Here is a 72,089-nt window from a genome sequence, read left to right as displayed (position 1 = left end):
TTTTAAAAATTTTCCTGCTCCCCCCCACCCCACCCCCGATGGGTGCAGAGCTCAGCTCCTCGCAAGTAACTGTGAGGAGCTGGGACAAACCGGGACAGCCGCCCACACGTTCCGCGGTCTCGGGATCAGCCCGAGACCACAGAAAAAGCGGCCCTAAAGTGTAGGGCCATATCCTGGGGCAAGGGAAGGATCATCCCTCCCTGATCCTGGGATGCCCTGAATATCATGTGAACTCACAGGGACGATCCCAGGGATCGCCCAGGGATAAAGCCCCGTCTAGCTATGGCCTGAGTCTCCTTCCTCCAACCCAGCTGCACATGTCTGAATCTGGATCCAACCCAGATTATACTGCAAAACTAACCATGCTGGATCATACTAATTTTATTGCTATGGGGTTTTATGGTTACGCTTGATTATTATCTATTTTGAATAAATACATTTAAAAAACTGGTCATCTGTATTGCTTAGGGTGACCCTATGAAAAGGAGGACAGGGCTCCTGTATCTTTAACAGTTGCATAGACAAGGGAATTTCAGCAGGTGGCATTTGTATATATGGAGAGCCTGGTGAAATCCCCTCTTCATCACCACAGTTAAAGCTGCAGGAGCTATACTAGAGGGACCAGATTTAAAAGAGGGCAGGGCACCTGCAGCTTTAACTGTGGTGATGAAGAGGAAATTTCCCCAGGTTCCCCATATATACAAATGACACCTGCTGAAATTCCCTTTTCAATACAACTGTTAAAGATACAGGAGCCCTGTCCTCCTTTTCATATGGTCACCCTAGTATTGCTGCACTTTTTAGCCCACCTTTAAGAAATAGACACTCTCCCCCACAGTTGCCACTTGGCAGATTGGTCATCTGTATTGAGGATTGCGACAGCCCTTGGGCAAGACACTGGCAATGGGCTGCCTCCCTCAGTGACTGTGCCTTCTCACCACTCATGTTCCCCAGCTCCTCCTCTTCCTCCTCCTCCTCCTCCTCCTCCTCCTCATTACCACATGCTTGCTTGACCAGCAAAGATCCAGTGAGCAAGTAGGCCCTGGGATCTACTCCTCCTCCTTCTCACACCATTATCTGGGCCAGAGCATGAGGTAGATGAACAAGCAGGTTTATTTATTTATTTTGTTACATTTATATACCGCCCCATAGCTGAAGCTCTCTGGGTGGTTTACAAAAGTTAAAAACAATGAACATTAAAAACAGATATACAAAAATGTAAAACCATCAAAAGGATAAAAAACAATATCAATTTAAAAACAATATCAATTTAAAACAACTATTCGGGGGTCAATTAAAAACTCAGCATATGTTGTTAACTGCCTGAGAGAAGAGAAAAGTCTGGCACTGAAAAGATACCAATGTTGGTGCCGGGCGAGCCTCGTCGGGGAGATCATTCCATAATTGGGGAGCCACCACTGAGAAGGCCCTCTCCCTTGTTGTCATCCTCCGAGCTTCCCTCAGAGTAGGCACTCGGAGGAGGACCTTAGATGTTGAGCGCAGTGTACGGGTAGGTTCATGTCGGGAGAGGCGTTCCGTCAGGTATTGTGGTCAGGGCCGTCTTAACAGCATTATAGGCCCTCGGGCAAAGCACTGCACTGGGCCCTGCCTACACAACCACTCACAGGAATAAAAATGTAAATTATTGATAAAATAAACTTATATTTATTAGTACCTCCAACAAAATCAGTGTTTTGACATTAAAAAAAACATGCTGTACAGCAAAGATTAATCAGTACAAACATTTGTACAATATAACATGAGCCTTGAACTTGAAAAACAAAAATTAGTGTAAATTAGTATAAAAATGTTATAAATAAATAAATAAATGTTAAATTCTGGTCTGTGCATAGATTAGCATGGGGCACCTATGCTCGTGGGCCCCCCGGGCAACTGCCCAGCGTGCCCATGCGTTAAGATGGCACTGATTGTGGTCCCAAGCTGTGTAAGGCGTTATAGGTTAAAACCAGCACCTTGAATTGGGCTCGGAAACGTATAGGCAGCCAACGCAAAGAGTGTGTGTGAAAGGAGCAGCAGCCCCAGGGGGCTTTTGTCAGTGGGCCCCTGCTGGGGTTTGGGTCCTCGGCAGGTGCCCAACCATGAGACCCTCCTTGGCTGGTTTTGTAAGTAAGCAAGAAGCAAGGACACAGACACTAGAGAGTGAATACGAGAGAAGGAAAGGCAGAGAGGTTACAAATCAGCATTAAGTAGGAGGAAAACAATCCAGAGCCTGAACAATAAACACTGCAGCATTGCTAAATCGTATACTTAGAAACCTGGTGTTCTGGGCATATTGCTGTGAACAGATGGGCAATATGTATCGCGGCTGCCAAGGCTTCCTGAGTCCCTGCCCCCCCACAACACTTTGCCATGACAGCTTGTCTGGAAGTTTACAAGGGGGGAGCAATTTGGGAACTTCTCTCAAGCACTCGTCCTCCCCGCTCCCCTCTTCTGGGAGAGGAGCAAGAGGGGGCCTTTGTTTTTCTTGACAACGCCAGCAATGATGGTAACTTCACATCCTCATAGACCCTTCATCCAAATGACTTCCCATCTCCAAAAGCAATTTGCAGGCATCATTGACTGATTGCACAAGCCATGGCCCCAAATGCTCCTGACTGGCCTGTCACAGTGGCAAGACTGTGAGCAGGTCTCGTCTGCCAGCCGAGGCAGGTTTAAAAGCAGCAGGCCTGAGGCCCATCTTGCCATTACAGGTACAGCCATATGCAGGCCCACCATCTGGTTCTGAGGGCAGCATATGTATCTGACAAATGCCGGGCCTGGCGTTACTCGCAGCCAAAAGCTGCCCTGCTTAAGTTCTGGGGTGGGTCCATTCTTCTTTCTTTCCCGGAAAGAGGAAACGCTTTCTGAAAGGTTTCATTCTAAGTGTACCGAAAGAAGAAAGCTTATAAGTTCGTGCTGTGTACTTGTTAGCCAAAATTGCCGGGTTCTTCTCCCTAGGAGACAGCCAAACTCTCCGAAGAACGCACAGAGTCCTTGGTCAGGTACAACATGTCTTTATTCTGGATACGTTCAGCTGAGTGGGTGTCTCTCTCTAGTTCTGCCCAGGAAGAGAGCACACACTTTGGTTATTTTGCAGCCCCTTATATTTATTTATTTTATTTATTTATTTTTATTTATTACATTATATAGCGTGGCACAAACAATTTACATTGTGACATCATGGTTTTACATTTCAGCGTACATTTCAGCATAAACAGAATACAGTTGCCTTTGTGGTTAGCTCATGGTGAGGATTAAATGTCAGCTTTATTCTTCTAGGGCTTGGGTTCCAGTGGAGCCCAGCTTGGCTGAAAACCTATTGCAACGAGGGGGGGGGGGGAATTAGGGTAAATGATAAATTAGGCTGAGGTTTATACAAACTTATTTCCCTATCTCTGTCTATCTGTCTATCCATCCAGGGGTGTTCACATCTTCCAAGACCTTGTAATATTTGTCTGAGCCAATCAGAAGCAGCAGTAGATAAGCACAGTTTGAGCAATGGGCTGCTGGCCCAGGGCCCAGGCCCTCCTCTTGAACCACAGGAATTCCTGATCTAGCAGGAATTTTAGTTTGTTTTCATGCAATCACCACTGATCTAAAAATGCACCACAATTACACATGCTCAGAGATCATCCATACATCTTTGCATGATGAATACTGTTCTATATAGGCTTCTTTCTAATCAGCGGGCATGTCTACCTAGAACAGAAACACATGTGCTTGAGTGCATACACACACACGCACACACACTTTACTGTTACACCCTATATTATTTGTGGTGTAAGAGTGAAAAATGACTTCCTTTTTAACTCCAAAAAATAGTGTGTGTCAAATCAAACTACCAGAAGTGTTGGAAACACTGACCTAATAATGAATGGTGCAGAATACATATGGGGAGAGTTGGATTTTTCATTATCAGTATATAACTATATAAAAAAGCATGCTTCTGGCTAATCATCTGATATTATATTGGTTCTTAGTGTTCAGGGTTAGCGCATCAGGTCATGCCACATTTAAATTTACTACTTTTCATCAAATTCTGGCAAATAATTCTCTCGGCATGTATCATTTTAAGCTGTCACTACCCTGTACTTCTCCCAAGGACCAGAATCAATACTGATCTCACTTTGAAAGCTCTTCTGACAGGGCTCATATTTGTAGATCTGCAACTTGAACTAATATGTGTTAAAGCTAGTCAGCTTGGCATTTGGCAGCCTCATTGACATATTAAATATAGGCATTCACCATGACTATTAACCTTACAACTATTAAGCAATAAACCCCCACATACATATTTATTAGCTGAATATTGCAGTGTTGCATAGTGTCTTGCAAAACAGATGGGATATGGAAGGAGACCCTAGGAAACCAGGCTATATATCTGCAGAGAAAGAAGGATTAAAGAGCAGAGCTACTTTTGTTTCCTGTTGCATTCAGCCGCTTGCTACTGATTATGTGATGAGACACTTAAGAAAAAGTGTGGGTCCTTTTCCACAGGGAGTGTTGTTTTTTCCTAGTATCACATATGATTTGACGATCTCTTGATTGGAATGTTTAGAAAATACAGCATAGAAAGGTGCGTTCAGGAAAAGATTATACTTGCCATCTAAAATGGTTTGTGAGATTCCTGCTCAGGAAAAGATCTGAGGGTTTAGAAATGAAGCCTAAAGTTTCAGTAAGACCAGTGAAATTATTTGGGGAAGCGCTGCACGCCCTTAGGTTCTCAATGGATTTCACCTGAAGTGAATATGAAGGTTTTTCCTAGGCGAAATAGACCTTTAACAGCCATACTATATATTTACAGAGAATAATAAAAATATTTTGACATGACTGAAATATCGGACGATGGTGCATGTTTTTTACAGAGCTGTAGCAGAAGATGTCAGTTGTAACAAATGTAAGGTATAAAATTGCCTGTGGGAGTCATCCCTTGGCAATTAACGCATGAACAACTAAATGAATATTATTGCACATTAGAACTATTATATATTTATTTCTACAGGGCCCATCTTCGTATCTAGGCACCATGAAAAGAACCACAACTATGCATTTCACTAAGGCCATCCTGGGCTGATACACACTTTTGATAGTTTGGTTAAAACTTAACTTTTCTTTCCACCTTTGGTTTACATATGACTAGTGATGGGCGAATCTGTCAGTTCTATTTTCTTCAGCCTTTGAAGTTTTTGCATCTCAAGTTCTTTCTCTCCTGAATATGAAGAACTTTCTGAATTTTGGTAAATTCTGATCACCAATGAACAGAACTGAAATTCTCACCCATCTCCAAAAGCCAAATTCAATAGTACCCGTATTCTCAACATGGAGAGCACCATGATGTACCTGCCTCCCATATACCTGTTAAAGATGAGGAGTCTGCCCGAAAAAAAGAGGTGCAACCCTAATTAAGCCCTAATATGGTTGAATACAAAGGGATTCAAACCCAGACTTTTATGAGCAACACACTCAAAGCTCTTGGCCTGTATGGACAAATGCCCATTTTGGTTTCTCCCACATTCCAGTTTTTTAATAAATAAAGAAATATCAAGATCTTTTTGTTCCAAATAAGGAGAACTTTGCGGGTTTGGGTGAATCCTGATCAAAACAAAACTGAGACCACAGCTAGACCTAAGGTTTATCCTGGGATCATCCAGGGTTTGCCCCTGCCTGAGCACTGAATCCCCTGTGTGTCACCTAGATGAACAGGTTTGACCCCTGGACAATCCAGGGATAAACCTTAGGTCTAGCTATGTCCTGAAACAAAACTCTCGCCCATCCCTGGATCAGATCCCAATGTAGCTAAACTGCAGGTGTCCATACTCTCTCTTGATCCTTGACACCTCTGATTTTCTTCTCTGAAACCAGAGTACAATCAAGAACAACCATGAAGACATCAAAGGTCTCCTTGTGTCCTTCTCACAGCGCTATTCTTAGGTAAGATCAGAGCAGAATCTAAAATTATTCTGAAATAAAGCATACTGTATTTTGTGGATGTCATGTTCCAGGATGAGAAACAACAGCTCAAAATATGGGCACCTGACAACAATTCTTCTCAAAGAAGAATTTATAAAGGGGAACAGAGTAAATAAACAGGAATGTTGCCCAAACTGTAGTATAGGTTAAAAAACATTATTGAAGGAAGTGTGGGGTGTAACTCCACATTTGGCAACATTTGGGAAAGCTGTGCCTTTGCCAAATGGCTGCAAAGTGTTGGTGATGGGAATATGACAGGTAAAAGAAAGAAAGATGACAGGTGAGAGATGCTTCGCTCTTTTCCTGGCACCTCTCTCCTACAGCTACATTTTCCCCAGTCAGAATTTCAGGCATTTGTGTGGGGCATATTTCAGGGAAAAGCAGCGAGATGTACAAGAGCTGTAGGGTGAAATTGGTGGGCAGGAGAATGGTTACACACATCCTCCCAGCCTCTGTTTCCCTTCTGCAAATCACCCCTTCATGCTACTAATTATGAGGAATCGGATACCTCACCATAGAATATCCATTGCCCAACTGAGGGGTTTAGTCATGTATCATCAGATCCAAAATACCAATTATGAATGAGTTCTAGCATCATAAATAAGTAAGGCTGTCAACCAATTTAATAATATTTAGACGACTGATCTTCTGCCTTTTACCTCATTAATTAATTAGTCACATTTAAGTAAATGTGCATATAATTCAGGCCTCAAAATAAGTGTCTTTTGTGATATTGATGGGATTGTGACATAACCTTAAATTTAATAAACAAAATCCATTATCCAGTATTAGAATGAAAGCCACAGTTTCACTATGCTGGTGCATTTTGGGACTCCTCCAGTGCAGGAGGATTTAGAAACAGACCTATGCTCCAAGTGAGCATAACTGAAGGATAGGGACTGGCTGTTAACCTAATTCAGCCTTCCCCAACCTGGTGCCCTCCATCTTGGACTGCAACTCCCAGCATTCCTGACAATTGGCCATGACAGCTGGGGCTGATGGGAGTTGCAGTCCACAGCATCCGGCAGGCACCAGGTTGCAGAAGGCTGACTGGTTGAATGATTAAGTGATGATTTCTCAAGTGAAGGGCACGCATGTGTAAACCAGATCTATGTCTCATTTGAAAAAAGCCCACAGGAAGTACTGATATTGCTTGCTACAAGCTGAACATATGCTGATGTAGAACAGGGCTTATGCATTGTGCATTTAAAGAATGAACTGACAGACATGAGGCCCAATCTCCACTGATAGCCCCGGTTAAAGGGTGGGGGGCGATTTAGCAGCCTCACCAACGCCTGTCACTAATTGGGCCTTTACATGAGTTACCCTGTTGATTTTTCCTTAATAAATGAGTTGTTACCATAGTAACTGCCACATTACATGGGTCTGTACTTGTGATCTGCCTGAGACACAGATCAACAGCTCAGATAAATAAACTTCTCAACATGCCATAAACATCAAACCTCCTTAAATCGCTATTGAGATGAAATAATGACACTTAAAGAAAAAACAAAACAACCCCCCCCCCGAGTGTGCCTCCCCGCTTCCCCTCCCCCTATTTTTACACTCAACTTGCATTTCTTAATGGAGTCTTTGAATTCAGCCTGATGAACTAATGGAAGTAGAAAGAGCTGTGGCTTAAAGGCATGAAAGGAGCTTCTGTAACATGGCTTTTCAGGGCCAACTCCAGGTGACACTCCCCCCGCCCAGGGCCAGCGCTACCATAGAGGCCACTCAGGCGGCCACCTAGAGTGTCAAGGTAAGGGGGGCGCTGAACACCACACCTGGAAGCCGCTCTCCCACAGCAACTCTGAGAGGGTGGCTTCCGGGCGCACCGTTCCGAAGCCGGCCATGCGCCCGCCCCAGCGTCCTGGCTTCGCTTTGACTGGGCACCCACCCAGCCAAAATGAAGCCACGCCCCCCCTACTCCAGCGTCCTGGCTTCGCTTCGGCTGGGTGGGCACCCAGCTGAAGCGTAGCTAAGATGCTGGGGTGGGCGGGCGGCTTCAGAATGGCGCACCCAGAAGTCGCTCGCCCAGAACGGCTTCCGGGCGGGCACACCGTTATGAAGCTGCCGCCCCCACCCCAGTGTCCTGGCTTCGCTTCGGCTGGGTGGGCGAGATGGTGCCCTGCGCCCAGGTACACTTGAGTGGAGGTGGGTGGGTGAAAGCAGCTCACCTGCCTAGGGCGCAAAATAGTCCTGCCCCCGCCCCAGCAAAATATCCTCTGGTAGGCCCCTTGTGACATCTGTGAGCTTATTGGCAGCAGGGGACAACCACCCCCACCACAAGCAGTACTGCCGTGATCTGTGATGGGACATTGCAAGCTGCCTGCTGTTGTAATTACCCACAATGCCCTGATGTACCATTTCTGTGGAGCATTGTGGGAAATTTAAAACGGTGGCTTTCTAGCTGCCCACTACTGCCACTGAAAGTAAGTCGGGCCCTCAGAGAGTGGCTGGGATGTGGGCCCCAGAGCAGAAAACAGTACTGGTGGGCCCTAGCAGCAGCTCAAAGATGCAGTGGGTGCTGATCCCAGGGTCTTGTTTCTTATTGTGAGGGAACAAATCCAAACTAATCTCCAAGTGCTGTGAATTTCAAGAAACTGAGGGCCGTTTCACACATCACACAGGGGCAATCCTAGCTTTGCTTCCAAGCTAGGGTGACCCTATGAAAAGGAGGACAGGGCTTCTGTATCTTTAACAGTTGTATTGAAAAGGGAATTTCAGCAGGTGTCATTTGTATATATGGAGAACCTGGTGAAATTCCCTCTTCATCACACCAGTTAAAGCTGCAGGTGCCCTGCCCTCTTTTAAATCTGGTCACTCTAGTATAGCTCCTGCTAGGGGTGTGCACGGACCCCCCGCTCCGCTTCACTTGCAGATCCGCCATTTTTGGAGCGGGCCGCTTTGCCCCACCCCCTCTCCGCCCACTTCCGCTCCGCTCCGCTCGGAGCTCCGGATCCGGATCGGAGCTCCGTTTCCCCCCCATAGGGTTGCATTGAAAGCTAAAAAATTATACAATGTTTTTTCTGTTCAAGTTAGAAACCTCAAACTTGGCACCATGAAAGCTTATCCATGTGTCCACACGCACGCCAAGTTTCAAGCAAATCCCATCATCCCGTGATTTTTGGCGAATTTTTGAAAACCGGGCACCCCATTCAGACCCCTTGGGATAGCTCCGTCAATTTGCACGTTAGAAACCTCAAACTCGGCACCAGGACAGCTTATCCATGTGTCCACATGGACGCCCAGACTCAAGGCAGTCCCATCATTCCCTGATTTTTGGCGCGGCTCTAACCTCTAACGCACCACCCATAACCCTAATTCACACCCCTTTCGATAGCTCCGTCAACTTGCACATTAGAAACCTCAAACTCGGCACCATGATAGCTTATCCATGTGTCCATGTATAAGAATATAAGAATATGTTTAAGAATATTACTAAATGTAGGGAAATGGGACAAGAAGTGTGTGTATGCTTTCCCCAAAATGCTCAATCTGTGGCTGTTGCACTACACAAAAGCAGTGCACGCAATCAGGCTTTAAGAGAGGGGAGGGGGGAAATGAACAACCAAACAAACACACACTCCAAAATTTAAAAATAAAGTTTATATTAAATCAAAGTAAGGGAAAAACACAGAGCAAACTAAGCAAAAAGTCAGAAAGAAGCAAACAAACACACGCGCCAAGCTAAAATCCTAATCTATCTCCAAAGTACACAGCAGCAGCTAACGAACGCTAAATCCACAAGACGCTGAGAGCTCAAAGATCTCAGGATGACTCTATCTTAGTCCCCCCCCCTCGAACGCTAGGATTGGAGGATGCTTCATGAGGAGATCAATTCTCATCAGGATTGGGAGTTGAATGTGCCTGTCATCGCTTAAAAAACAAACAAACCCCCAAACCGTTTGTTGACCCGATTTTTAAAAAATTCTAGCACGCGACCCGCACGACGTAGAGAGGTGAGAGTAGTCTCAAAATGACCCCCATCCACGACTCTCTGTGCACAAGAATTTTCAGAATGATAGCTTAACCCCCCCCCCAGTTATCCCCGATTCTTTCCCGCAATGCAGTCCTATGGGCAAAAAGCCGAAAACCGCCGTTTGAGCCGCGCTGTCCCTGTTTGTTGACCCGATTTTTTTAAAAAAATAGCACGCGACCCGCATGACGCAGAGAGGTGAGAGTAGTCTCAAAATGACCCCCATCCACGACTCTGTGCACAAGAATTTCCAGAATGATAGCTTCAAAAACAACCCAGTTATCCGCGATTATTTCCCGCAATGCAATCCTATGGCGAAATGTTTTCAAGATGGCGATCGGAGCGCTCCGCCTGAAAGAGGAGCTCCGAAAAATGGCCGCTTCTCTTCGCCTTGCTTCTAGGGGTCCGCGGTCCGCTTCTACTCCGCCTCTGGGTAAGGCGGAGCAGGCCAATCCGCTACTGCTTCTCCGCTCCTAATCGGAGCGGAGCACATGCCTAGCTCCTGCAGCTTTAACTGTGGCGATCAGGAGGGAATTTCACCAGGTTCTCCATATATACAAAGGACACCTGCTGAAATTCCCTTTTCTATGCAACTGTTAAAGATATAGGAGCCCTGTCCTCCTTTTCATATGGTCACCCTATTCCAAGCATACATTTATCAGTGGCAAAACCTACGTTGGTTTGTGAGTTATGAACTGAACACACAAAAGCTGGGAAATCATTCTTCCAACTATAATACCAGCCCGCTTTTAAACCACAAAGTACCTTGGGCAAAGAGTCCAGCACATGTGTGGCAAGTGACGAAGGGCAGGAGTCCATTGGGATGCACACATGGCTGTTGAACCACAGGGCTCTAAGACCTATCAGCCAAAAGCCTTAGTGCTCGGACCTGTGAGAGCAGTCTTGCCAATGGTGGCTGTGACATTCCTCCCTGGGCTCTGCTCTCTCTGTCTTCCACCCCCTCCACACACACCACAAGCCCAAATACATTTTTACACAATGTGCAGCACAGACTTAAATGCATCTCCTTAACCCCTATTTATTCAGTCACAAACACCATGGAAACATAAAATGCGAAGCAACCACCCTACTGCAGCGGCAGGGCAGAGACCTTGCAATACCCTCTCCCTGCCTTGATTGATTGTCCTAGACCAAGCTGCTCTGCTGTGGGGCTCCAAGAGGGTCCCTTTAATCCCCCCAATCTGGCTGCGTGCCACAGCTTGGCATTAGCATTCTAAAGTCTCCAACCGACTTCCCTGAACACAAACAATGGTTTTTTGGAGGGAGCTCATATCCACCCCCCAATTCTTGACCAATCTTGCTGCATTTCGAACATGGTGCTACTTAACCCATTCTCTTCCAGCCTGGCAAATTTGGTGGCATACCATCCATATTTCGCAAGACAGCGGGTTGGTCATGCCTTTTCACTGTTTCCTCCCTCAAATGTTTACATTCAGAAAAATTTCTACCATGGCCTATGCACTAGAAGAACTCCCCACGGACCTATATCTCAAAGGGCAATGCTAATTTATTTATTTATTTATTTATTGCATTTTTATATCGTCCAACAGCCGAAGCTCCCTGGGGCGGTTCACAAAAACTAAAACCATTCAAACTATAAAGGAAAGGAAAGGAACCTCTCGTGCAAGCACTTGAGTCATTGCTGACTCCTAGAGGGACGCCTGCTTTCGCTGACGTTTTCTTGGCAGACTTTGTAGTGGGGTGGTTTGCCATTGCCTTCCCCAGTCGCAGTTACCTTTCCCCCAGCTAGCTGGGTACTCATTTTACCGACCTCGGAAGGATGGAAGGCTGAGTCGACCTGAGCCGGCTGCCTGAGAATCAGCTTCCACTGGGATCGAACTCAGGCCGTGGGGAGAGTTTCGGCTTCAATAACTGCCGCTTACCACTCTGCGCCACACGAGGCTCTTCAAACTATAAAACACAGTATAAAAACATGATATAATATACACATTAAAAACTGATTAAAAACATACCATACATGATTAAAACATCTTTAAAACACCCTGAAAACATTCTAAAATTTCACTGGATAGGCCTGCCGGAATAGATCAGTCTTTATTGCTTTTTTAAATGCTAAGAGACTGTCAAGTTGAAGAATCTCCTCCAGCAGGCCATTCCACAGTCTGGGAGCAGCAGAAGAGAAGGTCCTCTGGGTAAAAGTTGTTAATCTAGTTTTTGCTGGCTGAAGTAGATTCTTCCCAGAGGACCTGAGTGTGTGGGGCGGATTGTACCGGAGAAGGCAATCCCACAGGTAGCCTGGACCCAAACCATGTAGGGCTTTAAAGGTGATAACCAACATTTTGTACTTTGCCCGGAGGGATAAATCCTTTATCCTGATAACATACCATAATAAGCTTTGTTATGCACCAAACCTAACTAATACACTGGAAAATTACATAGCTATTTACATGCAAAATTTTGGGCAGATCAATCAAGGAGGTTATGCCCCAAACTCTGACTTTTTGCCTCTAAGGAAAAAACGTGCAAAATGGTGCTCCCAACCATAACTATGGGCAGCTCAACCAGACCACCCACAATCAGGGATCTGTTACCAATCACAGCTCCTTGACATTTGTATCTGTATGAAATACACCTTGTGGCATTCAAACATTATATTTTTAGGTGTACACTTCACTCATCTAAGGTATGCACCAACTGTGAGATGCATGAAATGGCCTCAGAAATATGAGACAAGTACAAAGCTAATGTGAAAAGGAAGGGTAGTTTTTAAAAAATTATTTAAAAATATGTCTGTGTTAAGAGGTGGACTTTTATGAGGTAAATTCTGCAAGGCCCATTCTGCCATGCCCGGCGAAGCCTGGGCGTGGGGAGGGTTTTGTGGGCGGAGCAAGGAAGAGACGGGGCCACCCTTGCCGACGCATGCTTTGCGTCACCAGGGCTGGGAGGGGTTTAGTCCGGTAAAAGGACGTGTCTTACCCCTCCCAAGCCCTCTTGCTTCTGCTGCTCTTCGGAGGACAAGCTTCTGTTTGCGTCTCCGTTCCACGAAGCAAGCTTCCTCCTCCCGCAAGGAGCCCCGCGCCACCTCTACAGCCTTCTTAGGGCTTCGGCCCTCAGGTTTGGAGAAGGAGGGAGGGATTGCCGCGTATTCCCGGGCCGGGCAGCTTTACTTTCACTTTCGGTTTCGCCACGTGCACGGCCCCAACGTGCTCGGCTGCTAAGCCTACCTGGTTTCAAGCCGCGCCAATCAGCCCTCTCCTTTGCCGCTTTTGATTTGCTGGTACGGCCTCTTGGCCTTGCTGCCCCCCCCATCTGCTGAGCCGTACCCGCCCGTAGCCGCTGCCCTCGCCTTCACCTCCCTCCATAGCCGGCCTCCATTAACGCGCCGCGGCTAAGCTTACCACCTCAGCTGCCCTTCCGCCGCTGCGCCCCGGCTCCGCAGCAGCTCAGCCGACCCGCCCGTAGCCGCTGTCCTCGCCTTCACCTCCCTTCATAGCCGGCCTCCATTGACGTGCCGCGGTTAAGCTTACCAGCTTAACCCTTCCGCCTTTGTCGCTGCCCCCTTTCTCTCGCCGCGCCCTGGCTCCGCCGAGGGGCCTAGCCCCAGTCCGCGCTGCTCCTCTGCCGTCGCTGTGCGCCCCGATCGGTTGGATCACCGCACCTCGGCGGCGCGCCTGGGCCTACCGGCTGCCTGCGTCTCCACAGCCGGCCTCCTTGACGTGCCCCGCCGCCGCGGGCCAGCCTAGCTGCGGCCCCTTCCTCCTCGCCGCCCCCTTTCCTCCACCACCCTAGCTGGCCCAGGAAACATCCCGCGATAGCGCAGCCGGGCCTAGCTGCGGCCCCTTCCTCCTCGCCGCCCCCTTTTCTCTGCCACCCTAGCCATCCCGCGACAGTGCAGCCGGGCCTAGCCGCTGTACGCTGATCGCTAGCTGGCTCCGGCGGCCACTGGTACTTTCGGTTTTGGGGTTTTTTCCCCCCCCTTCTTCTTTTGCTTCCTCCACGTGGCGGCGGGCCTACCAGCAAAGGCTAACTAGCGCCCCCCTTGGCCCGCTTACGCTCACTGCTGTGCTTCAAAACAACCTTTTACTGGGTCGCTTAATTTACGGCATTGGGGGAACTGCGGGGGTGCCATGTGGGCGGACTTGCTCGGTAGCAGACATCACCCGTGCCTTGGACAGGACCCTCCCGCGAGCAGGTGTTGCAGCGGCGTGTTGGGGGCCGTGGGAGCCGCGTGTTCAGAGAGGCAGCCTCATAGCTAGCCACTCGGGCCGCTGAGGCCTGCCGCCCCTCCACGTGGGATTGTTTGTCGCTGGATCACCCGTGGTCTAGCGGCATTCGAGACCTGCTCTCACTTCGGTCACGAGGAGCGGTTGGTGCTGTGTCAGAGGAAGAGCTCACCTGCTGTTTGCAGACCGTGTGCTCTCTTGGCCAGCGCCACTCGTTCGTCCCTGGCTCGCGGCATGTGTGTGTGCATGCGTGCAGGCTCGCTCCACGCTCCAGCAGTTGCCTTTGCCTTACATTGAGCTCCACCCATTTGGCAGTATAGACAGACACCCCCAGATTATAACCTGCTAGTTGAACCACGATGCCCCCCAAAAAAGGTTTAGGTGGTGCCAAGGGAAAAGGAAAAGCCCCCCGCACTCAGTCTAAAAGAGTAAGGCATCGGGATGATTCCTCTGACGAGGAATTGGATCCGCAAGTAGCTGCCTTGCTAGCAAAAGTGCAAGCTTTAGAAAGGAGCCGGGGCGTGGACTCCTCGGTCTCGGTGGCTCCTCAGCCAATAAGTGGAAGGCCATGCAGGATGCGTAACCAAACTCAAACTGATTTGCTTCAATCACTAGCGGCTAGGATCGAAGCCATCGACCCCACACCCGCCACAACTACGGAACAGCGCCATACACCGGCAGCGGTTATCGAAGACGACAACGCCCAGCACGAAGTTGTGCCACAGCAAACACAAGCACTGCCGGACGCAATTCCTCCGATCGCAGCTGTTCCAGTACAGGTATGCAACACTCAATGCCATTGCCTCACATGAACCCATGGGGTTGGTTCCCGTGGTTGACCACCATGCACTGGCCACAAATGTCACAACCACTCACACCTGCCGCCCAAGACACGCCTGGGGGTAGTATACCTGGGATTTCTGCCACCGCCTGGCCTGTCCCCATCAGCGGGGGCACAGGGATTAATGTCGCACAACCGCCACCTTCCAACTCATGTGAAGCCAATACGCAACCCTTAGGTTCCGAGACACACAAAGCGGGCCCTTCCACAACTACTGCTGCTTGAGCATCAGTTTGGCAAGGCCCAGTGGGTGGCGGTGTACATACTGATAGCGAAAACAACACAGACTCAGACCCATTTTCCGGGGCGGAGCGCAACGCATTACCACAAGGCTGTGCCTCCACACCCCTTGGATATCACCTGCTCCCTTCCACCAGGGAAAAGATAGTGAAGGGAGAATATGTTGACATTTTCTCTCTGCTCTTCAGGGAGTTAGAAAGCACGGAAAGGGAAAAGCTGTCCGCAAAAGAGTTAGAGCAGTTACGGAGGCGCAAGGCGGCCCAGACCTGGGCCAATTGGCTGCCTGGTTTTTTAATTTATATGGGGGTCCTGCAGCAGCGCTTCTCTACAAAAGCGTTCGTCCTGACTAAGTACCTCGACATGATTTACCGAGCTTATGTCGAGTATGAGGGCGCTGCCTGGTTGGCGTATGATGAAGCCTTCCGTAAAAAGGCGGCCTTTGATCATACGGTCCATTGGGACATAAGGGATCATGACTTGTGGCTGCAGTTCATGACTCCGGCCAGACCAGTTTCCGGCGATAGGGCCGATAGTGGCCACGTTCTCGAAAAGAAGCAACCCGCCACCCTCAAGGGGAGCGCGGGGCGGGGGGTTCAATCACACCCGCCTTGCTGGGAGTACAATTCCAAGGGATTGTGCTTACGCTCCCCCTGTAAGTATGGGCGGTTGTGCGACCCCCTGCATTGCTTGTGGGGGTGCACACCCTTCATCCAATTGCCACAAAGCGCGATCGGGCAAGAATTCCTTTAAGGATGGACAGGGGGGACGTCGTCAAGGTGGCCAGCAGCTGCAGCCTCCTCCAAAAGGGCCCCAGCCCAATTAAATTGGGCCCCCTTTTGACCCTGCTTCGCAGTTATCCCTGCAGACTCGATGCAGAATTGCTATTAGCCGGTTTCACCAATGGTTTTCGTATCCCCTTTGTCGGTACCAGGAATGCTTCATCTGCTAACAACCATAATTCGGTAAACAGTATGGAAGACCTGGTCAAAGAGAAAATTCAAAAAGAGCTAGCCGCTGGTTGGGTTTCCGGCCCTTATAAGTTTCCACCTTTGCCTAACTTAAGAGTGTCCCCATTAGGTATCGTACCTAAAAAGCACCCTGGTGAATACAGGTTAATCCATAATCTCTCCTTTCCCAAGGGAGAATCCGTAAATGATTACATCCCTGATCAATTATGTTCAGTGCGTTATGCATCCTTCGATTCCGCCATTAAATTGGTGGGCTCGAACAGTCAGGGCGCACTGATGGGAAAGTGCGACATTAAGTCGGCCTTCCGCATCCTCCCAATTCATCCGGACGACTTCAATTTATTAGGATTTCACTTTCTAGGGCGTTTTTATGTAGATAAAAATCTGCCAATGGGATGCTCGATCTCATGCACATTATTCGAGAAATTCAGCTCTTTTCTTGAGTGGGCGCTACAGACCAGAACGGGGTTTTTGAACTCTATTCATTATCTTGATGATTTTTTGTTCGTCGGTCCAGCTGGCACAAACCTTTGTCACAACACTATGAATGAGTTCCGCATCCTAACTGAACACCTGGGTGTGCCCCTAGCCGAGGAAAAAACTGAAGGCCCCACCACAATCTTAACTTTCTTAGGAATTGAATTAGACTCCATTAGGCAATGTTGCAGATTGCCTATGGATAAGCTGCACACACTCTGTCAACTTTTAAACCAAATTACACAAGCAAGAAAAGTAACATTACGTCAGTTACAAGAAGTTGTAGGTCACCTTAACTTTGCATGCAGAGTAGTAGCCCCCGGCAGAGCATTCATACGTAGACTATGTGATGCTATGTCAGGTCTAAAACGCCCCTACCACAGGGTCAGAGTCACAGAAGCGATGCGAGATGATTTATATATTTGGCAAACCCTTTTGATCGAGTTCAACGGAGTCTCGTTTTGGAGACAAGACTTGCTTTTAGAAGCAGAGATGCAGATTCACTCCGATGCATCGGGCACGTTAGGCTTCGGCGTAATCTGGGGTGACAGATGGTGCGCTGAGGAATGGCCAACGGAATGGCAGCTCTCAAACATTTCATCTGATTTGACATTCTTGGAGTTCTTCCCAATTTACGTAGCCGCGCACATTTGGCAGAAGGAGCTGGCTAATTCCGTTGTTCATTTCTGGTGTGACAATCAAGCAACAGTACATAGAATCATAGAATCATAGAATAGCAGAGTTGGAAGGGGCCTACAAGGCCATCGAGTCCAACCCCCTGCTCAATGCAGGAATCCACCCTAAAGCATCCCTGACAGATGGTTGTCCAGCTGCCTCTTGAATGCCTCTAGTGTGGGAGAGGCCACAACCTCCCTAGGTAGCTGATTCCATTGTCGCACTGCTCTAGATTCCATTGTCACACGTTATCAACACGCTAACCTCCCACAACCCTCGAGTTATGAACATGGTCCGTGCATTCACGTTACATTGCCTACAATATAATATCCTATTCCGCGCCAAGCATATTCCCGGCCTAGATAACTCCATAGCTGACGCTTTGTCGCGTCAGCAGGTGCTCCGCTTCAGGGAACTGGCACCATGGGCGCGTCAGCAACCGGAGCCCATGCCCCCAGCCCTATGGGACATTGGCAGCATGAAGTTGAGCGCGCTGTATGGCAGTCGGTAGCGCCGAGCACTAGAGCTTCATACCAGCGCGCAGGTAAGGAGTTTCAGGCTTTTAGAGTATCCAAACACCTCGCCCTAGTGTGGCCCATCCCCGTTGATCATGTCTTAGAATTTTGTGTTTTGGCTCATAGGAAAGGCCTTTCGGCAAGGACCATAGCCGGTAAGTTAGCGGCTCTGGCATTCTTAGCAAAGATGCGTGGTGTGATTGACAACACATCCGATTTCCGTATTAGGCAGGCATTAAAAGGTTGGTCTAAGGCCTCGCCTCAGCCGAAGGATAACCGCCTTCCAATCACTCCAGATGTATTGGCACGCCTTAAAATACAATGGCTTACCTTGTGCCAGTCACCTTATGAAGCTACGTTATTTCACGCAGTGGCTGTAACAGCATTTTTCGGGGCTTTTCGGATCTCCGAGGTACTAGCGTGTTCAAAAAACGACATCTCTCATACTGCTTTGTTACTTAGCGACCTATCATTCAAACAAGGAGTCATTATACGGCTGAGGAGGTCCAAGACGGACCAGACCGGAAGAGGCGTGGAAATATTTCTGAACCGCACCCCAGTGGAGGATATCTGCCCGGTAAAGGCTTTACAAAATTATATTAACGTCCGGGGTGAACGGGAGGGCTACCTTTTCTGCCATACCGACTCAACGCCGCTAACGAAATACCAATTCTGGACGGTTACCAAAGCAGCACTGCAGGCGTTAGGCCTGCAGGAGACAGCCTACGGCACACATTCTTTCAGAATAGGGGCAGCATCCACGGCGGCTAGTTTACAGCTACCGCAGCAAGCAATTCAAAGCATTGGTCGATGGAAGTCGGTTGCGTACCGATCCTATATTCGACAATTACCATAACGCTAACTATATTTCAATTGCTAACGGCCCTGTCTATTTTAGATCACGCGAGAAGACTGGCGACTGTTCGCGTCATCATTTGTGGCCACAGCATGGTCTTCTGGGCTGGCAAAAGAGCGGCTACTTCTTCATTCGGTACCCAGCTGGGCTTCAGCCGGTTCGCCAACATTCAGTGGCTGGGCAGACGCAGAATGCGGTGGGAATGCTTACTCCCCACTCTATTTCAGGATACGCCTGCGGCCACGCCACCCCACGTCCTCATTATTCACCTCGGAGGAAATGACCTGGGGCTGCTTAAGGGCAAGGCACTAATACTGCAAGCTATTGCGGATTTTAACATCATTCGGCGGCGTTGGCCGGGAGTAGTTATAATTTGGTCTTGTATACTTCCCAGGTTCGAATGGCGTTCTGGAGCTATCAAGCCGATGGAGAGGGCTCGGTGGCGTGTTAATGGTGAAATATTCCGTGAGCTGAGTAAACACGGGGACGTCAGCATCACGCACCCCGCAATCACAGTCACCCGGAGGGAGCTATATCGACAGGACGGCGTACACCTGTCTGATATCGGAAACGACTTATTTCTATATGATCTGCAAAGGGGTCTCCAAGGTGTTCTAGGGAGATGGGGGGGAGCGACTAAGCAAGTGGCTTGCCGCCCCCTGTGGCAGGTAGAGAAGGGGCATCCAGAGGGAATATAATGGCGAGCTTCCAAGGCATGGTTACAGTGATGGGTGACTCCCGAGGGCTCCCAGTGTTGAGCCTTGTGGCCAGGCTGGGGGATAAGGACCACCTTTGAGGCCAACCTCTCTCCCCCACCTTGAGCCTTCGGCATGGGTTGGGGGTGACAGGGGAAGGTCTCCCTACCCCACGTTGGGGAGGGACAGCAGGGCGGCGAGACGGACCGCCACCTGCTGGACCAGGAAAGCTCGCCCCCTTCACTTAGTAAGGCCTGATGCAGGCCTGGCTGGATGCCCTGTTGAACCCCCCTTTGCAGATCTTGAATAAAAGTGGCCCAGTTTAATTCCAACACTTGTGTCGTCTCTTTATTTCTTGCGTCCGGCCCACAAGTTGTATTTAGGCAACTTCACAGGTGATTTTTTTGAGTCTACACCCCAAAATGTAAAGCCTAAATATAATAAACATGTGTCCTGTAGGGTGACCATATGAAAAAGGAGGACAGGGCTCCTGTATCTTTAACAGTTGTATTGAAAAGAGAATTTCAGCAGGTGTCATTTGTATATATGGAGAACCTGGTGAAATTCCCTCTTCATCACACCAGTTCAAGCTGCAGGTGCCCTGCTCTCTTTTAAATCTGGTCCCTCTAGTATAGCTCCTGCAGCTTTAACTGTGGTGATGAAGAGGGAATTTCACCAGGTCCTTCATATATACAAATGACACCTGCTGAAATTCTCTTTTCAATACAACTGTTAAAGATACAGGAGCCCTGTCCTCCTTTTCATAGGGTCACCCTAGTGTTCTGAAAACGTAGTACAGTTGTGCTTGTCAAAGAATGGGAATTGGCCTGTTGAATGTACGGGCAAAACTGGCTTTGTTGCTGTGAAATATCTAAAATAGCTTTTATTCAAAGCAGTCAGGATATAAAGAATATAATCCAACCCACATTAAAATGCTTTCTGAACTCCATCAATTCCAGTGGGAGAGTTAAGCAAATAATAATTTCAGACTGAATTAACAAATATTTTCTATAGTATAATGGACAATTCACTTCCTCCCTATACCATTATGATAGTATTGAAGGGTGGGGGCACACAAGAGAAGTACAGCTGTTACATTTGATTAATCTCCCTTCACTCAACTTTGATGGAAGATTTGTGGCAACAGAGTCCAGAGGCAAGTGGCTTGAAAGATACAAGGTGTTAAGGAAGAAACTGGTGACCCTGAATTATTTAGTCTGTAAATGCCACTGCAAAACAATTGGTTGCATATTCTGAATTGGTCAAAATGTCATCCACCTAACATACCTGATAGAAACATTGAAGTGTTAAAATGGTCAAATTCGGAGGACAAGGAAAAGTATAATTTCTGTCAAAAGACAAACTAGATGTGTAATATAAAATCACCAGAATAGCATAGTGCATTTCAGGTTTGGCTGCATTGTTCAATAGAATTGCCCTTCAGCTAGGCAGGGCTTCTTAAATTTCTGATGGATGAGGTTGGCATTAGAGATTCCTGAAGGCTGGAGTGAAGGGCGAATGGGGAAGGGGAGAAATGGCCTCCTTCCTGCAAAAGCAACTTCATCTGTTGAAAGCACTTCGGCCTGGCGTGACAGAAAAGGATAAGTATTTGAATGTGCCCCGTGTTTGGTGGTAGTGGTTGTTCTTGTTGTAGTTTTCACTGATTCTGAGCTACATATATTACTCCCGTGCTAAAAGCTCTGCTCTGGCTTCCAAATGGCTACTACTGAGCCTTATTCAAGGTGCTATTGCTCAATGTGTCACCTAAGGGTGACCACATTACACCAGTTTTAAAATCTCTTCACTGGCTGCCAATTAGTTTCTGGGCGAAGTATAAAGTGTTGGTTATCACCTTTAAAGCCCTACATGGTTTGGGTCCAGGCTATCTGCAGGATCACCTTCTCCCGTACAATCCACCCCACACACTCAGGTCCTCAGGGAAGAATTTACTCCAGCCAACAAAAACAAGGCTGACAACTATTACCCAGAGGACCTTTTCTTCTGCTGCTCCCAGTTTGTGGAATGGCTTGCCGGGAGAGATTCGTCTACTTAAAAGTCTTCCGGAATTTAAGAAAGCCATAAAGACTGATCTCTTCTGGCAGGCCTATCCAGTTGAATTTTATGATGCCTTTTTTAATGGTGTGCTGCTTTTAATGATGCACTGGTTTTAAACATTTGAATTAGTTGTATGTATTTTATGGTGTTTTTATCTGTGTTGGACACTGCCTCGATCCAGAGGGAGAGGCGGGTAACAAATAAATAAATTATTATTATTATTATTATTATTATTATTATTATTATTATTATTATTATTATTATTATTATATTCCTAGACAGCTCAGGGTTATTTAAGAGATTACCTTCCCTTGTAAAGGCTGCCCTTACCTTTATGTTCTGAGGGGGAGGCCTTATTTACCGTACCACACCCAACTGATGTTCACTTTATCAAGGTGAGGAAGTGGGCCTTCTCCGTTATGGTGCCCCCCATGTGGAATAATCTCCCCACTGAGGCCAGGTGAGCCCTTACTGTGGAGTATTTCTGCTGCCAACTTAAGATGCATTTGTTTGCATGGGCATGTTCCAGAGTGGCAGCATTACCAGCTACTCCTGGTTATTTTGAATGGGATATTTTACTGTTTTATTGCCATTTTATTGATTGGCTATATTGTATTTTGTTAAGATTTTATTTTGTGAATCTCTTTGATATATTTTTTTTAAATAAAGAAAAGTGGTATATAAAATGAATAAGAAGTTTGATTAAAGGAAGCAGTAACTAACTACTATATCCCACATATCTGTATATATCTTTATTAGATTTCTATCAGGTTGTCAAAGTCCTTTACAATATTTTAAGACTACTTCAAGCATTTTCTCCCTGCCCCCAGTTCCCAATACTATATCATTATGCGTTCTGCTGTTGCCCATCCCTTCTTATATCTATCCCTCAGCCAACATTTTATAATCAATTGAAGAAAACCGAAACCATTATCCTCTCAGCTCCAAAATTATTCCCAAGCACTGTTGCATCTTTCCAACATAACTGGCCCCATTAGGTCTTGTGCCATCACAAAGCTCTTTTTAACATCTTAGGAGCCAAAGCAGAGAGGACCCAGGTACTGTACTGTAAGCTCCACTGGAATAAGCTCCACTGAACTCAAGTTTAACATAAATAAATAAATAAATAAAAAATCTTTAGCCATCTGAAATGCAAAGTTTTAGCTTTAATTAGAAATCTTGCAAAGAAATGTTACCATTTAAACTGCTAGCGTGAAGAAGGAGCCTCATCAAAGAAACACCTGGACAACCATCTGTCAGGGATGCTTTAGGGTGGATTCCTGCATTGAGCAGGGGGTTGGACTCGATGGCCTTGTAGGCCCCTTCCAACTCTGCTATTCTAGGATTCTATGAAAAGTATCCAGCCTGTGTTTGATTTTCTTCCTCATTCTCACAGGAAAGTGCCTTACGCTGAGGCCTTAACTAGACCTAAGGTTTATCCTGGGATCGTCCCAGGGTCATCCCTGTTCATGTAAATGACACACAGGATATCCCGGGAGCAGGCAGAGATGACCCTGGGATAAACCTTAGGTCTAGCGAAGGCCTGAGTCTGATCATTGCTTGACAATGGGCCCATTCAGAAGACGAGGGAAAACAGGCGAAAGAGCACCACAAAAGGGTGTGGAAAGAGAGGCTGGCTCTGGTGCTGTACAAGTTGCTAAGTGTAGGCTGGTATTTGTCAAGAGATAATGTTTTTATTTAAAAGTTCAAGAAGGCTCAATGTTTCGGATCGTCAGATCCTTCATCAGGAGCACTGATTGGCACTTTTTATGTAGAGAGTCTTCGTGGAGAGCTGTGTTTTCTTATACAAAAAGCTGCTTTTCTTATCCCAAAACCCCAAATATATTTTGAAATTTGGTGACAACATCTCTTTCCTGGTGAATTAGGACCCAGTCCCAGTTTCCCCAGAGATCCTCATTTTTCCAGAAGTCTCCGGGGTTTTCCAGGTCATCTGGTCACCCTAGTTAACACATATTCCTGTCTAAATTCCTTCTGTTTTATGGGGCATAGTTTTTTCTTCTTCTTAAACCTGTGATTATGTAACCCAAACTCACTCACAGCCATTGATACTTATTTTCCTGCTGCCTCAGTTTGCCTATGTCTGAAATGGTTTTTGTGGTCTCCATCACCCTTTAATTTAAATCTTGGAGGAGTGGGCTTGGCAATAAATGCCTTTCTCTGTGTTTTGACATACCCTGGATAAATTGGTTTTTTTTAGGGCTGTGCTCCACTTCACTTCGGAGCATAGAAGCAATAGCGAGGTGGCCTGATTCATCTCTGACAAAGGCGGAGATGAAGCAGGTCGGGGGTGGTGGTGCTGCGGATCAAGGCGAAGAGGATTGAGACCAAGTGGATCCTTCGCCTCGATCTGGAGCTCTGAAAACAAGGTAAGTGGGGGCTTACCTGGTGCTGCCGCAGTCCGTGTGGTGACAGTGGCGGAGCCAGGTAAGGGGGCAGGGGGGAAGGGTCTTACCTGCGTCCGTCATGTTCCGGCAGCAGCTACAACTGATTCCTCGGACTCAAACTGGAAGACCAGGCTGCGGCTGCGGCCTGGTCTTCCTGTTTGAGTCCTCGGGCTCAGTTGAAGCAGCCGCTGGACCACAATGGAGCTAGGTAAGGAGGGAGGGGGGCCTTACCTGATGCTGCCGCCGCTGCGGAGCTCTGCAACAGAGCAGAGCAAACCATAGGTGGATCGATGCAGGGCGGAGCAGACCTGATCCGAAAGTTGCGGATCGGATCGGGGGGTCCGTGCACAACCCTAGTTTTTTTTAAAAGACACTTTAAAAAAAGCGTCATCTCTGCTGGTTATGGGAATTTAGTATGCTGCAATTATGTAACCCAAACACACACTCTCTTGCAGTCATTGACTTTTATATGTCTTCTGCCTCAGTTTGCCTGTGTGTGAAATGGGCTTTTTCCTTTCCCACCTCCTTTTGCTTTCAATAAGCGATCTCTGCCACAAACTGTTTTTTTCTGTGTTTTTTCTGTGTTATTCGGGAGAGGTTTCTGGGATGGGGCCTGATCTCCTTGGCTCTGCCTCCAGTGAAACCATTTTCCACCCCACTAATTAGGGTTAGGTAACTGAAGTTTTGGGTGGGGGCACTCATAATTGCATCACACTTAAAACCCTTGATGCCTAAACTTATTCTCAGCAGTTCTCCAGTAGCCAGAGCAGCAAGAATACCCTTAGAAGAATTAATCTGCTTCTTCCATGGATCTCTTCTGTTTTTCCTCATGACAGGAGTCCAGGAAAAATGAGAGGCAGAGGAAAGAATTAATCTGTACCTTCTCCACATCTTCCTTTTTTTCTCCTCAGAGAATTAGGACAGGAATGGTAGGGTGTGTGTGAGGAGAATTTACTCACAGTGCAAGCCTTTGAATGTTTACTCATCAATTAATCCCACCATATTCAATGCCTCTTATTTCTTTTATTCCATATTACAAAGGCAATGGATTTCAATAATAAAAAACACCCAGCTTCATCAGGACCTTCATCTTCAAGAACTTCATCTTTTGAATGCATTGGGTTTCGTGGGTGTACAGGGCCCAGGTGTCTCAGTTTGCTCTTTCTTTACACTAAGGGCATAGCTAGATGGGGCAATATCCTGAGGATTGCCCCAGGATCATCCCTGTGCATCCACATGACACACAGGGCATCCCGGGAGCAGTGAGGGATGATCCCTCCCTTGGCTTGGAATATCGCCGTACACTTCTGTTGTGGTTTTTCCATGGTCTCAGGATGATCCTGAGACCATGGAATGTGTGGCCAGGATTTGTGGGTTGTCCCGGCTCCTTGCAAGTAACCGTAAGGAGTCAGGAGACAGGCATGGGGCACAAAGCTCCTCAGGAGCTCTGTGCCCATCAGGGGTGGGGTGGGGGGGAAGTGGGTAAATTCATTTCTTTTTAAAGAAAACTTAGGTTTTGCACGTGAGTGCTGGTGCGCTCCGTCTCCTTTTTAAAAAATGGCGGGCGTGACATCCTCTTCCTCCTAGGACGTCGTGCGCCACGTGTAGACAGAGGGGGAGAACTCATGATAACCATATCGCGAGATCCTCCCTCCTCCATCGCTGCTAGACCTGGTAGGTCTAGCCATGGCCTTGGTGTCTACCTTCCTGGTTCTGCCTGCACTGGTTCAAAAGTAACTGCTTTCTAAAGAAAGAGTTTTGTTTGTCTAAACTGTATGTCAAGGAAATGCTTGTGTAGTGACTGCATCTTTTTTGAAAGTCTTTTTCCTCACAGTAATTTGAATTTGGCTAATACATGCTATATTTTTTTAAAAAACAACCCTCCTCCACAATTTATCAATATATGACTTATTTCAGAATATATGGTTAGGATGGCAGTTTTAGTGTGAGATATACCATTGTTTTTCTTTCAGAGATCTTAACATGTGGGATGCAGCCCGTCCACCTAGAAATATACTTTGCCAATTCTGTGCCGCCCCCCCCCCCCATATTTCTGGTGATGCCACTGCCCCACCCACTTTGCAAAGTCTGCCCACTTTGGCTTCAGCCCCACCCACCTGGGATTCAGCTGAATTGGCTCTTGTTTTGCCCTCAACTGGCTCTGCCCTCACCATTGGCAGATGGCCCCTGAAAGGTTACCAACAAGCAAATAAAGCCCTTGAGTTCGCCACCACAATTTTAGAGTATGCTGTATGTATTAGATTGCTTTTGAATGAGAAATCATGCACAGTTAAGCCAGGACTGTGCACTTGAATGAGAAACTTGGGGATGGATCCAGATTTAGTCATACTTAAAGTAGACCTATTGTAATCGCTGGGACTTAACATAGATGGCATATATTCAAAAGCTGGGCTACAAGTGCTTAAAAAAAGAACAAGCAACTGAGCTTACTCCATCTCCGTACACAGTTTTGGAAGTATTCTCTAAAATGTTTGAGGTATTTTTTTTAATAAGGTAGATGCATGTATATTGTTGCCTTATCCACATAACTGTCTTTTATGATCTTCGCTTAAGCTAGATCTGTGCTTCTGAATGAGAACCATGTGCAATTGAGCCAAAGGTGCATGTGATGCTCAACTTTGATGTGATACAATCACACCAAAAATGCAAAAAGCACATTGTTGTGAACAATGCATATTTGCTTTTGTAGAAAAGTGTCCTCAGCATTTGATTCCCGTGTTCAGGAGGGCAGACAAGTCGCCTTTGACATTATTCAGGATGTTAGGTTTGATCTTTGTCTTCTCGCAATACGTTGACCAGAAAAATCGTACATGAGACCACGTCAGGTTAATTGTGGAATGGGTAACTGTGTTCATTGTGCATCAGTTCCTGGCATGTTCCTTTCGTCTTGGAACAGCAGGGTGATGATTATTGCTGTGTGGTGAGGCATAACAGTACTTCAAAGTCATGTCCACTAGCATAATTAGAGCAAGAACTGCAAATAAAACAGATCCCAGGAGAAGAATGATTTTGATACTATGATCTTGTGCAATGAATTGCAGATCTAGTTTAAGCAGATAAATTTACAGTTAAATCACATGCAAGGCATCCAATATGTGGGAGGTCTATGTAGTTAGGGTTTTAGGGCAACTCAACGTTTTTGAGTTTCTGTAGCAGTTTGCCACTAAATCTTGGCAACAAACCAATGTTTATTTTGCTGGGGGTGGAAACTGGCCCTGGACTGCCTGAAATTGCCTCCCTCTGCTCTAGTGGCATTGGACAGCACAGGGTTCCATGTTGTTCAGACCATGCCTGTTACTCCTATACAATAGATTAGGTCAGCCTCCCACAACCTGGTTTCCTCTAGATGTCTTGGAATGCAACTCCCATCATCCCCAGCCAATGGGGTTGGGGAAGGCTAACTTAGTTCATGTCCCAAAAGATGTTTTGATGCTACAATTGTCTTCCTTCCTTCCTTCCTTCCTTCCTTCCTTCCTTCCTTCCTTCCTTCCTTCCTTCCATTAGCCCTGCTCCTTTGCCTTTCACAGAAACCCTGGCACAGAGGCCATAGCTAGATGGGGCTTTATCCCAGGGCGATCCCTGGGATCATCCCTGTGCGTCCACACGATGCACAGGGGATCCTGGGATCAAGGAGGGATGATCCCTCCCTTTTCCCGGGATCTCGCCCTCCCCTTTAGGCTCGGATTTTCCATGGTCTCGGGATGAGCCCGAGACTGTGGAACATGTGGCCAGGCGCTGTGGTTTGTCCCAGTTCCTCACGGTTCCTAGTGAGGAGCCGGGACCCGTGCACGGGGTGCAGAGCTCCTCAGGAGCTCTGCGCCCATTGTGGGTAGGGTGGGGGGAGAGGGGAATATATATATATATATATATATATATATATATATATATACCTTTTGTGCGTGAGCGCTTGTCCACTGCTAGCTCTTTAAGAAAAAAAATGCTGGGCACGACGCCTCTCTGTCTGAGGTCGTTGCGCACTGCCTGTGAATTGAGAGCGAGATCTCGCGATGAAAAAATCATGAGATCTTCACCCCTCCATCCTGCTAGACTGCTAGGTCTAGCTAAGCCCGAGAAGCTTCATTGGTAAGCATCTTCCTAGCACTTATATGTCCGCACTTCACTTGCTAAATCTAGTTTCTATGATTATATCCAAGCAGCTTTCTAATGTTTTTTAAAAAATGGCAAATGTATTTGGAGACCTAGACAAACTATTGAAACTATGCACGCATGTGACCTGCCCCAGCTCCTGGGAATGGTGGGCTTTTCCTTGCCCATGCTGTTTCACTGTAGGGCAAGAGTACCCATGCTCCATTGCCAGAGCTGAAGGCAAAAGCTGGATCCTGAAATGCAGCAGGCAGGTGATACTACTATAATGACCCAGCAAGGGCAGAGAAGAAGCTCCTGATATTTAGACCAGGCCTGGCCAACCCAGAGATTTCATACCACGTTCCAGCCAACAGTACACATCTCCTGAGCACTCACAGCCCTTAGTAGCTCATGAAGCCAAGTCCAGGCTCAACTGAGAAGTACTCAGTTTAAATGTTGGGGGGCCCTAATAGTGCTCCCTGCAGTCCTCCATTTTTCAGAACATTGTTACTGTTGGGTTTCTCAGCTCATGTTTCCCATATATGCCTCTGTTAGGGTTGCTGACATTTTGTATGGTCGGGCTTCTTTTATAAGCAACACAAGGAGTAGGTAGGAATCCAGCAGGTAAAGCTTCTCCTGTCATTGTGCTTGAATGCCACGAAGCTACTGATAGCTGCTACTTGCACACTCATGCTACTTGGACTCAAATCTGACTCAAAACAGTGAAGCGTTGCATTCATTGCATGGTGCACCCCTGATCCAAACACCCCCTAGGGATGGGCGAATGAGTGATGGCCCCCAAGAGGAGAATTCAGACCTTTCGACAGCCTGCTGTGACCAATTTGCCCAGCAAATTGTCTTGCAGACAAAATTGCTCTGATCTGCTCTGACTTGGATGCTATAGTTGATACAGACCCAGTGGAGGTAACTCTGGCACCTGCTTGTCCAGTATTATTGGATACTTTTCAATTTCTACAGCCTGATGATGTGGACCGGATCCTTGTCTACCACATGTATGCTAGATCCTTGCCCTTCCCTTATACTAGTTCTGGAAGAGAAAATATAAGCCATTTCCACAGCCATTTCCAGTATTTCCAGTGGAAAAATTAGAACCTTCCCCTATCCATCCAAACAAACAAACAAACCAATTTGATTTCAACTCCTCTCCTCATTTTCCTGGCTTTTCTCAGAGAGCAGATCTCCAGATGTTTTAGATTTCTACTCCCAGAGCAGGGTGACCATGTGGAAAGGAGGACAGGGCTCTTGCATCTTTAACAGTTGTATAGAAAAAGGAATTTCAACGGGTGTTTTTTGTATGCATGTCACACCTGGTGAATTTCCCTCTTCATCACAACACTTAAAGCTGCAGGAGCCCTGCCCTCTTGACCAGATACAAAAGAGGGCAGGGCTCTCCTTTGCATATGGTCACTCTACCACTCCCATCATTCCTGACAGCTGATGCTGGTGGAAGCTTCTGGGCGTTGAAGTCTGAAACACCTTCTGCCTACCTCTGCTCCAGGCCATATCCCTGGATCCTAAGTAGCTATCACATGGGCAGCTGCATGACATCAGAAGGCCATGTCCCATGACATCACTACACCCCATTCCATGAGGCAGCAGAGCATCGCTAGGTGGAGGCAGCCACGTGGCAAGCACCTCCCCCAACAAGGACTTCCTCTCCCACTCCCCCCACCTCCATTGCTGGGCTCCTGTCATTACTTGAGGGAAAGGCACTTTTCACATATACACACGTGCGTCCATATATCATCACCTCTGTAGCTCTTCCACCGTTCAGATGCAGGTCTTGAGACCACAAAGGCAATGCGTTTCGCAGCCACTGGCATACTCTTCAAGATGCCAACAGACCAGTGGAAAAACATGGAGCAGGGAAGGGAAAACATCTGACATGCAGGAGAGAGAATGAATGCAATTTATTATTTATATACACGATGCCTAATAGCAAAAGAAAGAAATTCTAACCACAAATTAAAGTTTTTCAAACTTAAAATGAATTTCCCTTTCTGTCGCATAGACCTAAACTAACCTTTCCCCCATTTATTTCAAAAATAATCTGTTTAGGGTGGAAGTTTTAATGTGAAATGTACCATTATTTTTCTTTCAGAGATCATAACATATCCGACACATCTTGCTCACCTAGAAAAATACTTTGCTCCTTCTATGCCCCCTCCCCTGGATTATTTTTTTCTGGTGTCACGACTGGCAGGCAGAGGAAAGAGAGAGAAGGACACCACCTGCTAAATCAATGCTGCTGCTGCCCCCGTCCCCAGCCCAGGAGCCCCACAGCTTCGACAAGAACATCCCTGCTTGCACCTACTGGAGTAATATGCAAGTCAGAACTTAGTTCTCCTCCGGCTTTCACACTTCCTGAATGTTCGTTCCAGCACAGTTCTCAGCTCAGCAAACACATCAAAATGCATTGAGAATTTTTTTTTTTTTTAGAAATGTATATTTTAAGAGAAAATATGTTCAAATATGTGCACACTTTTTAAAACTTGCGGATGCACCTGGGAACACAATGGGCAGCCTTCTGTCAGGTATGCTTTATTATTATTATTAATTTATTTTTATTATTTATTGCATTTGTATACCGCCCCATAGCCGAAGCTCTCTGGGCGGTTCACATAAGATAAGGTGGATTCCTGCCTTGAGCAGGGGGTTGGACTCGATGGCCTTATAGGCACCTTCCAACTCTACTATTCTATGATTCTATGAACAGATTTATAAGTAAACACATACAAAAGTAATGTGGAGTAATGTGGAAGAGATTGATTCCTCTCTCCCTAGCTAGAAGCCACAGACACCAGAGACTGGAGATGGTCCAGACTACTTTGGAGGCAGTGGGGAAAAGCTGGACATCAAGAAAAACGTCCTGACTGTTAGAGCAATACGACAATGGAATCAGTTACCTAGGGAGGTTGTGGGCTCTCCCACACTAGAGGCATTCAAGAGGCAGCTGGACAACCATCTGTTAGGAATGCTTTAGGGTGGATTCCTGCATTGAGCGGGGTGTGTGTGTTGGACTCGATGGCCTTGTAGGCTCCTTCCAACTCTACGATTCTATGATTCTTCCAAACTGACCAATGGGAAACATCCAGGCCATGTCTTCTTTTTTTAAAGAGATAGTGACCCTTGATATTGGCTGGTAATGTAGGAGATTCCTCAAAGGTCCCAGGCATTAGTAACTGGCTTGGGTTGGGCCCCTTCCTCTGAGGCAACACTTCCAAAGACGTTTGATACTTTATGTAATACAGACAAGAGATAGGCAGTAGACTAAGGCCTAATCTACACCAAGCAGAATATTCCACTATGAAAGTGGTATGAAAGCGGTATATAAAAGGCAGGAATGATAGAATAGTAGCCACATTACTGCTTTATAGCAGCATTGAAGTGCACTGCAGGATCTACACTACTGCTTTATAATGGTACTGAAGTACACTGACAACTGCTGGGGCCCATGACACATCTGCACCAAGCAGGGTATTCCACTATGAAAGCGGTATGAAAGCAGTATATAAGAGGCAGGAGCCACACTACTGCTTTATAGAAGCATTGAAGTGCACTGACAACTGTTGGGGCCCATTGACAAAGACCATATACTGCTTTCATACTGCTATATGCTGCTTCGTGTAGATTAGGCCAAAGTATAGAACCATAGAATCATAGAATAGCAGAGTTGGAAGGGGCCTACAAGGCCATCGAGTCCAACCCCCTGCTCAATGCAGGAATCCACCCTAAAGCATCCCTGACAGACGGTTGTCCAGCCGCCTCTTGAATGCCTCTAGTGTGGGAGAGCCCACGACCTTCCTAGGTAACTGATTCCATTGTCGTACTGCTCTAACAGTCAGGAAGTTTTTCCTGATGTCCAGCCGGAATCTGGCTTCCTTTAACTTGAGCCTGTTATTCCGTGTCCTGCACTCTGGGAGGATCGAGAAGAGATCCTGGCCCTCCTGGCCAGATCGAGAAGAGATCCTGGCCCTTCAAAGGCCACATGAATGAGGAAAGGTAGGCCCATCGCCTTGTTGTTGCAAAAATTGAGTTCTTTGTGGATTCCCAGGAAAAGAAACTTTACTGCTCTGGGAGTAAAAAGGAGAGGGTGGCAGCATCTACAAACAAATGGCTTCAGAGGACAATAGTTTCACACTGAGTGGCTATTGTTATAAACAGTTAAATAGCCTTATGTGCTAGGTACATGCCAAAGGTATAAATCTCTGTATTTAAGTAATGATTATTTAACCTTTGTTGATAACATTGCTATAGTTATTACGAGGTATAAAGAAAGTAACCACAGCAAATGCTTCTGCTAATAACAATGGTGATGATAATTGTCATGATAATAATATCTCAAGGTTGCCTTTCAAGGAGGTGGCCTCCCAATGTGGCTCACATGACAACAATAAAATCCCATACCATTAAAACAAAAAACCTAAATGATAAAACAGCAAAAAATAATAAAATCCAAAAAACAAAAACAAAACAAAACAGGCAATAAAATCACTGACACAGACCACACTAAGAGCGTTGCTAGACCAGGCCTTAGCGCGCCTTCCAACCCGGTTTCCCTGCTGTGCGTCCAGATGACGCACAGGGGAATCCGGCGGCAGGCCGCAGTGAGGCCTGGTCTAGCGCGCCATAAGCAGTCGCTTATGGCGCGCTTTTTCCCCAGCTCCGGCCTCAGGCCGGGGCTGGGGGAAGTGTGGAGACTTCCGCAGCTTTTCACGGCTCCTCGCTTACTTGCGAGGAGCCGCGAAAAGCCATGGACCGGCCTGGCACAGCACTCGTATGAGTGCTGTGCCCATCGGCCCGGGGGGGGGGAAGAGAGGGGAGGGGGGAGGATGGCAGGGTGGGTGGCAAGGCGGGGCGGGTGACAGAGGGAGGGCTGCGCGCCGCCGCTCGCAAGCAGGCAAGCGCCACTCGCCTGCTTGGGAGCGGCGGGTGGCGGCGTGCGGCGCTCCCTCTGTCACCCGCCCCCCCTTGCCACCCACCCTGCCATCCTCCCCCCCCCATTTTTTTTTAAAAAAACCTTACCTTCTCGGTGTCTTCGGGCCACCCGCAGCCCCTTTAAACAAACAAACAAACAAAAAAATGGCGGACGCCGCAGGGCTTCCGTCCTCCCTGCGGCTCTGCCGTCTGGAAGTGTGGGGGAGGCGCGCTAACGTTAGCGCGCCTCAGCCCCGCCTCCCTGCCGGCGTAAGATGGCAGGTCTAGGAAGGCCCATAATCTATAACGCAATGGCAGCTACAAACCAGAACAGTTCAATAAAATATAATCTGGGGAATGCCAGAGTATACAAGTATGTTTTAAGTATACCTGGGAGGACTTGGGGTGGGGCGAGGGGTTGTGGGTTTTTTCTTTTTCTTTTAATATTCAAAATAAGCAGGAAAGGGCCTTTAAACCTTGCTGAGAGTTCTGCCTCCCCTGAAATCTTTTTGACCCCACTTTCTGTAAACTGAAACAGCATGGCACACATGAATGGGTATCATCATGAACCTGTCTGTCGAGTCCCCCAGTTTGTGGTCACAAACTAACATAGAATGAGGTGTTATTGAAATCAAACGTGCCTATGCAGGGCCGGATCTACACTACTGCTTTAAAGTGCTTTATAACAGTTCTGACAACTGTATATGGAGGAGTGTGGCCACAGCTAGACCTAAGGTTTATCCTGGGATCATCCAGGGTTCACCCCTGCCTGAGCACTGGATCCCCTGTGTGTCACCTAGATGAACAGGTTTGACCCCTGGATGATCCAGGGATAAACCTTAGGTCTAGCTATGGCCTGTGTCCTGGGCCCCAACAGTTGTCAAAACTGTTATAAAGCGCTTTAAAGCAGTAGTGTAGATCCGGCCCAGGTCTGTGTTGGATTGTGGCTTCTGGGTATTATTTATTTATTTATTTAGCACCATCAGTGTACATGGTGCTGTACAGAGTAAAACAATAAAATAGCAAAACCCTGCCGCATAGGCTTACATTCTAATAGAATCATAATAAAACAATAAGAAGGGGAAGAGAATGCACCAAACAGGCATTTGTAGTTCGCAAATGTTCTGGAAGAGTGTTCCAGGCGTAAGGAGCAGCAGAAGAAAATGGACGAAGCCGAGCAAGGGAAGGAGAGACCCTGTTTTAAGAGGGACAAACCTGTGGTCTTTCACTTAGAAGTTTCTCTAGATTTTGATAGTGTAATTCCTTTTTATGTTTGTGCCAGCCAATCAGTTGCTATTTTATCGTAGGCGCAATGCAACCAAACAGTTTTTGGTCATGCAAAGAATGATCGTCTCACCATAATTGCAGAAGGTGCCAGTCTTGATTAGGCTAAACAGGCCAGGCACAAATGGTGCTGTTCTTGTACAAATCAAGCTGCAATATGAACAATAAAGCAAGATGATTCTGCCAGGGCCTTGTTACAGAACAGTGCTTGCCCTTGGCAGGAAATAAAGATTTTTAGAAACATAATCCTTGCGATCAGTCTTCCAACACAGTACCACTGCCATGTCTTGTACTCCTGGCAGTGAAGGTTGTGCCACTAAGCCAGTGGCTTCCTGCTGCTGTTCCTGTAACTTCTGCCAACCACAGTTGTGCCGCTCCCTGGCATGCTCTCCAAACTAGGAAAAAATGAGCACGCCAGGGACGAAGCAGAAAGTTCTGTGCACATGTGAGGTGGTGGAGGAATGTGTGGGTTTGGCACCTTTTGAATTTTAAAAATAATAATCCATGGAGTAGTGCCCCGTGGGTCAGGTTATGGGTGGAGTCCATCAGGATGTGGAAGTTTAAAAGTGAAGCCTAGCAGAATCTGGAGTGTATCCTGTGATATCCTGCCCACCTGTGTCGTCTTGGCTTCGCCTGAGATGCCCACAAGCTACCTGATAGGACTATCTATGCCACTAGCACCCAGGACCACTTCAATCCTCCCCTGTGCTAATGTGAGGGCTTCGGTCTACTGCCTCTGTTCCTGTCTTGCCTTTATCCTTCAGGCTCCACAGCCCAGCAACCTGGCCCTCAGTTTCCCATTCCGCTGCCACCATTAATAGTTCTCTCCTCAGTCACTCCTCCACTGACCACACCAGTTGTTTTTAAATGTAATTTAAAGACATGCTTCCCTGGATATTAACTGAAGCCGCAGGAGAGCCCAGCAGGGTCGGACAGAGTGAGTGGGCCACTTGGATGGCTTGCACACTGATTTTTAGTATCTGGAGGGACCTCTCCGTAGAAAATCAGCGTTACAGTTTATGCTCAAGTTAGAGCATTAACCATGGTCCAAAATGGTTATAAAAACAGCAAAAGGCCTGAGCCTTGCAGCTTGTATTCTCCCACCCCCATCTCTCAGAAAACGTTTTGCAAAACCAAAAAAATTTGAATTACTTCAGCCTTTGGGCAGCAGAACACACACGCCAGCACTAGGTTAGCTGCTGGGAATGCCAGCAAAGCTAGAGATCTTAGAACAGGGCGCTCTCTGTTTATATATCCCTTCTCCCTCAGGCAACGTATGGATTTGTTTTTTTGTTTCTAATCTCCCCCTCTTCCTCCTCTTCTACTACCTCCTCCTCAGAATCTTGTGTGGCTGGGAGGTCTCCCACGTCGGCAGTACACATTGCATCTGCCAGCAGAGAAGGTTGACTGCAGTGTTTTAGTAGGCAAACATATCATTCTCAAAAGGCACCCACATTAAAAATGTGGTGGCGGGGAGAGGGGTGCTATAAATCCTAGCTTCTCAGATTCTTGCTGATAAGAATCTGAGCTGAATCAAAGGGAGTAAAACAAGGGGGAAGGCCATCCACTTAAGGCAGCTTTACACAATCCCTGTTCATGACTGGTGCCTCTTCTCCTCTCCCCACTCCCCACCCGCTGCTTGCGACAGTCCAAACGGGCTCTCGGAGGTGTTCAGTGGGAGCAGAAGCTCTAATGTGCCTTACTGCAGCACTGTGAACAAAATGGCAGTTTCTCCTTGTGGCAGATAATGGAGGGCGATCTACCTCATCGTCCCAGTCTTTTAAAACTTAAAATATTCTATATAATAATACACACACACACACACACTTTGGCTGCATTGATTTGATCAAATCCTGGCTCTGATACGCCTGACCTTCATGTACCCACATGCACCTTCCTTGTTCCTGCTCTGCTCCTCAGATAAATAAGGCACGAAGCCACCGTTAACGATATAGTTTCCTGTTATGTTCAAACCAAGAGCTATGGTTAATGGCTTCCAAACAAGCCACTATGTGGAAACCAATTTAAAACCATGGCTTCATAGCCTGGCTTATTTCGTACTCATTACCCATTGTTTTCCAAGTTGGGTGTAAGGGGAAGCTATGGGCATGTCTACACCAGGAGGGTGGAGGGAGAGGATCTAGCGATATGCTGATCACGAGATCCTCCCCCGTAGTCTACATGCAGCGTGTGACATCCAGGGAAGAAGAGGACATCATGCCCGCCATTTTTTTTATATAGAAAATGAGCACAGGAGTGCTCCAGTGAAAAAGGTATTTTTAAAAAATGCCTGGTTCCCGGCTCCTCACGTTTACTCGCGAGGAGCTGGGACAAACCAGGACAGCTGCCCACACGTCCCACGGCCTCAGGATCATTCCGGGACCATGGGAAAAACTGGGACAAAAGTGTAGGGCAATATCCTGGGGAAATGCAGGGATCTTCCCTGCTCCCGGGATCCCCTGTGCATCATGTGGAAACACAGGGATTATCCCATCGTCTAGACATGCCCTATGATTAACAGTGACTTCCTGGCTTCTTTCCCTATATGCATGAACAAAGGAGTGAAGCAGGAACAAAGGGTCTACAAGTAGGTGCAGAAAGCTCATACATATCCTCACTTATTAAGCCGGATTATCAGAACTGTGCCATAACATTACAGTCCAATACAGAGTTGGCATTACCAAATGACATGTAACAACATAAATTTTACCCAAGAATTTGATTATAAGCCTGGTACTTTGCTTATCTGCCTCATCGAAATGGCTGTACCAATAAATAATGTACTTGGACCAATCTGACTAAAAAGCATCCCTTTTTTTGCCGACATTATATGCTAATCACATTTATTAGTTTCACCACTTTAATAATTTAATAACTTCTAACAAATGATTCCTGAAACGGTACTTCTGACAGAGTAGGGGTGTTGGATGATTTCCAGACTTTACTATGAGTACTTCCAGAGGAGGCTTTCATTTTGTTTTCCCACTTCTTCTGTTTTTTTTTTCTTTCCACAAAAACAAACAAACAAACAAACAAATAGTTAAGGAGAGAAAAACCACAGAATTGCTGCACAATGCCTCCTGATTAATAGCCCTTGGAGCCTTCCATCTGGAAGCACCCTATGCCTATTTTCTGGCTGCTATTAACAGATTCATTGCTAGATCTGTATCCTGTTTCTTTACTGTTTCTTTAAGGGAACAATCCTATGCATGTTTAGACAGAAAGAAGTCCTAAAACTCCCAGTATTCCCCAGTCACCTGTTGTAGGACTTTTTCTGCCTAAACATGAATACAATTGTAGGTTAAGAGCTGTTGTAGGATACTATGGGATAAGGTATCCTACAGTATTTTCATCCAGGGCCTTGCTAGACCAGGGGTTAGCACGGTGCGAGGCCCGCGCTCGTCCCTGTGCGGCCAGATGCCGCACAGGGGATCCTGGCTTCAGCCAGGGCTCAAGCCGCCCTGGCACCATGCTAATGGGAACCGCTTGTAGCACGGTTCTTCCCATGGTCCCAGCCTCAGGTTGGGCTGAGGCTGGGACCGCAGGCATGTAGCCAGGTCTGCCGCTTTTCCTGGCTACTGGATTTACTCCTGAGTAGCCGGGAAAAGCGGTGGATGGGCCGCAGTGCTCCACAGGAGTGCTGCGGCCATCAGGGCTACGGTGGGGACATGGGGGTGGGTGGGAACCAGAGGCCGGGGAGATTGGGGGAATCGTGGCTCAGGGCACATCGGGGGGGGGAATTGTGGGTGGGGGATGGGTGGGGGATGGGTGATCGTGGATATAGGGGCGGGCAGGGGAAGGAGAACTGGGCCGGAGGACAGGTGGGGAAAGGAGGATGGGGCTGGGGGTGGGCAGGGGAAGGAGAATTTAAAAAACAACAACAACCCCTACTTACCTTTCCTGCATCCTGCTGCTTTAAAAATTTTTTAAAATGGCGGCCACGATGGCTCTCCTCCAGAGCTCGTCACGTCTGGCGTCTGAATAAGGGCGAGATCTCACGTTATTCATAACGCGAGGTCTCCCCTCCTCTCCCCTGGATTCTCACTGAGGTCTAGCAAGGCCCCTAGCCTGTGTTCAAAGCCTAACCTAGCCAGATGGGACGAAGGATCTCCCCATTGCTTGTCCTGTGAATCTTGTTCCTACATATCACATGCTTGGCAATATTCTTTGAGCTAGCAGCTATGTGTATCAAGTTTCAGCACCAAAACCAGATGTAACATTATTCATGTCTTTAGCCCTCGTGAGGCTGGGTCAAGACCATTTGGGGGGAATCCGCACGTCGTTCACAGGCCGCCTCTAAGCGACCCCAAAGCGATAATGTAACTTACCTGGAGAAGAGCCGAGGAAGAGACGTCCTTGCCGCCGCCGCCGCCACCCAACTCCCTCCTCGCCAGCTGGCGAGGAGGAAGTTGGGTGGCGGCGGTGGCAAGGATGTCTCTTCCTCGGCTCTTCTCCAGGTCCGTTACACTATCGCTTTGGGGCCACACTGGGGTCGCTTAGAAGCAGCCTGAGAACGACGTGCGGATTCCCCCAGGGTTTTGTTTTGTTTTTTAACTCCCCCCCTTCCATGTTCCCAGTCTGAATCAGGGACCCTGTGCTTGTAATTTATTTTAAAAAATAGTCATCTAAGGGCTAAAGATATGTGGTTTCAGGCTTCAGTTACCAATGAGGATGAAAGGAAACTAGTGATGTGTCCTCTCTTATAGAGATCAGCTTAACTGACCATTTACATAACACGCTTAGAAGAAGGCCTCATCATTATACTGGCTAGAAGCATATGCTCTATACTTGCCAATGGCTTACACTGATTATCTGTACATCCGAGCACTGGGTATTGTACATAATTTATGCAGACGACCATCCATGTGAGCAATCCCTTTCTACATCCTTGTTTAATCATTGTTCATGTTTTTGTTATGGTTTTTAACAGTTGGATAATTGCTTTTTATTTGAGGAAGAAAGACTTCAGTACCATTAAACTCCCCAAGAATCTTCCCTCAAGACATTGCAAAGTTGGCATCCAAAACCTGGATGTTCTGTTGTATCCAAAAAATCAAGATCATGCCTAGTGTAAGCAATTCATAAATGAGATTAACACAATTCTGTCATAAAGCTCCCTGGTTGTTGCTTTCCTCTTCGTGAAGTTTAAGAGAAAACCATAGAATTCCAAAGGGCATGTGGAAAGAACAGATTCCTCTTAATTTCCAGGTACCTTGAAAAAATGCAGGACAAAAAATCCTGAGGCCATTACTGCTTAAAAAACAATAACACTGCAGCAGGTTTTCTGGCTTGTTCATGCACATACCTAGGGTATAATACTTGCAAATCTGGGTATGAGCAGAATTTAAACATCACATGTGTCTGGCCCCCCAAATGGCAGCCCCATATTAAATTTCCCTCCTTAATGTCTACATGCTGTGATGAAATTAGTGTGTTTCCCAGCTCCAATTCACACCAGTGGCTAATAAACAGCTACTATTTCCCCCAATGGCTGCTCTAAGAGACTGAGCTGTGAATCATTAAGTTCCTGTTATCAATGGCACCTCTAGCATAAACTCACTTGGTAGCCTTAGATAAACTTCTGTTCTGTTGCCCTCAATCCAGTAGTACTCCAGCAAGAGGGCCATGGTAAAGATTACTAAGATAATGTATGTAGAACACTCTGCACACATTCTGTGCTTCTGTCTACTGATTCCGGAACTTCTGTGCATCAGGGATATAGGCTTAGACATGTAACTGCACATTACATGTATCATGTAAAATTTGATGCATGGTGCAAGGTGCGCATGTGTAGGCTCAGTCCTATGTAGTCTGAACTGGCCTATAATCTCTCTATATAAAACGCTTAGGTATGTTTCCGTACAGGCTTCAGCTGATACAGGTTGCTAAGCAACAGTAACAACATGTAATGTCAGCTGATACAGGTTGCTAAGCCCCTTGCCCGACTCCTCTGGGCTTTCCAAGGTAATCCTACCCCCTTTCTGCCTCTTCGCTCCCCCCCCACAAAAGGGGCAGTGCCACGGTCCAGAGCATGAGCGAGGCATGACCGGGGCCCTTGGTGGCCGCGTGGGAGGCCACTCGCCTGCTGCGAGCCCCGGGCCCGGCCTAATCTCATGCAAGCTGGGCAAGCGGCCCAAGGCTGACAGGAACCCCAGGGAGAGGGGGACCCCTGCTCCTCCTCCCCCCGACCTCCCTGCCCCCCAGGTCTGCCAGACAGCGCTGTATCGGTGGCCTCCAAGTAGCCCGCGCCCCCACGATGATATTTAATTAATAAACTTTAAGATATGCTACAACGGTGTATGTTACGCCAGGTACTGCTAGTTGAAAATAAATGTGCTATGTATCACCTTACAAAGTTCAGTCCATAGAAGGTTTTAAACAGGACTGTGCATATTATTGTGTGCTTAAAGTCATTAAAACTCTGGCTGCAGGCTTTTCTAGTCATGTGGAAAGGACAGGAGCTGTGCAGGACACTGAAGCCCCAACGGCTAAAAACTCAGTTTTGAAAATGATAACAACCAAGCAAGCTAAGATTCCGAGGAAGCTGAATTTTGTATCCAGCATCACATTGTGTGTTTCTTCTACACTCCCTCAGGATCACGACATACACACAGCCCAGGTCACAACTAGTAGTCTTTTTGGAACTAGCAGTATATCTGGCAGCACATCAGGAAGACATATTTTTCCTTTGGGAGACATGCTTTCTAAGCCTTTTTATTTCCTTATTAGTAAATGGTCACTTGACTGGAATTCCTCCTCTGCCCCTCCTATTTTTGCTGCTGCTTCTGTAAAGGAAAATAACTTTGCTTAAACCAAGTGTAAAACAAACTCAAACAAACTCCGGATCTTGAAATGCAAAACAGCAATACTTTTGGAAATAAGGCACAATGATTCCCCTCGACCCCCAGTATGCAAACTGTGCTTTTACTGTTTGTATTCCTTTGTACTGGCTGTTAAATGTTTGTGAAGCGCAAATTGTGCTGATTGAGCATGTGCTCTTCTTTCTTTAGCACCATCTTCAAGTTTTATTATTAATTAATTAATTAATTAATTACATTTTTATACCGCCTAGTAGCCGAAGCTCTCTAGGCAGTTCACAAACCAAACCTGTTGCAGAACTGAGCAAAGCTCCTAACCTCCCTGCTCCTTTAGAAACCTAAACTTCTCCTTTGTGAACCGCCCAGAGAGCTCTGGCTATTGGGCGGTATAGAAATGTAATAAATAAATAAATAAATAAATAAATAAACTAAAACCTTTAATTCTGAATTTAAAGCAGGACTCAATCATGATATCACTTGCAGAAGAAACAGGCTGGGAGTAAATATTCCTCAACGGGGAAGAGATATTTTCTGATATTCTGAAAGTATAATGACTTTCTAGGTGAGTTGCTATTTTTTCATTCATGTGTGATTTCCTCAAAAATATCCAGACTAAGCCTGTGCTCTAGCAAATTATTTAATTTTGTGATTGTTTTTATTATTTATTTATTTATTTATTTATTTATTTATTACATTCTATACCGCCCAATAGCTGGAGCTCTCTGGCTATTAAAATTAAAACCAAATTAGTGTTTGAAAGTATCTCCCCCGCCCCCGCCCCCCCCCCCCGTCCGTCGTCCATATTTTTCTTTTGGTCAGCTTTCAGTATCTGAAAATGTTTGCATTGTTTTTATGCTTTTCATCTCAATACCATTTTTGTCTTCACTTGTACACCGCTCTGAGATCTTAATGATATAGGGCGGGATATAAATGTTTTAAATAAATAAATTTAAATAAATTTGCCTCCACCTGTTGATTAGTCCTATTGGCTATGACAACCTATGTGCTTTTGTTGATGACATCAGGCTACACCTGGAATAAAGACACCATAGACACTTGTAAGTAGCATCACCTGGGTCGCCACAGTGAATTGAATTAAACGGCAGTGCAGGAAGACATGTCCAAAGACAGCAAGAGCAGGGGGAGGAGCCAGCGTGCCAATGGAGCAATAAGGAAAAAAAAGAACTGCCGATGGACCGGTAGGTTTTTAAGCCTTATCATCTAATTATCTGGGCTGGAAATAGTGAAGAACGGTGAAGATTGAATGGGAAACTTTGAGCTACAGAATGGGATTTAAAAGATTAAAGTATTTTGCTGCTTAACGAGTGTATTTGAAGTGGAAGGAAGGTGGCTAGTGGAGAAGTAGCCCCTCCTTGAACTGTTAAGAGCGGCTGTATAAGGAATCTCCCAGACGGAGAGCTTATCTTGAAAGGAATTTTAATTGCAGAGCCATCGTCAGGAGAGATTGATTGATAGCCACCTTTTCAGTAGCAAGTAATAAATCTCGTTAAGCACGGCAGTAAAACCCTTCTGAGCTCGCTGTTTGTTGGATTTGAAAGCGAAACTAATTAGCAGCAGCAGTATTTACAAGCCTATGCCACCCAAAAAAACTGCCCCGGTGGTGAAGCCACGCTGGGTTCAATACGCGTCCAACAATACCATTAAAAGACCTCAAAGAGTTGTTGATCCAGAGCTGGAGACGGAAGAAAAACAAGAAGAATCTGTAATAACGACAAAGGAGTTGAAGATGGCTGCCGGAGCTGGCGTAGAGCCAGCAGGGCAAGAGGAAATGGTGGATCAAATTTCAGCTATGTTGAGAAGTCTTAAAGCTGAACTATTTATGAAAATTGAAACGGAAATTGACAAAAATAATAAGAGGGTGGATAAGCTGGCTGCAGAAATGGCTATAAGAGACAATCAACTAGGCTTTTTGAAGACAGAGGTTGATCAAGTGAAAAATCAAGTTAAAGAAATTAAGAAGACTCAAAATGATCAAGAGGTGAAATTTAAAGATCTAGATAAGAGACTGATTGTTATGGAAGATAACGCACGAAGAGTAAACGTTCGCGTTCGTTATATGGTGGAGAAGAAAGGGGAGGACCTCAGGAAGAATATTCTAAGCTGGTTTAAAGAACTAGTCCCAACCCTGCAATTAGCTGAAGAAGATGTGGAGCGTGCTCACAGGGTAGGGGGTTTCAGAAGTGGTGCACCCCCCAGAGATGTTTTGGTGAAATTTTTAAGCTATCACAAGAAAGAGCAATTGATGAAAGAATTAAGAGCATTGGGTGAGCTGAAGTTCCAAGGAGCATCAGTGCAGGTCTTTAATGATCTGTGCCAACAGACTTTGGAATGGAGACGCAGTGTCAAGATCATAACGGAGGAATTGAAAAAGAAGAAAATTCTTTATGCATGGGGATATCCGATTTTCCTGCGTTTCTCATACAACGGGGAAAATCATAGGGTTTTCTCCGCCCAGCAAGGCATGGAGCTTCTTGAGAGCTTAGGTTTGGGTCCTCAAAGAGATGCTGGTGGCGGTGCAAAAAGCGGTGATGAAGAAGAAAGAGGAGCAGTTGGGGGGGTGGTGTAGATGGTTAATATAGCGATGATAAGAAATATATTAATTAGTTCCTGCTGGCTCTGGGTTCCTGGCTTCTTTCCCCCCCCCCCAAAGGGTAAAAAAAATGGCGGAAGTATTAGACTTCCGGGTATATATTGGGGGGAAAAGTGATGGGAGGGAAGGGGGAAGTGGGGTGGGAGGGAAGGGTATGTTAGAGGTGTTGTATGTATATGTGTGTATGTTATGTTTTCAACACGATCGGGATCGAATAGAAGATCAGAGAGATGAATATGGATAAGAAGTTAAGGATCTCAACGCTCAATGTCAAAGGTCTGGGGGCAGTCGTAAAAAGGAGAAGGATTGAACAATTGTTAAACAAGGATGGTTCTGATATGATATTTCTGCAAGAGACTCATCAAATTAAGGAGAAAAAGAACGTTATTCGATTGAGATGGCCAGTCTATTATGAAGTATCGTTGGGGACATCAAAAAAAAAGGGAGTGGCCATTTTGATTTCAAAAAGAACTGGGTTTATGATGGAGGATATTAAAAAAGATGAGAATGGGAGATATCTCATGATTAAAGGTAAACTGGAGGGGGAAAAATATACTTTGATTAACATGTATGCACCAAATAATAAACAAAAAGAATTTTATGAGGAGGTATTAAGAGAGATGGAAGAATTCAAGGAGGGGTATGTAATTATGGCGGGAGATTTTAACATGGTTATGGACAATAGAGTAGATAGGTCAAATCCCTCTGAAGCAGAAAAGAGAAACAATGTTACTATTTTAAGCAAATTAATTAAAGAGAAGGATTTTGTTGATTCTTGGAGAGTTCTCAGAGGGGCAGACCCAGGATTCACGTTTTATTCTTCAGTCCATCATACATACTCCAGAATTGATCATATTTTTGTATCTAGAGATTTTGTAACCAAGACATGTAGAATGGAATTAGGGACAATCAAGGTATCGGATCATGCACTGGTAAGCTTAGTTTTTGCAGTTAGTAAGGAATATAAAGAAGCATTAAGGTGGAGATTGAATACTAAGATATTTAAGAATGATAAAGTAATTGAGAAAATGCAGAAGGAATTGTCAGAAACATGGGAAATAAATGAGAAAGGGGGAACAAGAACAGCAGTGGTTTGGGATACCATGAAGGCTGTGTTTAGGGGGAACTGTATTAGGGAAACGTGTAAATTAAAAAGACAACAAGAGGCAAGGCAGGCTACTTTAGAAAAAGAGATAATAAAGCTGGAAAAAGAATATTGGCAAACTAAGAACAAACATAAATTAATAGAATTAATGGCACAAAAAAAGGAATTAGAAAATATTAATTTAGAAGAGGTACAGAGGAATTTAATTTATATGAAAAGGGAATATTTTCAAAATAGTAACAGGAACTCTAAGATGCTTGCCAAACTCACACAGAAAGAAAAAGCCAAAAATGGGATAGGGTTAGTAAAAAATAAGCAGGGTAATGATTGTCATTTGATGAAGGATAAAATAAAAATTTTTCAGGATTTTTTTGAAGAGTTATACAAGAAAAGAGATATCCAAATGAAGAGGACGGAGGAATATGTGGATAAATTTTTGAAGAAAGGATTAGAAAAAGAACATAAGGAAATAATGGATAATAAAATATCGCAAAGTGAAATAGAGGAGGTTATAGACCAGCTTAAAGCAGGGAAATCACCAGGGGCAGATGGTTTAGGACCAGAGTTTTACAAAAAATTTAAAACCTTAATAGTGCCAAAGTTGCTGAAATTATATAATGCAATAATGGAGGGGGAGAGGATCCCAGAGTCATGGGAGCATTCTATAATAATTTTAATTCCGAAACCAGATAAGGATCTAACTCTCCCCGATTCATATAGACCAATTTCACTAATAAACCAAGATGCAAAAATTTTTTCAGGCATTTTGGCTAAAAGGTTAAATAAATGTATAGCTAAATATGTAGGGGAAGATCAATGTGGTTTTATAGCAGGTAGACAGATGCACACATTAATAGGTAGAGTTTTGAGTGTAATACAGGGGATAAAAAAATCAAGGATTAAGGCGGGTATTTTAGCGTTAGATATATTTAAGGCTTTTGATTGTGTGAGCTGGCAAACTTTAAAGTTGGTTATAAATAAAATGGGATTTGGTACTAAATTTAGAACAATAATAGAACAGTTATACTCTAAAAGCACAGCTGTAGTGGTAGTAAATGATGGAATAACGGACAAGATACGACTAGCTAGAGGGACAAGACAAGGATGCCCACTCTCGCCAGTCCTGTTTGTATTGGTGATGGAATTGTTGGCAAATGCAATAAGAGAGGATGAAGAGATAGAGGGGATAGGTAATAGTAATAAAATTAAACTGAACATGTTTGCAGATGATACATTGATGACTATCAGAGATCCTTTAGGTAAAATGGAAAGAATTAAACAGCAGTTGAATGATTTTGAGGAAGTTACGGGGTTAAGGATAAACTGGGCAAAATCGGATTTGATGTTATTCAACTATACTAAAAAGGAAGAAAGGGAGTGGGAAGGGAAGGCTTCAGTTTTGAAAAGCAAAGAGAAAATTAAATATTTGGGTGTTAAGATTACAAAAAATTTAGAAGATTTGGGAAGTGAGAATTTAAATGGATTGAAAAAAGAATTGGAGGAAGAGTTAAAGAGGTATAAGAAACTGAATCTTTCCTGGTTTGGAAGAATAGCTTTAATAAAGATGAAAATTTTACCTAAGATTAATTTTTTCTTTAGAATGTTACCGATAAGAATTTCAGTGATAGAATTAAAAAGATGGCAGAATCTTATAAATAATTACTGCAATGAAGGGAAGAGATCAAGGATTAATAAAAGTAAATGGTATTTAAGCCAAAAGAGAGGCGGACTGGGTCTCCCAAACCTTGAGTACTACTATCTAGCTAATAGGTTAAGACATGTTGTTGAAGCAATTATAGGGGTAGGGGATTTGAAATGGATGGAGGAAAATACGCTAGGGAATATTGAGTTGAAATTGCAAAATGTGTTTTTTAAGCAAAAAGGGAAGGGTAAATGGCTTAATGATTTAGATAACCAATTTCTGAAGTTCCATTGGGAACTTTGGGATAATTATAAAAAGGAATTGTTTTCAAGTAATTCCCCCTTAACACCGGTGATAATGTTAAAGAAATTTCCTGAAAATTTAAAGATGAGGTTAAGCAAAGTTTTAAAAGAAAGAAATAAAATGAAATTAGGAGAGTGGTTAAGGGGGATGAATACAAGAGAGAGGTTGGAAGAAGTTTTGAGAGATTTGGAATTAACGTGGTTAAATTATTTTCAATTAGAACAATGGACTAAAAATTGGATAAGAGAAAATGGAGAATGTAAAGAGAGGACGAAATTTGAGGAATTAATTGAACAAAAAGAAATAGATAAGGGACAAAACATAGGGATAAAGGGGTTAGTGAGTCAAATATATAATATATTAGTTGAGAAAGGAGGGCTGGATAGTGCTGGGAAAATGGTTTGGGAGACTGATTTGAAGATACAAATAGGACAACAGAGGTGGGATGGACTATGGAGACAGAGAGTGTTGAGAAATATGTCAGTAAGAATAAAGGAGAATTATTATAAACTTGTATGGAGGTGGTACTTAACTCCGGTTAGATTAAATAAGATTAATAAACAGCTTTCAGCAGATTGTTGGAGGGGTTGTGGAGAAAAGGGAACGTATTTACATATGTGGTGGGATTGTATACATGTGCAAAAGTTATGGAAGATGGTGTTTTATGAGATTGAACAGATTGTGGGATTTAAAGTAGAAGTTACACCAAGGATTGCATTACTCTCACTGCATGATGATCCTAAATGTAATAAAGAAATGAAAGAATTGATAACGAACCTACTGACAGCTGCGAGGTTGATAGTAACTAGGAATTGGAAAATTACAGGAGATTATTGTATTGAAGAATGGTATAAAGAAGTGTGGGACATTGCTATAAACGATAAATTGACATGTAATATAAAAATGCAAAGAGGCATAGTAAAAACGAATGATTTTGAGAGTATATGGAAAAAGTTCCTGGAGTTTGTATTTTCTAAAGGAAGGGGGGTTCCACCAACAGATGAAACTATGAGTTTTTGGAAACAAGAATGAGATCCCGAGGTGGGGGGAGCACTGTTATGTTTATTATATTATGTTTAATAGGTTAATATTGAATATATGATAGTAAGGTATGATAATATCTTGTATTAAGTGATTTTGATTTGTGTTTGTTGTTTTAATAATAAAAATATTCAAAAAAAAAAAAAAAAAAAAAAAGACAGCAAGAGCAAAAAAGAAAAGAAAAAAGAACAAGAAAATGGCACCAAGAAGCTGCAGCAGCTTGGGAACAAATGGGTGGTTTGCAGTATCAAAGTGAAGCAAATGTTTGAGCAGTGTTCTTCCAGTAATTTGTTGGTGCTGTCTAGGGTGACCATATGAAAAGGAGGACAGGGCACTTGTATCTTTAACAGTTGCACAGAAAAGGGAATTTCAGCAGGTGTCATTTGTATATATGGAGAGCCTGGTGAAATTCCCTCTTCATCACAACAGTTAAAGCTGCAGGAGCTATACTAGAGTGATCAGATTTAAAAGAGGGCAGGGCACCTGCAGCTTTAACTGTGGTGATGAAGAGGGAATTTCACCAGGTTCTCCATATATACAAAGGACACCTGGTGAACTTCCCTTTTCAATACAACTGTTAAAGATACAGGAGCCCGGTCCTCCTTTTCATAGGGTCACCCTAGTGCTGTCAGATGTACTTCTTATGCAGCATCAAATATCAAAATTAGGGGATGTTCACTGCAGCCCTACTCTGAACCCTGCATCCTTGTTGACTATTCATTACGGTTTTGTTTCCCCCTTTCAAAGCACAGCAGCTAAGTGTTCACACACTCCAAGTGTTTCTGCTTGCAAAGCCAAGAGTTGAAACGAGCTGGTGTGCGAATTATCTTGTAGCACAACCTCCTAGCCTGAGAAGGCACATCCATGACACATGTCCATTCAACCCTTTCCTTCAAAATTTGCAAGAAAGAAGAGCTTTAACCTCTCTGTATTGAAAAATAATCATGACTCCTTGATGTAGTACATCCTGTTCACCCTCTGCCAGTTTTGTTTTGCTTCCTGTGTGTTGTAGTCTGGTTTATGTGTGCTAGGCTGTGGAGATTGGAGGAGCCTTCCTTGGATAGTTGGAGATTATATTCTTCAGATCTTTTTCTGTAGGATTTTTCTAGGCTGATTCGCCATTACTCTTGAGAATTGGGATACCAAACACCTAGCATCCAGAAAAAGAGAAGAATTAAGTCAGGCAGTTACCAAGGTCCAAACTCAGAGGCCTGTTGACTGAGAGCCAGTGCTGCCATTTTGGCTTTCACTACCCATGGAATTTGGCCAAGGTGGTGATAGCATGCATTCCAAGCAAGAATATGTCCCCCATGGTCCTGTGCCCTAGCATTGGGGATAATGGGATGCACTTGTAATTCAGAAGGAACCAGCACCATCTACAGTGAGAGTACACTGCACCCCCTTGGTATTCTGAACAGAACTGTGGGGTGTGTGTGGGATTATCTCTGCCCACGTGCCCAATTTTACTCTGCCCCCTCACTTGTGTTGCCTCCATATATTAACAGTTAAGGAGCCCTCCTAGGCCACATTTTCCAGGCTCTGAAAGTCAGTCCTGGCCACAATGCACACATAGCCCAAATTGCACAGTACTACACCTGAACACTGATAGCCTCCTATTCAGCAAATACATCTTTCATATTGGCAAAGGATATATTTCTGAAAATACTTAGGACTTAGCCATTTCTGATAACCACCACTCTCCTCTGCTCAGTTGATTCTAAACAACAGGGGCAACTTTTTCTGTTTTTTTGTTGATGTTCAATTAATATTATATAAAGATGAATGGCATGAATATAGACTTAACAATGAGAATCTCTGCAGGGAAGCTCTCTCTTGTGCCATTCGCAGTGAACACAGTGCTCTGACTTTTTTTTTTTTCATTCAACCTGCTATATTGTCCACAATAGCTCATTCCTCTTAGCTTGGTGTTTGTGATCCCAAATAGACTCTGCCAATTAGTATTTTAAAATGCAATTGTCTTGGAACCTGGCTCAGGTTGAATTGTCTATCCTGCACCCAGCATGAGTTTATGCAGTTTAGTAGTCTTTTGGTAACAGTGCAGCAGCAAGATGGCAGCTGAAACGAATCGGGGCCAAACTGTTCTTCTCTGTTAACTAAGGCCTTAGCTAGACCAGGCTATATCCCAGGCTGATACCCGGGATCATCCCTGTGCATCCAGATGACGCACAGGGGATCCTGGGCTCAGAGAGGGATCAACCCTCCCTGGCCCCGGGATATAGCCTACCCCTTTGGGCCCGGGTTGAGCCCGAGACCTCGGAGCGTGTGGCCCGTTTTCACGGCTTGACCCCGGCTACGTGCGATTACTCGCGCATAGCCGGGACCCGCACATGGGGCACAGCGCTCCCCAGGAGCACTGCACCCATCGGGGGCAGGGTGGGGGGAGTGGGGATTTAAAAAAAACCAAACAAACCTTACCTGGGCACACAAGCATTCGTATGCATCCGGCCCTTTAAGAACAAAAAAAATGGCAGGCGTGACGGCTCTCTTTGTGAGCTCATCGTGCCTCGCATGTAAACAAGGGCAAGATCCCGCGATAGTTGCAGCGCGAGCTCTCCCCTCCTCTCGCCCGGATTTTAAGGTAGGTCTAGCAAAGGCCTTAGTTAATAAATACTTACTGAGCAATTGAAGAATGTTTTCTGAATATTTGATATCTGTAGTTGACACATTGAATGATATTTGATTTCAACATTTGATATCTGACAGCTGACATTTGATGGTCTTTGATAGTTGACATGTAATCATATTTAGGATTTGATACCTGGCACACAATGCCATTAGTTGTGGATAGTGTCAGAGCTAGACCATAGGCAGGGGTTTGGAGAGAATCAGGAGCTAAGGGCCTTGCTAGACCTACCTTAAAATCCGGGCATGTGGAGGGGCCAGCCTGCGCTACAAGTAGCGAGGGCTGTCACTCCTATCCACTTGTCAATGCGACGGGGTAAAGGAAAGCCCTGTTGCATCGGCCATTTTGTTGTATATCTTAAAGGGGCCATGTGCGCAGGAGCGTACCAATGATAAAGGTAGGTTGTTGTTGTTGTTTTTTAAAAAAGGGTTCCACGCTCCCCCCTGCCCCTGATTTCCCCCCTGCCCATGATCCCCCCCGCTCGCCCGTGATCTCCGATTCCCCCCAAGCTCCATTCCCCCCCATCTCCTCACCCTGCCCTGATGGCTGACTCCTGTAGATGGCTGACTCCTGACTCCACAGGAGCGCTGCACACCGCTTTTCCTGGCTACTCATGAGTAAATGAGGTAACCAGAAAAAGTGGCGGAACGGCCTACATGCCCGTGGTCTTGGGCTCACCCTGAGACCACGGGAAATACCAGGCCACAAGTGGTGTCAGTTAACCCAGGCCATGGGAAGGTTACCCCTGCCTGAGTCCGGGATCCCCTGTGCATCATCTGGATGCACAGGGGCCAGGCCAGCGCTTGTCTAGCAAGGCCCTAAGAATGGGGAGTCAGGACTGAAGAGCAAGTCCAGAAATACAAGACATATGAAATCTCAAGTAGACCTTGTTGTTCAAGCAAAATTCCACTAAGAGAGGAATCCCTCTTATTCGCCTTCCTGCCCAGGAGGAGCTAATAGGCAGCCTGAATGGTGTCAATCTGGAAGATTCTTCACTGAGAAGCTGCAATAACATGGTTTACTGCTTGGGGCAGTATTAAGCAGTTCCTGAAAATAGGTGACTTGCAAAATCAGAACAATCATAGCATGTCATCAAGTCTTTGGCATTTGAAATTTCAGATAAAATCAAACCTTCAGAATTTGAGTTGCAAAATCTTAAATGGGTGAACTGGACATTCTGATGAATTGCAGATATTTGTAAATATTAATTTTAGTTCCAAAGAGGAGTCAGGAGATGTCTCGGCTAAGTAGAAGAGGTAGGTAGCCATTCAAAGTCCAGTCAAAACTGTAATGTTTGCAGACATTGCTTGTGTCTATTGCCTGAACCTGAGGATTATTATTACTACTATTATTTATTCAGTTTATATCCCACTTATAAACAGAATGTCCTAGGCGGTTAGAAACATGGGCTGAGTTTAAGCCAAATTCTCAGTCAGATTCTGAAAAATTCTATATATGTGGAGCTTCAGAACAACTAACAGGATTGAATTAACAGGATGATTAATTAACATGGAGAAGACAACATGACAGGTTGAAACTACAGGAGTCAGTCATCCTTTTCAGGAGAATTCTGTTCTATATTCCCCCCCACCACTCCATTTTGCTGCAATAAAGAAGTGAAACTCCACACATTGAGAGCAACTACAGTTCTTGGGTTGCTCTTACCGATACAGTGAAAAGAAGGTCAAGTAAGGTAAGCCACGATTTTTCTAGTCATGTTAAAAACGAAGCAATCTTCATCACACATTCAGTGAAAAGAGCAGGCCTGTCTTCTGATTAGCTCAAGGGCAGAGGGAGGAAAGGAAGCAGAGACACTTCTAAAACGAAAAGCAGTTAACTGGAACAGTCAGGTTGTTGATGGTTTGGCTAGTGGTCCGCATGTCTGCAACAATCTGTACTCCCTGCCCTGAGCTACCTTGCAGGCTTAGTTAACCTTTACCAGCAGTGCGTCAGACATTTTAGGAGACTTACTGAGGGGAAATGAAAGAGCTTGCTCAATATTTGGTCACTCAAACATTGTGTAGGTGTGTGGTGCAATGGATGCATCTTTAAACATAGAAAGGAGAATTATAGCATTGCCATTTTTATTGTTTGTTTCTTGTTTCTTGTGTAGGCTTTATTACATGGGTGGGCCACCTGCAACCTCTGCTACCCCTCCCAAATTTATTTTAAAATGATTTGGATGGGGGAGGTGAAACAAGCACCCCCACAGATGCCATATAGATCCACATTCATGCCAAATTTCAAGCAAATCCCATCATCCCCTGATTTTTGGCGGGGCTTAAACCTTTTAACTCACCCCAAATCAAGTCCCATGCTACGACTACATCAATTTGCATGTCAGAAACCTCATATTCAGTCCTATGACAGCTTATCCATGTGTCTACATGGACGCCAAGTTTCAAGCAAATCCCATCATCCCCTGATTGTTGGGGAATTTTTGAAAATCGGACACCCCATTTGCAGACATGGACTGTTCTCCAACATTTTGACAGATAAAAAAAATTGAAGTGGGCACCCTCAGAGATGCCATTAGATCCACAATCATGTCAAGTTTCAAGCAAATCCCATCATCCCCTGATTTTTGGCGGGGCTCTAACCTCTAACGCACCACCCGTAACCCCAATTCACACCCCTTTCGATATCTCCGTCAATTTTCACGTTAGAAACCTCAAACTCGGCACCATGATAGCTTATCCAGGGATACACATGCATGCCAAGACTCAAGCCAATCCCATCATCCCCTGATTTTTGGGGAATTTATGAATATCGAACACCCCAGTATCTCAGGGATTTAAAGCTGCAGACAGCTCAATGGGGCCATTTCAAAGGAAATCCCAACATGCCATGAATTGGGGAGTATAGATAAAACTAAATATGAATCTTCTTCCACTCTTGAAAAATGTATTTGGAACTTCCAAAAGTCTAAGTGAGCGCAGAAAGGACTTATCCCCTGAGTCAAAGCAAGACACAAACCATCCCTGCGAGGCGGGCAGGGGAGGAGGGAGGGAAGGCAGGCAGGCAGCAGACATTTCTGAGGGCATAAGGAAGTGAGCCAAGGATAATTTCAAAGCCAGTAATGCAAACCATCCCTGTGAGGTGGGAGCAGCACAGAGAGATGCCTTTTCTTTTGCATCCCATAACTACTAGGAGGCTAGGAGGATAAGAGTAAAGCTTTGTGATCCTTGCTTCAGAGTTGATTGACTGCACTGGGATCACAGCCATTACTAAACAACAAAATAATAATGTTAATAATAGCAGTACTAATTAATATTAATAGCAATAATAATAACAACAACAACAATAAGGAGTTGAACCACAATGAAAGCCTGCCTGACTTCACTGAAGAGGAAAAGCCAGGAGAGCTTGGGCTATGGGGTGTAAAATGGAATAAATAAATAAATAAAGGAGGGGTGGAATTAAAAGCAGCAGTGCTGCTGAATAAACATCAAGAAGATTTTTTTTAAAAGGCTATGTCTGTCTTTTACCAGTAAGAGGGAAGTGGACGTGCCCAAGGGGAGGGGGATTAAGAAGTAACCTTTCACTTCAACTCATGAAAGGTATTAGCTCAGCTGCTTCTATGCCAAGAAGCTACCTGTTACTTCAACTCATGACAGGCATTAGCTTCAGCACAGGGCACGTCCACATGCCCTAGGGGACCTCATCCCCTTGCACCACATCTATTCAGTTGTTCACCAAGGTTATGGTGGGTAACAGTGCTGTGTTTCCTATCTGTTATTTATTTGCTTAGTATATGATTTCAGGTTGTGTTTGTGCATTTGGTGGGGCTACTGTTTTAAAAAACACTGGGAAAAGTCCGTTCAGACTAAGAAAGAGAAGTTTCCCAGGATCCCAAGTTACCCGTTTTGCCTATCCCCTCCTCCAACTTTGGGATCATGTGATCATGACCGGGAGTTGACTCTGCCCCTCAGCACTTCGAAAAGGTACCTTTTCCCGGTTTTTTTTAACTATAATATTTTTGCTATAATTTTCAAAAAATTATAGCAAGCGAACTGCAGCACACAGAGAGCTGAGAGTAGGCTCAAAATGACCCCCAGCCATGACTCTCCAAACACAAGAAGTTTCAGAAAGATAGCTTAAAAAACAACACAGTTATCCCCTTTTCTTTTCCGCGAAAAGAGAATCGCTCCGCCTATGGGCGCTTCTCTTCACCGTGCTTCTACGGGTCCCAGGTCCGCTTCTACTCTGCCTCTGGGCAAGGTGGAGCAGGCCAATTCGCTTCTGATTCTCCGATTCTAATCGGAGTGGAGCACACCTCTAATTTTAACGTCTTTACGTGTCGCCACAAAGTAGAGTATTTTAGGGAAGCATTTATTTCATCCGCTGGTGTCGATCGAGGAATTACAGGTAATGTTTGCCTGAAATCTCCTGCAAGCAATATTATTGCATTCCGAAATGGTCTGATGTTTCCACGCAAATCTTGCAATGATCGATCAAGAGCCTCGATGGATTTTTTGTGCGCCATTGTGCATTCATCCCAAACAATAAGTTTTCATTTTTGCAATACTTTTCCCATGCCGGATGCTTTGGAAATGTTGCACATGGGAATTTTAATGAATTGCATGTTCAATGGCAATTTCAAAGCGGAATGAGCAGTTCTTCCACCTGGTAGCAATGTTGCAGCTATTCCGGACGACGCAAGAGCTAAGGATATGTCATTTTGGGATCGAATTGCTGCCAGAATCAATGTAATTAGGAACGTTTTACCGGTTCCTACTGGCGCATCTAAGAAGAAGATTTCTCCAACCCCGTTATTGACAGTTTGCATTATTTGATCGTAAATGCCATTTTGCTCAAGCGTTAGCTTAGGAATATTTGATTGCACATACGACAAAAGATCACCCGTGTTGTAATTTTGTTCACGACGCAATTCTACATGGAACGAAGCACGCGTCATTTTGACATAACGTGAAGAAAGCAGTTAACATTGTAGCCAGTGGATTCAGGGCTATTTGTTGCACATTTGCAGCTGTGAAATAAACGCGTTGTCCATTTTCTAGATGTACTGCTAAGTGAACAACAGCTGGACTTCGTTCATGTATGGGAAATGAAAGAATTAGCCATACAGCTTCATTGCTGCTTATGTATCTTCCAGCCTGACCAGCATGTGTTCCTTTTACGTCCAACAGATGGCGCTGTTTTTTAAAAAAGCATGTTTTACCTGTCACAGGTGTGACATCTATATAATATAGGTATATAAAAACACGCGCGTATTCGAATGCAACGTTGTGTCAAAATTTCAAAGCAATCGGTGAAGAACTTTTGGAGATTTTAGATTAAAAAGAATGTTTTTACCTGTCACAGGTGTGGTGAGGAGGTTAGTGGGTTTTGGCCCCTCTGCTAGGCTGGAATCTCCTGGCAGTTACCTTTCTTCAGAACTTGGAACTTCCATAGAAGGCCGCAGTTCCGAGAAACATCGCTAGATGGCGCTAAATAGGAGAGAACATGGAAACAGGAGAGAAGGCAGAGGCAGTGGATTGGCCTACTGGTTGGTGATGTCACAATGACTTCTCTCCTATTTACATAAGTGGCTTGGAGGAGGCCTTTGGGCTTTTATATACCCTATTTCTTCGATTCTAAGACACACTTTTGTCCCCATCTATAATATAGTTACATAAAAACACGTGCGTATTCGAATGCAACGTTGTGTCAAAATTTCAAAGCAATCGGTGAAGAACTTTCAGAGATTTTAGATTAGGAACAAACGAACATTTACATTTTTATTTATATAGAAGATAGAATATATATATATATATATATATATATATATATATATATATATATATATCACAGAACCAATTATTAAGTCCATGGCAAGATGAAGCAGGGTTGGTCTCTTTGCTGTGCAGTAGTTTCCCTAGCAAATGTAATTCAGTTTCCTGCTACATGTTTTTTAAAAGGATACACCACATCTGACTCCCATTCCTTCTCTGTTTTGGAATATTATATATTAGGGTTCTTTTTATTATTATTATTTTGTGAATATCAACAAAACAGAACAGAAAATACATTGTGAAAACGGAAAAAACCATACATTACATATATAAGATTATCGTCATTTTCCATCATGTGTACCGATCATTAAAAAAGAGAGAGAGAGAGAGAGTTATACAAAGGTTTCAAGAAAAGCAGACCAGATATCCGTGTATTTATCCACTTGCAAGTTGTGTCTATATAACACCTGTTCAAAAGTTGATAATGTTATTAAGTCCTCGGTCCATAGCATTATGGGAGGTGTGAATTTCTCCTTCCAATGTGATAGTATAAGTCTTTTACCTGTCATAAGGGCTCTGAAGATCCATCTGTGCTGACCATGCGTTAACTTCCCTGTGTCAACTTCTGTGTTTGGGAACTGGCAGCCCTACAAAGACACTGGCTTATTAACTCTTGTAGTGTTTGAGTTTGCTCTCCTTTTTGCAAGAATGGGAGTAAAAGTTAGCTGTTCTTTGTTTCGAATTGCTGCAATCCTATGTACACCTACCTGGGACTAAGCCCCACGGAACATTGTATGCATTACAAACATGCATAGGATCCCACTATATGCTGTTTTCTTCTGAGCTGTTGAAATTCATAATCCCTTTGGCTCGAATTCCCTTTGGAGCAAACCCCTTTGGCTACAGAACAAAATCATAGATAGGAGGAAGAATGAGAACAAACACCTTTCCCTTTCCCCCCTCCTTCCTTCACTGGGGTTTCTTTACAGCTCTTCACAACGGCTACCTCAGAATTTCCCCAAACCCTTGGTTCCAAATTTGGCCTAAAGTGACATTTGAAAGAAATTTTGAAACATCTTGCTTGGACAAAATATCCAAGACGTTCTGAGGGGGGTTAAAACACTTTGACAAGTAGTAGAATTTCTTGGGAGGGTTCCCGCAGACCACGAACCAAGTCCTACAGAAAACACAAATGACATAATATTTTCAAGAAGCACTACTGTTATAATGCCTCTTGTTTGCATCTGTTGTGAGTTGTTCCTATACAATGCACTCATATTCACTTTTCAACCTCCATTTGTGCCAAGAACCTGTCACAGGAAGGAGTTAGCATTAGCAGAGCTAGGTATGTAGGAAGCATTCTTGTATACTATAAATATAATGGGGGTTAAAAGTCGCAGGCTGAAGAACTCATGCTTAATGCTGTAGGTTAGGGTGCTGGCTGGCTGGCTGAATGCAATTTGGCAAAGCCACAAGAACCAGGAGAGGCTGGTGGCTCTGATGTCAGTGGGGGTGGTGACACCAGAGCTACCAGCTTCTACTGGCAAGAACTGCTCCACACTATGGGCCAGGTGAGGGAAGCTAGGAGGGTTGGTTAAGATCCTTATCTGAAACCCTGGAGAGCCACTGCCCATCGATGTAGACAATAAAGAGCAAAACCAACCAATGATCTGACTTGGCAGCTTCCTCTTGGCCACTTAGGGTGTGGTGATGTGGATCTGATTTTAAACAAATGGGGTGTGTAAGTGAAGAGCGTGAAACCTCCCAGTGTAAGTGAAGAGCATGAAACCTCCCTAACCCTCAGCCACAAGTGAACCATGGTGGGAGAAAAGTACTTAAGACACTGCAAAGATGTCATGCCTCAGCTCGAGGAAGATTCCTCCAAGGAGGAAGAGGGAGAGAGCCAGCTTATTATGCCACAGCTAGAGGCACAGGGAGGGGTGGAAGCTCTGACCGACAGTGTTCCTGAGGTCTCTCAATTGCAGGAGGCAGAAGAACAGCCTGGCACATCCAGCAGCATTCCTGAGATGCCTCAATTGCAGGAGGCAGAGCTGGACATAGTTCAGCCGGTGCAACGAAGAAGCAAATGTCAGGAACAGCAAAGGGAGAAAAGCTGAGCTCTCTTTGGAAGGCTCTAATAGCCTTCCAGTGCAGGAGAGAGTGGGGGCACGTCCACGATGAGATGCCCTAGGGGAGCTCATCCCCTTGCACCACATCTTTTCAGTTGTTCCCCAAAGTTAGGGTGGGGAGCAGTGCTGTGTTTCTATCTCTTATTATTGGCTTAGTATATGATTTCAGGTTGTGTTTGTGCATTTGGTGGGGCTACTGTTTTAAAAAACACTGAGAAAAGTCCGTTCAAACTAAGAAAGAGAAGTTCCCAGAATCCCAAGTTACCCGTTTTGCCTATCCCCTCCTCCAACTTTGGGATCATGTGATCATGACCGGGAGTTGACTCTGCCCCTCAGCAATCGTAAAGGTAATCTTTTTCCCGCCTTTACCCTACTTTTTTAAAAATTCTAGCGCGCGACCCGCACCATGCAGAGAGGTGAGAGTAGTCTCAAAATGACCCCCATCCACGACGGTCTAAGCACAAGAATTTTCAGAACGATAGCTTAAAAAACAACCCAGTTATCCCCGATTCTTTTCCGCAATGCAATCCTATGGGCGAAAACCGCCGTTTGACCCACGCTGTCCCTGTTTGTAATGTTCGTTTACCCGGTTTTTAAAAAAATATAGCACACGACCTGCACGACACAGAGAGGTGAGAGTAGTCTCAAAATGACCCCCATCCACGACGGTCTAAGCACAAGAATTTTCAGAACGATAGCTTAAAAAACAACCCAGTTATCCCCGATTCTTTTCCGCAATGCAATCCTATGGGCGAAAACCGCCGTTTGACCCACGCTGTCCCTGTTTGTAATGTTCGTTTACCCGGTTTTTAAAAAAATATAGCACACGACCTGCATGACACAGAGAGGTGAGAGTAGTCTCAAAATGACCCCCATCCACGACTGTCTAAGCACAAGAATTTTCAGAACGATAGCTTCAAAAACAACCCAGTTATCTATGGGCGAAATGTTTCAAGATGGCGATCGGAGCGCTCCGCCGAAAGAGAAGCGCTCCGAAAATGGTCGCTTCTCTTCGCCTTGCTTCTAGGGGTCCGCGGTCCGCTTCTACTCCGCCTCTGGGCAAGGCAGAGCAGGCCAATTCGCTCCTGCTTCTGCGCTTCTAATAGGAGCGGAGCACATGCCTACTATTCACTACTGGATTCCTTTTGCTCTTAAACTTCACCCCTCCTGCACTTTATGTGTGTTTGGTGCAGATGGATCTGCTGCTATTACATCTAGCGTGGCTTCTGGTGTTCTCTAAGGGCCAAAATAGATGGTATGTGAAAGGTGTGACTGCATTTCTTACATCTATTTTGTTGTGTTGAAATTCTACAATGTTGTGGGGAACAAGAACCCCTGCTTGACATGCAAGGACAAGCTTTTAACCCTTCCTCTCTGTGTCATGGTCCTGATGAGAACCACCTCCCAAACTTGCTATTTCCTCCTACCCATTTTGTTGCAGTTGCTTTTTTTAAAAAAAATGTTTTCTAAGTGGGTGCAAAAGCAGGCAGTTAAAATATAGCTCTGATCTTGCACAATAAGCTGTTTGCTTGGTATATCCATGCACCATGTGTATGATAGAAATGCTTGTCTGTTTTCCAACACAATTCAAAACTATCCAGATTCTCTTGGCTTCTACCTCTCACCATCTGGCAGAGGTTTATAGAAAACCCCACCGGATCTGGAATACTTGAATTGAAAGTGCTACAATCAGATGAGGGACTAATATGTATTTGAGGCAAGTTTCAGGGTCCTGCTGATGGATTCCTTTAGGGGATTGTCATGTTTCCTGCATTGTTTTTTGGTCTTCTGCATGTGTGAAAGCAGGACCACAGAGGGCGATTTCAGACATGACTTTTGAGACTGTGACTAAGGCCGACCCAAGCCAATTCCTGTTCATCCAGAAGAAAAACCTCCCTCTAATATATTCCATGTTGGGTTGCAGCCCAAGTCAATCTGAAGCCAACTAACATAGATTCTTTCAGGTTACACCAGATAATACCAATGTCTTATAGCAAATCCTTTGAAAATTACCACATCATCATGGGGGTCTCTTAGAATCATAGAATAGTAGAGTTGGAAGGGGCCTATAAGGGCATCAAGTCCAACCCCCTGCTCAATGCAGGAATCCACATTAAAGCACCCCGGACAGACAGCTGTCCTGCTGCCTCTTGAAGGCCTCTAGTGTGGGAAAGCCCACAATCTCCATAGGTAACTGATTCCATTGCTGTACTGCTCTAACAGTCAGTCATTTGTCAGGTGAAGTCCTGCATGGAGCAGGGGGTTGGACTCGATGGCCTTATGGGCCCCTTCCAACTCTACTATCCTATGATTCTATGAAGTTTTTCCTGATGTCCAGCCGGAATCTGGCTTCCTGCAACTTGAGCCCATTATTTCGTGTCCTGCAGTCCGGGATGATTGAGAAGAGATCCTGGCCCTCCTCTGTGTGACAACCTTTCTCAGTTCATCCCACAATGCTGTGGAAATATCTAAAGGCCTGCAACCACAGGCCCAACCCTTTCAGACGTCCAATTGAATCCATTTAGAGGGGGGAGTGAGGTTCCGCTCCATCATGCCCTAATCTATCTATGTATTTTCAGTTCATCGGTTGTTCAGGTTCCTGTTTTTTAACCTGCCTCTTGCTTTAGGCACCGTGCCTCTTTGCCAGCCTCCTTAGCATTCCCTTTGCCCTTCATCCATAGTATACATCCCTTCTTGATCTTCAACACAGGGAAGTTTTTTCAGAGTCCCTTCTCTAATTAGCTTCAGTTCCCTGTCATCGTGGCCCTTTCCCCCAAGCCTCACTACTCACCTTTCATTCACGTCAACCTTTTTGCAGTCCGTTGCCTACTTTGCACCCTTCCTCTAGCCTCCCCGTCTCTTAAGATGTCTGCTCCGCTACTTCGCTACCTTCCAGGACCTATTCCATCTCCTCAGCCATCCTGTGTGGCCTGTGCCCAGCCGAAGTGACAACTTTCCCTTCCCTCGCAGAATTTGGACTGCAAACTTCTCTGCTTCTTCACAGTGGCAGCTAGCTATCATTGGGGATGTTGGGGTGGAAGGCAGTAAGATATTCAATATTCTACTGAGATTGTTAGAGGAGAAGATCATGCATGGCAATTGGCAGCTTTATGCCATGCATTGGAGCAAATGTACCTGCTTGTGGGGGCATTTCTCTGCCACAGTGGCTGTGGTAGGGGCAGAAGGTTACCACCTTATTCACCCCAAATATAGAGTCACCTCTGTTCCTCCAGCAACTAAACATTCTAAGCTATCACACCAGCTTGACCAATCTGTTTTGAGGGTTCATCAGCACAAGCTCAATACAATAGAGAGTTTAATGGTCTCCATGGAAGTTATTGTATGTTCTCCTAAGAGGGCAGGTCTACACCAGGGGAGGGAAGGGGGAGGATCTCGCAATATGCTGATTGTCGTGCCCGCCATTTTTTTTTTTAGAAGAAGAGGAGCTGGAGCGCACTTGTGCTCCAGTGAAAAAGTAAGTAGTTGTTGTTGTTTTAAAAAAGCCCACTCCCCACTCCCCACCCACCCCCAATGGCCTTGGATTCCCCCCAGACCAGCTCCTTTCCTCTGCTGACCTCCGATACTCGTGGGGAGGAGGGAAGAAGCCAGGATGGCTGCCCACACCACCCGCGGTCCTCGGGATCATCCCAGGACCACAGGAAAAATTGGGCTAAAAGGGCCTGCATCTTGGGGAAATGGAGGGACCCATAGGGATGATCCCCGGGATAAACACTGGAGTAGACATGGCCAAAGTCAATAGGTATTGTTGGTTGCAATACCGGCAAGAGACAGATACACACTCAGCCCTGAGCAGTCCTCGAGGGATGGGCAGAACCAGTGGATCATTGCTTTGTAGCCATCTAACCTTAGCAGACAGTTCAAATAAGCATGAGCAGGTGGAGAAAAGCAGACTGGGAAATACGAAGGGAGATAAAAAGGAAGTGAGACACGCAGGGAAGTTTGGAGTCAGATAGGTAGTCACTGGCGCTGCTTCCCAGTGCATGTTCTCTAATAGAAGCAAAATACCTGCCCATGTTAGAAGTGGTGTGTCGAGATTCAGCGTGGAGAGGAGCAAGGAACAATACATTTTTGTGTGTGTTTTCTGCACAGAGACCCATTGTTCCCTGTGTACTCCTGTTGCAGAGGTGAGGCCAGACAGTATCATCAGGAGTATTGGGCAGGTTTGGCTCCTAGTCTATTTACCTGAAGTGGGGATGGACCAATTGGTCTATTTCCAATCCAAGTCACATTATCCAATAGAACAAAGTAATTGGAGTCACTGTGCCAGGTCCATGGGTAATATGTGTACCCATGTAAATGTCAGTATTGTCCTTCACTTCCATCCTTCTTTCATCCTTCACTTTCATCCGTATAGTCCTCTCTGGACTCTGTCTCTTGGCCAGGCAGGAATGGGATCCAGGAAACTGATTTTTTAAAATAGTATGTCGGCAATGCATATATCATTTGAGGCACCTCCATAGCAAGTTAAATTGAAGGGAATTTCTGACATGCCTCACAACGGTAAACAAACACTGTATGAAACATTACACATGGTATATGTTCTTCTGACCACTAATGGTAGTTTGGACATATCTGAGCTCATGACTCATTCGTACTCGTTTCTAAGAAACAGAAGCACAGTTGAGCATTCATATAGAATAACACTGGGAAGCTTCCATTTTGCGTTGTAGAAGAATAGTTAAAATTTCAAAGAGGTTTCCAGAAGGATGGACAGATTTAACCCTTGCGCAACATCTATGAGCTCCGTCATGTGGGGGAAAATCGCGCTTCCTTGCCGTCACTTCTCCACCCCCCGCTTTCGTTACTTGATTCTTCCTCTTTCAAAAGAGGAAGTTAACAACATGCGTGTGGGCCTGTTCAGTGGGCTGTCCTGATCGCGCTGCTTTTCTTGCACACAGCAGGAGGCGGCAACTTCCGTTTTTAAAAATATATTGGACTTTCTGGGTGTTCCTCCCCCTTCTGGTGCGAGAAAGGCCAGAAGGGGCAGGAGGCAAACAACATTGTGAGAAGGGACCTGCGAAAATCCGTGCCCAGAAACAGCGTACAATGAGCTCATGTGATGGAGCTCACAGAATCATAGAATAGCAGAGTTGGAAGGGGCCTACAAGGCCATCGAGTCCAACCCCCTGCTCAATGCAGGAATCCACCCTAAAGCATCCCTGACAGATGGTTGTCCAGCTGCCTCTTGAAGGCCTCTAGTGTGGGAGAGCCCACAACCTCCCTTAGTAACTGGTTTCATTGTTGTACTGCTCTAACAGTCAGGAAGTATATAGCCCCTTTTATCTACACCACACTTTGTGGGGATACCATATTAAGGTCCTTTCTAAACTATGAGACAAGTGTTCCACTTGGATTTGAAAACTGTCACTCAATTTATATACAGTATGGCATGGTCCATGGTTAATGTTGTGATGGGCCCGAGGGGGTTAAGGTCTTAAGAAGTACTCTCTGGGCAGATTTATGATTGTTCCGCCAAAGACCTTGGACACTGTTTATCTCCAAACCGTTCAGCTCTGCATCTGGGGGATGATGTCATGCTGTACGCGCAGCCGAGCCGATAAAGGATCTCGGCCGCGCCAGTGATCTGGTTCCTTGCAGCAGTTTGGATCGTCTTAGGCTGAGAGGGAAATCTTGTCTTTGTCTGCGAGGCTTTAGGCCCGCAGAGGTGGAGTCCGTGGAAAGTTAGTGTGGGCTGGATGTCTTGGGGAAAGTTTGGCTGCTTGTTCAGCAGGGGGGAGGGTAGAGTGTGTGACTGGAGGAGCGTTGTGTTGTCCTTCCTGCCTTAAACATGTCTTGTGCTGGGTCTTTTCCCCTTATGTATGTCCCAGCCCTGGGACGTGGGAAGTCCACCAGAGTTTTAGTTGTAATAAAGTATTTTGACCTTCTATGTGGTGTGATTGTTATTTCTGGGTGCCAGACTCAGACCAGGACGAGGAGCAGGTGGCAGCCAGGCTTCCTTCACAAATGTATTCCCCATGTAGGTGTTCTATGTACATCCTGTCGTATTTAAAGGCACTTGCCATGTGTGTCAGACCATAGGTTGAGGGTTGCTTAACCTTTGCGCATCCCATTCTTGCTGGCTTTGCATGACAAGACAACCCCTGAGTGGGGGTTGCATATTCAAAATAGCAGCCACACACATCCTGCATGCGCCACAGATGCACTGTGGGTTAAATAAACCATGGTGTCGTGTGAACAGCCCCATTGTCACACGCCTGTTCCTGAACTGATGCCTCCCTCACCACAGCAGTTGTATGAGGGTGTTGCTGTTTTATTTATTTTTATTCAGTACTTTAAAATTATGTTTTTTCAAGTTGTTCCCTCTCTAGCTGCCCCCCTCCCCATGTCTCCTCTCATGTGTTCTACAGTTTTAATTTTTAAATTGTAAAGTCTTGGAATAGGACTGTTGCATTTCATGAACGCTGCAAGCCACTTTAGGGACTCTGGTCAAAAAGCAGGTAATAAATCAGAAAATAAAAGTGGCTGGCCGTGGCCCGGGACAATTTTCCTTTTAAGCGTTTCCCTATGTTTTGGTTTATGTGAAGAAGAAAGAGGGCTGGGACAGAAAAATGCACAGAGAGAAAAGGAGGAGGACGGAGAAAAGGATTAAATGTGATTTTTTTTTTTTAAAAAAAATCAGATTAAAAATTAGGAGGAAGCTAGTGAACAGCGGATATGGCCCCCTCCCTCATCCAATCTGTTCTGGCTGGGGCTGGCAGGAGCATGTGTGTCCATGGGAGTCCAGAGATGAAGTTACTTGGGGTTGTCCCCAGGGAATGCGGGGCACAGACCATTGTGGAAGATGTGTGTGGGGATACGAGGCATGGAAACTGTGGTGCTTCTTCCCTGCCACAGCTAAGTAAGTAGGAGAAGAAAGAGGGAGAAAAGCTGGAGGAAAGGAGGATTAGCTGTTACCTTCTCCCCATGGCTGTGTGGAGAGACAGCCTGGAGGCAACAGGAGCACAACAGGAGACACCTGAGGGCAATCAGGTAGTTGCTGTAGCTCTAGGCTCAGAGGGCGGGACGTGCCTCACTTGGGAAAGATGGTATATTGGGGATGCAACGGGAAATCCTAAAATGTATGGAACTGTTTGGCTGGAAGAACAATAAAAAGGAAAGCCAGGCACTCCATCGACCTGTAAGTGTCATTTTGGAAAAGACAAGAGTGGAGGCTGAATTTTCAGCTCTCCTCATGGGGCCCTATGTTGTCAGGTTTGGGATAAAGGTGTGTCACCCACCTGAAAAGACTGAAGATTACTGGTCAAAGTTAAGGGTAGCTTTAACTCCTGCCATAAGCTCTTCAGGATCAGCAAACACACAAGGCTGCTGAAGATGAGTGTGGCTGGTTTCTCATACTGGCAGGCTGAGTGTTTATTTTACCGTGTCTGTAATGAACTCCATTCCCCTGTTCTTCCTGCATTTTTAAAATCACATCAATATGGTTGCTGTTTCCTTTTGAAAACTGAGCATTAGAGTCACGAGGTCAAAGTTTGATCAGCCCTGTTCTGTAGGAACTGCACAAGTCGATGTCAGAGGAGCGACTCCAAGTTTATAAAGAGTCTCCCCAGGGAGTTTTAATCTGCAGATTTCTGGTATCCTGAACTCATCTGTTTCTTTCCTGTTAACCATAAAGGGTTTAGTCTTTCAAGGTGCTGTTCACATCCGGTGAATGACATAAGTATGGATGGCTTTTAAGCACAGGGAAGTCTATGAAAGTTCATTTTGTCCAAGCTTCAGCATTTGCTTATGCTCTTTGCTTGGGTGAGGATGGAGTTTGAAAATATACCAAAATGAGCTCCAGAAGTGTTGCATCATATATATATGTTTGTTTAAAAATTAATTTTGGGAATCTCAGCTATTATTTACCAACAATAGTTCAGACCCCCACATCTCTTTCCTTAAATTTCCTTTTATTGGTGAAGTGAATTCAGGAGGGTGACATGCAAGGGAGCAGATTGCATGCAATTTTTTTCTTCTTCATTGGCAATGGTGTTACTGGCTGCTTAGGTGGTTTTACACACTGTGTAGCTATTGCTACAAACAATTAAATGAGCTTACCTTCTAGGTTTGTATGCCAAAGCATGCATCCCTTTGCTTATTAATGCACCCTATGAATTAGATCTCTCTCTCTCTCTCTCTCTCTCTCTCTCTCTCTCTCTCTCTCTCTCTCTCTCTCACACACACACACACACACACACACACACACACAGACAGAGGCAGAGCCTCCCAGAGTTCAGGACATGGAATAACGGGTTCAAGTTAAAGGAAGCCAGATTCCAGCTGGACATTAGGAAAAACTTCCTGACTGTTAGAGCAGTACGACAATGGAACCAGTTACCTAGGGAGGTTGTGGGCTCTCCCACAATAGAGGCCTTCAAGAGGCAGCTGGACAACCGTCTGTCAGGGATGCTTTAGGGTGGATTCATGCATTGAGCAGGGGGTTGGACTCGATGGCCTTGTAGGCCCCTTTCAACTCTGCTATTCTATGGTTCTATGAAATCCCAGGCAAAGGCTGTCATTCCACCCGCAAAAAAAGCTTTGTGTTCCTAGAAGTAGCGATGTTGGAGCAATCTGCAACTGAATCAAATTAATTTCGGTTTTTATGAATCCAACATGCAGATTCCATAGCAGACCAGCTTTTCCTGAGTCACATGGATTCCATGGACTTGTGGACAGGGTTTTTTTTTTCTTTCTGGAATTTTACACAAATTTAGTCTTAGAAAAATGCATAAAATGTTTTTTTTTTTAAAAAAAGCCACCAGCTGAAAGTGTGCATTTCCCCCATAGGCTAAAGCATGGAAATGGGCTTTGGGGGGGGTTGCATGGGGGGATTGGGCATTTTCAAAAGTATGAATTTGCGCAAATATGAATTTCTACAAATTTTGAAAATTGGGGGGAAATCCACCAATGAATGGACGATGTAACAAAATGCACCTGATGAAATGGATTTTACAAAATCTGTACATCGCTACCTAGAAGTACTTCCACCAGTGTTCCTGTTGGTGGTTGGGCCTGTAGTTGGGCACATCAGGGGTGGCCTTGGATAAAACAGGATCCAAACTGTTTTAACTGTTTTTACTGCTTTTAAATTATATATTGTTTTAACTTGGATCATGGTTTAATTTGTCTTTAACTGTGCATATTGTTTTATACTGTATGTTTTTATCTGTACATTACTCTGAGATCTTAATGATATAGGGCGGGATATAAATGTTTTAAAATAAATAAATAAAGTCGCCATGTTTTCATGAAATGTCCATGGGTTGCCCCTCTTCCCCTCAAAGTGTGACAGCCTTCGGTTGGTGAACTTATTTTCCCTCCTGATGTTAATAGGAGGGAAATTTGGAAAGAAATAACAGGAAAAAAGTCACACGCATCCTAATATCTCTCACTGCCCACAGGACTTGGTTCCACTACAGAAATTCCTCACCCCGGGTGAAGTTTCTTTGTTAAATAATGTTACCCAGCCCTTATGTATAACATTTTCTATACTGGCCTTCAATCCAAAATTTCCGGGGCCGTTTACAATAAGTCGTGTATTATAGACTTGACATTTAAAAGAACAAAAAAAAAGCAGCTGCAGTCTAGAGTAAGAAATGAGCAGAGGGGTGCCTGTATTCCACCCTCCCACACACACCATAGTGGAAAAGCAGCTGGGGAGGAGGATTAGAATGAAAAAAACTGCTGGAAGGGAAATGGTTAAGCATCCATTCCAGTTCCTCCTGCCAGCTGCCTGCTCAAGACTGCAGTTTTCTCCCACATACTTTTAATTTGTTTAAAAGATGGATCCCTTGTTTTGACTCCAATGGTAGCAAACTAGATATCCTGGGAAGCTCAAAGGAAGGAAATGGGATAGTTCTTTGCCTTACACCCTGGCATCCAACATTCTGGGGTACCCTGCCACTAATCCTAAACGCTCCATCGATTTGGTCTATCAATGGTTGTTGGCCATCAGCTTCCATGAATTTGTCTAATCCTATAAGGATATGAAAAGTTCCTCTTGCTAAAATTCCCTCCAAAATAAAGTTGCCATTTCCCCCTGATTGATCTTTAACTCAATTCTTGTTTTTTTTTTTTTAAAGTCACTCTCATTAGGTTTCATCCCAGAGTGCAGGACACAGAATAACGGGCTCAAGTTACAGGAAGTCAGATTCCAGCTGGACATCAGGAAAAACTTCCTGACTGTTAGAGCAGTACGATAATGGAACCAGTTACCTAGGGTCATTGTGGGCTCTCCCACACTAGAGGCCTTCAGGAGGCAGCTGGACAACCATCTGTCAAGTATGCTGTAGGGTGGATTCCTGCATTGAGCAGGGGGTTGGACTCGATGGCCTTGTAGGCCCCTTCCAACTCTACTATTCTACTGAATATGTTACTGCATTTTGCAGGTACCACATGTGTGCAGATCAGGACAGTTCAAGAAAACTGGACCTTTTGGGTCCTGTAATGTTTTGAGAGTTCTATGAAAAAAATAAATCCTGTTTGTCAACTGCTCCGCAATTGACTATACAACAGTCCAATTCAGAAACGGAGACCTGAGCCTCCGTCCTTTTATGCTGCAGCTTCACATACTCCTCTGAAAGGCTCTCGCTGATCTCTTGGCTAATGAGATGAATTGATTTGCTGTATAACTGCATGCTAATGGATTCATTTACACCTAGCTCCCTGCGTGGAAACATCATTACAACGGATGTCGCCACTCTCTTTCTGGTTAGCCCTGGCTCCTCTTCCAATGCATTCTGTTGTCTCATTTTTGCCTCTTGGCAATGATTATTCTGTGTGTGAAAGTTAATGCCCGGTGATTTTAATCAGTTATTATTTTCACATAAATTAGTGGCGCGGGTAAGATATATATTTTTATTTTGTCTAATTGATTTCAGCATTTAGCAAAGCAATTATTTCGGAGTAGAGTGATAGACTCTCAAAAGACAATTGTCACTGCTTAGGCGCCAAGGATGGGCTACGGTGGTCCGATTGCTTTGGCCAGCTGGTGAAATAGCTTGCAATGTCTTGGCTTTGTTTTCTTCCAAGTTCATCTTACATTTCCAGGAATTTTGAGTTTGTGTTGGAAACGGATGGTGGTGGGGAGGCAAAAGCTGATTAATTGAGCTCAATCTATGAAAGTGAGGTGTTTGTTCCGCATTTATGGCCACCGACTCCAGCAGGATTTTGTGGGCCTAGTGCAGAGCCTGGGGCAAGAATCCCGGTGCAAGAGGGCAGAAATCATGTCCCAGAGATTATGTGCCATTACTACCTGGCTGGCACCCCTTTATTGCACAAAGGGTTGCTAGTTTTAGATCTCAAAACTTCTAGGACTTGGAGAGTGGGGAGTAAGTTAGGGCATAGAGCTGATTGAGAAAACTCTGGAGCATCGGATACAGAGCGAAGTCCTCCCAAAAGAGCCGTCTGAGGGCCTTTGAATGCACGGAGTGGGACTATACTTAAGGGTCCTACTGTCAACATCCGTGTGTGTACACAACTCCACCTCTGACCTTCTTGCTTTAAGGGGTGAAGCTGCCAGGCATTTTATGTGGGACATGGCCATGCATCCTCTGCTATGTATTTATTGTGTGCACAGATGGCACTAATATAAAATAGTTGCGGTTTGCTCCTGTGGCTGCTGCTGGAAAGTAAGGATGCACGCACATCCCACTACTTGCCCCAGGAGGGATTGTTCCTTTGTGAGCGCTCAGTTCGAATGCTTGCAAAAAGCTCAGAGAGTATTTGCGGTGGCAAAGCGCACTCCACCCCCTCTTCCTTCCCTGACACGATAACCTATCTTGGGACAGGGTAGGGGGAAGTGGGGCTGGGGCTCTTCTCTCCAATGAAAATGAAGCCCATGTCACTGGGCTGCATGCCTCTGGGCCTCATCCTGGCTTTCAGGCCTGTATTGGCTTTGATTGTGCCTGCGTGCCTGAAGACCTCCTGCATTTCAGTTGGCACTGAATACATTGGTTCCTTGGGGGCATGTTAACGATCATCTGAAAAAGAGAAAATAACTTGAAATTCCTCATCTTCCAACTATACCAGTTTGCCTGACACAGCCCCATATGGAAAGACTTGCTCCAACTTGAATTTGATCCCACATTCAGACACCCCACAACTTTTAGAAAGCACCTGGTTTGATGTGGAGGGGGAAACAGGGTTGACACTCTATGTGTATATATTAGCCCTGGGAATAAGGGTCACATCTAGCATAGGTGTATCAAAGCAATCATTGAAATCTTGATATATTTCAGCTTACGGTGACGCCATGCCCTTCACGCCTTCCCCCTTCCTCTGTAACAGGAATGCTCCTGTTCAGGGTTCCAGCCGATGCCCTCCTCATCCATGTCCTCCTCTGGGTTAGTATAAGCTGTAAGGGTAAGGTGAGGGTTAACTGGGACTTGGGACTGGAATGTCTTTTAATTTGTAAATGTTATGGTTTCATAGGAAGAGAGATAAGGAAACCAGGCAGCTGTATGGGGGAGAAGACTGGAGCCAGGCTGGTTGTAACTGTCTGTCCTTGAGTGATTAAACGGCCCAAGCGAGAGGTGTGAAGACACTCCACGCATCAAAGCTGAAGGGAGGGGGGAAAGGAGTGAAAAGGATGGTATAAAGATATCCCCTGTGAAGGGAACAGGGGGTGTCGGCTGAGATCGGTCTGGGGTGACGTATGAGATTGTAGTCTTAGTTTTAGCTTGCCTGAGCTGGGTTCTTATGTATATGCATGCTTTTATTATATTTTTATCCTGCTAATCCCATGTATTCCTACCCTTTTCCTAATAAATGGTCTTAAACCTCACGTTGTGAACTGTGAGTGTCTGTGCCTGGGGATCCGTGCTAAATCCAGTCAAGAAGCCAGCTGGGTGCTGGGCGCTCTTCCTTTACATAAGCTGGGGTGGGTAACTTCCAGATGTTGGGCTGCAACTCCCATCAGCCCTCGCTAGCATAGACAATGGTCAGGGATGATGGCAGTTGCAGTCCAAAAGCATCTGGAGGGCCCAGCTTGCCAGCCTCTGCTATCCAAACAAAGCACCTCTCTATCCCCCATGGCTGCCTATAACATCAGTAGCAGAAGTAGAGCTCTTTTTGTGGTTGCTTCGGGGCAGCTGCCATATTGTTTTCTTTACAATGTCCTTCCCCTGACAACAGCAGGGGAGGGCAGGTGTCTCCAGTGGGCCCAGCTTTTGGGCCCAGCATGTGTGGTGATGCTGGGGCTGTTCCTGAAGGTCACTGAGCATGCTCAGTGTACATTGGGATGTTTTAGATTTCCCCCCTTTATTTTTTAAACCTACAAACTTATAAATTCCGAATATCTGGGGAAACCCCCAAGTATGTTTGTATATGGTCTCATTTTGTTTCCACACTGATAAGCACTCAACTACCTGATTTCGCTATTAGTATATATAAGTATCTCAGTTTTAGGCAGCGATCCCATACGCACTTACCTGGTATTAAGTCCCATTGAAGTCTTACTTCTGAGTAGACATGTATAGGATGGTGTTGTTAACCATACACTTTTGTGTTTTGCTTTTGGTCTCCTGTTCCTATAAAATAATGGGGGGGAAACACAGCATACCTTTAGGAGAGTATGCGGTGTCTCATGCACCTCTGAAATGTTGGAGAATACGGACTTTCCAAAAGCTCTTGTGGTGGAAATTCACCTTTATCAGTAAAAAGGTTGCTTTACTAAAAGAAGTTTGCCTTGCTTTTCACCCTTTGTTACTAAGGCAAAAGGAGACTGTAGAATGTGCAGAGTCACCTATCTCTCATGGCCAAGGATATGGTGCAAAGGGAAATGTATGGTGAGCTATTTCTCAAGGGTGAGACACGTGGAGGATGGGAGCC

The sequence above is a fragment of the Elgaria multicarinata genome, chromosome 8 (assembly GCF_023053635.1).
Source record: "Elgaria multicarinata webbii isolate HBS135686 ecotype San Diego chromosome 8, rElgMul1.1.pri, whole genome shotgun sequence".
NCBI classification, from domain to species: Eukaryota; Metazoa; Chordata; class Lepidosauria; order Squamata; family Anguidae; genus Elgaria; species Elgaria multicarinata.
This window is presented reverse-complemented; position numbering follows the sequence as displayed.